Source organism: Arvicola amphibius, chromosome 4, assembly GCF_903992535.2.
Source record: "Arvicola amphibius chromosome 4, mArvAmp1.2, whole genome shotgun sequence".
NCBI classification, from domain to species: Eukaryota; Metazoa; Chordata; class Mammalia; order Rodentia; family Cricetidae; genus Arvicola; species Arvicola amphibius.
The window spans coordinates 97473268-97545356 of NC_052050.1; the positions used below are offsets into that span (position 1 = coordinate 97473268).

A 72089-nucleotide genomic window follows, 5' to 3' on the forward strand; every position below is an offset into this window, starting at 1 on the left:
AGCTTGTGAAATGAAAAGCAAGGCTTCCAGTTTCCGGCATGGCTGGAGCCCCAGGAGAAGGAGGAAGTAATGGCGTATTTAGACATCAGGACCAAGGGTTCACCTCAGTGTTGGGGAGAGAAGGCAGAGAGAGAAAGGTGAATATAAAAATGGAGAGAAAAGGCCACCAGGAGAGAAACCTTTTTCTTCTTTGGTACCTATCTACTTTGTACTCCCAATGGGTCGAGAATGATGAATGAGCAAGTACGATGATTCTCACTCTCAAGGTACTGGGAGTAAATCACAGTTGTTTGAGGTGTGGGTTGAGAGCAGAAAGGAAGGTGCTGTTTCCATCTTGAAGGTCAGAAGGAGGTGATGAGGTCTGGTTTGAATTTCATAGCTCAGCAACAAGGGAATAGTAAGGTAGGGCTCCTAGCAGGAGGGTCAGCAGGGGCTAAGCATGGAGATAAGCAGCAAGGGGCAGACCAGTTGATGTTGCCAAGATGACCACCCACTTCCAGCCCTCCTGTAGGAAGATGGATGGAACAACCACACAGTGCCTCAACCTTGTGTGTTGTCAAATGTCTCTCCTTTATCACAGCAGGTACCTTGTCACACCCACTAAACAGCCTTGCCCTTGTTTCTGTTGACACAAGGACACCAACTGATCATTCACAGTCTGTTATGAGGCAGAGTCAAAAGCATCCTTCCTGCTTGCAGCAACAGTAGATACTGGTGCCATTGGTTGGGTAGGTACCCTAAACGCCTGTGTTGGGAACTTAATTCCCAAATTCATGCATTGAGGGGAGACATTTGGGAAGGAAGTTGAGTTATGTGAAGTCATAAGGTTGAAGTCCCCATAATAGGATGGGGACTCAATAATAATAAGGCGATCTGAGCTGTCACTCCCTCTGCTTCTTTTTCCCTCTTGCACCTCCTCTCTCCTGTCTTCCACCATGGGGTCAGGTGACGCACGGTTCCCACCCTATGTTGATGTTGTACTCTGGATTTTCAGACATCAGAACCATGAACTAAGTAAATACATGTTTTTTGGTCATTTTCTCAGACATAGATATTTCTATTATAGCAAGATAAAATAGAACAAGGTTCCAAAAAATCATAAAAGTGGCAGAATCCCCCTTCTCTGTGTTACTTCCCTCTTCCCTCCCTCCCGCCTTCTGTCTTTCTCAGTCTCTTTCTTTCCAGGAAGAATGTTTATTCCTGTATACCGGGCACTCTGAGTGAGGAGGTTGATCTAGAAATGAAAGAAGTAGAGACACATGAATGGGGACAGGTGGAGTGACAGATGAGAGAGATGGTCCCTAGTTTATTATCAATTTGACTTAGTGTTCTGTCTTGTTATGCTTTTGTGAGAGGGTCTCATGTAGCCCAGGCTTGCCTCAATTCATTATGTGCTAGAAATGGGCCTTCAACTCCTGATCCCTCAGCTTCCACCTTCCAAAAGCTGAGATTGCAGGCACGTGTACCACACCCAGCTATGACATTTATTTTTAAGGCTTCAGGGCAGGATTTCTTCAAGAGGGACATGGAGACAGGTGTAGTGACCATCATGTTGAGACCTTGCAATTAGAGAGAGACAGACTGAACTCCCAAGACATTTTCCAGTTGGTTTGGTACAAGGTCAGATTTCCTCTTTCTTTCCAGGTAGGAGATGCCTCTCTTCTTGCCCCATGCAATTGCTATTGAGTCAGCAGAAGCCTTTCTCAGCAGAGGGCAGACTCTGGCTAATGCTCAGGTGAACACACACTCCCTGGTGCTCTTGACTGTGGCAGGGGGACTGACATTTTTTTCCCCTTAAAAGAGCTATACAATGTTCCTGCCTTTCTTTGGCTACCAAGAGAAATGTGAACTAGACTTTCTGGTCTACTCAAGGAAATGACACCAAATAAATGATCCTTCTCCCCATGATAAGAAGTTTAAAAAAATTACTGAGGATGCTTTCTGCTTCCCCCAACTCCAGCGGCATCACACTCTTGTCTGGCCAGCCAGATGGAGTGGGGTTGCACTTGGAAGCTTCCCCTGCTCACCAGAAGCTCGGGACTATATTTAAGTACAACAAAGAGGTTTGGCACACAGGCAAAGGGAAGAAGGAATGAGCTGTGTCTTATGTAGGAGGAAATTGTGTCTGCGTTCTGCGCTGAATTCTGCAAGTGGTCTCTGAGAACAAGGTATTGCACGGGTGAGGCTACGTCCACACCAGCACTGTGCTCCTTTTATTTCCCTCCCCTTGCACAGAACACCCAAAGAGGCATTGGTCCGTACAGGGAAGCACAAAGTCCTGAGATTTCAGGATACTATACCTGGCACTAACTCAAGATTTACAGCTTCATAACTTCTGGGTGAACATGGAACACTTAGTGTTTTCTCTCAAGACTATAGCTAAACTTCTACCATAAACTGTTCCAGCTGAGCCCACAGATGACCCTGGGGTCAGAACCTTGACTCCAGATTGGAGACTCATTGCCAAGGTTTCCCAAGACCAGAGGAGAAAAGCAGGGCAGCATTGTGTGACTGCAAGCCAAGGTTCTTCACCATCCCTGGGTTCTGACCGATAGGCAGAGTATGTGGACTCCTATCCAGGTCCTAGGGGCTGTGAGCATGTGGAGTTTCAAAGCTGACATCAGAGGCTAGGAACAATGGAGTCTGTGTCTTCCTTCTGCTCTGGTGATCCTGGAGCCTGGGATGCTAACTCAGCCCCTCCTGATAGACTATTTGTCTTCAAAATGTTGTCGGATATTAACTACTCTTTAAAGTTCAGCCTAAATAGAATGGAAGGTTTACCTTCTTTATTTCTTAACAATCTCTCTCTTTCTCCTTCTTCTTCTCTCTCTCTTACCTCCATCCTCTTCCTCCCTTCCCCTTCCCTCCTTTTCTCTCTCCCTCTCTCTCTTCCTCTGTCCTTCTCTTCCCCTTCCCTCCCTCTTCCCTCCGCCTTCCCTCCCCTCCCCCCCCCCCTCCCCCCCCCCCCTCCCCTCCCCTCCCCTCCCCTCCTCTCCTCTCCTCTCCTCTCCTCTCCTCTCCTCTCCTCTCCTCTCCTCTCCTCTCCTCTCTCTTCCTTCCTCCCCCTTTTCTATGCCCCCTTTCTCTCCTCTCCCTCTCTCTCACCTCTCCTCTTCTCTGTCTCTTCCTTCCTCCCCCTTCTCTCTGCCCCCTTTCCCTCCCCTCCCTCTCTCTCACCTCTCTCTCCCTCACCCCATGAACACAGTCACCTCTGGGGTTAGATAGGACTAAGCTGCTCTTTGGGGCTAGAAATGATGCACTTTAATTCTGCTATGCAGTATTATCAATGGAACAGACATACCTTTCTCACCTGTAGGACATAAAGAAGCCTCACATTCCAAGAGGCACAGCTACAGCTGGTGGGGCATCCTCAGTACCAGGTGGCTGTGAAACACAGTGTCCTGCCAGCCTACTGTGGCATGCAGGAGGGCTGAGAAGCTGAGTGTGGTGTGGTAACACTGAGATTGGAGCTGTTAGAGGAGAAAAACAGTCTATGTCAACTAACTGAGGCATGGAGATGTCCACTGCTCTTGGCCTGAAAGCCTCTGACCTTCTATGAAAGCATCTTTCTGCTACAGCTGGAGCAGCTCAAATGCCTTGGGAAACCAACACCACTTTTAACTAGCGAATTGTTAAAACTAAAAAAGAGAGCTCTGATAAAGGAGCAAGAAAGGAATGGGGAAGGGGGAGTAGGAGGACCAGGGATGTTCTGAGGGACAATGCTCTTCAAATAGATGTCTTTTAATAACATCATAGGCCTTGCTATTATTCCAAGCAGGCTATTGTTTTACCCTGTTGTGTGAGCAAGGAGGGGCATTTGTTAACTGATGAACAAATAAACTAACAAAGAGATGACGTCCCCTGAAGACAAGAGTGAGGGCAGGAGTCTCGGGCTGGCTCCACACTGGGCCATAAACTTCGAGTTCTAATGGAGTACACAGATGATGCTGGGTCAGATGCCAGATTGGAACCTCACTTCTAAGGTGTCCCAAGACTAGAGGAGAAAAGCAGGGCAGCACTGTGTGTCTGAAAGTTCAAGTTCAGACTCAAATGGCCTCAACCCAGCTGGTTGCCTTTCAAGTGGGGTGGCATGGGGGTTTGCTTTATCTCAAGCAGCTTCCTCAGGTACTAAAGAGTTAAGATAACACTGGGGACCTCACTGCATTGTAGAGGGTGTTAAAGAAAAGGACATTTAGGGCTACAGAATGCTGATGCAATAAATATAGGCCCTTTCTCCATCCATGGAATCCTAGCTGCACTGACTGCAGAGCCTAACCGTGTTCCCAGTTCTGACCGACGTGTTCGTGCTGACATGCTGGCAGAGGCAGCAATCTGAATCCAAGCCATGGGAAGACCGAGAGACGGCTTCAGTGCCTTGGATGAATGCTTCCTATGCTGTTTTTGTTACCCATTGCTACATAAAACAATTTCTACAAATACTAACCTTTTAAAAAGCACCATATAGTCAGGTGGTGGTGGTGCACTCCTGTAATTCCAGCACTTGGGAGGCAGAGGCAGGTAGATCTTAGGAAGTTGTAGGGAGGAGCCAGGTGGAGAGGGGTGGGGGGAAAAGCACGAGGATTTCTTGGGAGGAGCTGAACTAAGTGAGCTGCTTGCTATTCAGCCTCTCTGGGAAGTAGGATTCTACTTTGAATCTTGAATTCTTTAGGGGGACAGAGATTTAGATAAGTTCTCTTAGTAGTTTTGAAGAGTTGTTGCCTGAGGGAATTTCCTCAGGCTGCGGCTCTTGCGACCTAGCTGATGCTGGTAGCAGCAGAGTTGCAGTTGCTGACTAGGATAGCTGTAGTTTAAAAGACAGGCCATTAGAAAAGAGGACAGCAAGAACCCATGGGAAAAAGTAGGTGTGGTGGTGTCTGTGTAATCCCTGAACTGGGGAGGTGGGGACAGATGGGGCTGCTGCTCTCTGGCCAGCCAGCTTTGCTATTGGCAAGTTCAGGCCAGCAAGAGACCCTGTTTCAAAGGAAAGGCAGTCAGCATCTGAGGAACAGTGTACAGAATTTTCCTCTGACCTCCACACACATGTACACATGTATCTGTACACAGACACACACACACACATATGCACTCACACACAGACACCCACATACAGACACATATATACTCTATAAACTCACACACACATGAACACATATACACACACAGACATGCACACAGGCACACACACATATGCACACAGAATCACATACAAACACTCAAACATTTATTAACTCCAGTAACTGTGGGTCAGAAATCTGCATGCAGTGTAGTGTATGTCTCTTGTTCGGGGCTTTCTAGAAACTGGCAGCAGAAGCGCCTGCTGAAGAGGCAGAGTCTCTGCCTCCAGCTTCAGTTGCCTGGTCCTTGGACAGAGTGTCTCGCTGCTGGTTAGACACAGGAATACCTTATAACACTGAAGGCTCCAGTGGGTAGTTGACGTCATTGAATCGGCTGCCTTTTACCACAGAGAGGCTTCCATGAGGGAGAAGGGAGAGAAGGACGGGAAGTAGAATACTATGCAGGAGAGAATCTAAGACAGAGCAAGTATTTTAGTGCTCCGTTCTGTAAGTGACACTCCATTGGTATTGCCACAGTCTGTTCATAGAAATAAACTAGTAATTCATGTTTCAGGTCTCCACCCTGTTCCTCAAGCCTGTTCTTTTGTTTTCCATACCCTCCTGGAACTGACTGGGGTGAGTGCTGGGCTAGGCTGAAGGCTCTTCTCAGGGATGTAAACATAGAACCTCCTGTTCTCACTGAACCTAACAGAGACCCATGTGATCTTTGAGTACTTGGAGGCAGGAGAACTCACTCGGGACTGAGTCCTTCCAAGTCTACTGTTAATGGGGCCATTTTTATGCCCAGAGCCCTTTCAGGCTTTGACCACAGACGTGCACAACCTATGGTGGTGAAACTAGGAGACAATTCTATTCTCTCGATCCTGGATTTTTTTTTCCTGTAACATTCTTTCCCCAAAGCAGAGAAGACAGAAAGCGCTCACATCCCAAACTGGCAGGGAGATCAGCAGTGATGTGCTCCATATTGTTGTTGTTTGGATCATCTTTGTGAGAAGAAAGTTCTGGAGGTGAGCAGACAGCAAGAGCGTGGTTTTCAGCACAGTTGTGCAGCCTAGGGCAGCTATCAGAGCTGCGTCTGTGGATGGGGCTCAGTTGGCTGCTGGCGGTACAGTGGGCCTGGACACCTGGTGTAAGAAGAAGGAGGTGAGACCCAACAATGTCCCTGCAGTGTGACAGAGGGGGCAAGTGTCACGTATCGAGAAGGAGAGTTACAGCAGAGGCCTATAGCGGTTTTACTCTTGTCAGATAGCCAGCTGAAGAAGAGGAGATTCAAGGAGAGAGGAGATGTTCTTGGGACATCGTGATAACTATTACACTCACTGCCATTTTATATTCATGATCACCACTACCACATCATCATCATTATCATCCTCACCACCATCATCACCACCACCATCACGGTTACCACAGTACCATCATCACCTGCACCATCATTGTTCTCACATTATCACTACCATGAGATCACCAATGCCACACCATCGCCACCCACCACCATCACCATCACTCCCAGGATGGTGCTGAAGGTTAGTTAGTCTGAGGCCACCGGAGATCCCAGGCAGTTCGTTCCACTTTGCACAATCAGTGTGCTTTTCTCCAGGTGATGGAGGACCCTCTCACCTAGGACAGTACAGATGAGTACTGTCTTTTCTCTACCTCTATGGCCAGCACATCTCCACTGGGAGCTGATTTCTCTAATTGAAGATTCAGGACTGCTGCCCAGGGCTTGGAGGCTCCTACCCTTCTGAATTCTAAACACTGTGGAGTGCATTTGAAATTCCTTGGCAGCTGAGGAAGGAAAAAATGTGCTTGAGTTGCTCTTTTGTTTTCCTTCTCTTAAAGAGCCTCAGAGGTCATTTTGGTGGCAAGCCAAAGTTCCCCGGACAAGCACATTCCCATCCAGAGACAGGAGTTGACTTCTGATGTCTGCTGAGACTGGCCTTGTATTGTCCTTGAAGAGGAAAGGGAGTCCCATTTTATAAAGCTTTTCTGTGCCTGATCTTCTGCAGTACTGACCTCTGGCCTCTAACCCCATCCTAGCTAGACTTCCAGTCCAGTTATTGGTGTCTGACCATGGATGGGACAGAAAGGGAGCCACGAAACTCCCAATCTTCCAGGTAGATCGCAATCATGTTCTACTGAACCAGCATTGCACCTGCTTCAGACAGAGACCAGAATACCCTGCACATCACACTTTCCGGATGCAGTGTGTGTCTTCCACCCTGTCCTTACATTTCTGTTACACAGCTGAGGCTGCTGGGGGCCAAGGAGCTGCTTCACGTCCCTGAGATCAGAAAGTGGACTTGGTGTTTGTGCTGGAAACATTTAACTTCTCGAGTTGAGACTTGTCCCTCCTCGTCAGACTTCTTCTATTGGGATTCCTTCCTGTGACTTTGTCTCTGGGGAATTAATGAAGAGGATTTGATTAATGGATTCCTAAAAATTCTCAGGTTGGGGAAATGAAGTTTACAAACTAGGACAAGTGGCTGGATCCTCAGCATTTTAATTCAGGCAGGCCTTGTCAGGATGTGGGATGAAGCAGCACTGGAGAGCTTTGAGAGCATGCAAGAGTACACAGGGCACTTTTCCAGGCAGGCATCATGCAGAACAGACAGGGGAATGGAGTGCCAGGGGCAGCAGGGAGTTCTCTGGTCCTTGAGCAGTTTCTGCCCCCGTCTAGAGCTCAGTGTAGACCTCCGTAACTCGCTACGTGCTCTGTAGACCAGCGTCTGGATCACGTTCTGAGTTGCCACGGGAGATCTCCCTACAGCTCTGGCTGCTGCATCAGAATCTGCATTTGAACATGGCCCCTGGGTGACCTGAATGCACAATGCCATTTGCAGGGCCCTGAGCGGAGAGGCTGAGCCTGCAGCCTCTGATCACCCTGGATGCTGCTGCTGGACTCCAGCGAGCTCTCAGTTCCTCTCCAACCCCGGGACTGTGTCTCTCCGGGAACAGTGTGACACATGAAGAATAGCATGTTCCCCACCCTCTCCCACTATTGCTCTGTTGTTTTGACCTCGCGGACATTTTTAATGCAAACATCGATGTGAGAATTCTTGCAACATTAATTTTCTGCAACACAGCACTTTCTGGAGCAGATTCCATTAAGCCATCTTAATCCAGGGCTTAATTTTCTATGCAACTCCACTAAACCATTTCCATTTTTTTCATTAAAATGTTCATTTGTTTCAAATTGTTTTCATGGGATCTATTATTCTCCGCTTAAATTTTATGGAAAACATTTGACTCATCAGTTTTATTCCTTACACTAACTTTTACTGGTTCTAACCGCTGCATTTTAACTGCTCAACGTCCATGTTCATCTCTTCACACCAGCCGATACTCTCACACGGAAGGTTCATGAGCCTTCCTTCCCCAGCACCCAGTGTGTTTATAGGGTCCGACCCAGAGAGTTTAATAAGCTCATTCAATAATAGAAACTGGTTTTGCAGTATTCATTTCAGTTCAATATGTATTTAATGAAACACAAGCTGCAAAATGGACGCACTGATACACCTAAGAGGAAAGTTTTCACCAGATATCTGAGGAAATGCCCCTGCCCCAGAGAAAGTGAGTTCATCAGGCACTGTAGGAGACACCCATTCTCCAAAGACAAGCATCTGACCTAACAGCTTCTAGTCTGTCACCTGTGTACTCTACCCTGATTTAGCCACCAAAATGCCACCAGCCTGTGTGTGTGGAGTACATGTGCGTATAGAAGTATCCATGTACATATGTTTACATATTTGTGTTTTATATCTATGTATGCACTTACGTGTGTATACATATATATATTTGTGCATATGAGTGCAGATACAGCTGTATTGATGCACATTTGTGTCTCTATGTGCATATATGTGCATGCCTATGTGTGTGTGTGTGGATGTGAATTTGTTGGTGTTATACTTGTATGTTTATTGTAGGTGCATTTGTATTCATGTACAGATATGAATGAATGTGTTTGCATTTGTTTAAAGTGTGACTGTGTGTACATATGAATGTTCCTCTGGGTGCATACATATGTCAGTGTGCATACATTTGTGCCTCCGTATTGTTGTATACATGAATACAATGAACATATATGTATATATTATACTTATATATACATGTCTGTGTATGCATGCCTTTGTGTGTGGTTATGCATATGTGATTGTATTTGCATGTACCTGTGTTTGCTCATGAATATGACTGTGTAGACATGTGTGTATATATATATATACATATATATATATATATATGTCTTTCTGTTCACGTGCACATTAGTTGTAAGCTTGCATGTGAATATGAGTTGAGTGTGTATATATGTGTGTGGCTCTATGCATATGTGTACATAGGCATGTTTGTACACTCCATCTTCTTTTTTGTCTGCTTTTCCCCCTGTCTCTACCCAAATCTTTTTATTGAAAATTTTCAGTCTTATTAGAAGATGAACATAGTCATTGATTTTACAATTCAATCATTATTGAATATCTATCTTCGACCCACAAATACTTCTATCAGCCAGATGATCTTTTGTTCCCCGATAGATGGTAGCAAATTTTAAACACACACATTCTCAGAGAGAGAGGGGGGAAGAGAGAAAGGGGGGAGGGAGGGAGAGAGAGATTCTGATTCATAGTATTTGCATTTTTATTAAATTAATTATTTTTATTTTTTCTAGCCTGATCACAGTTTCCCTTTCCTGTCTCTTCTTCTCCTAGGTCCTCCACATAAAATCCTCTATTTTGCCCCACTCCTCCTTTCTCTTCAGAAAACATCAGGCGTCCCATGTATATCAGCCAGCCATGGCATATCAAGTTGCAGTAAGACCAGGCACCTCCTCTCCTATTAAGGCTGGATGAGGCAACCCTGTAGAAGGGAAGGTGTCCCAAAAACAGTCAACAGAGTCACAGACAGCCCATGCTCCAACTCTTAGCAGTCCCACAAGAAGACCAAGCTACACAACTGTAACATATATGCAGAGGGCCTAGGTCAGTCCCATGCAGGCTCCCTGGTTGGCAGTTCAGTCTCTGTGAGCCCCTGTGAGCCCAGGTTAGTTGATTCTGTGGTTTTCTTGTGGTGTCCTTGTCCCCTTTGGTTCCCATAATCCTTCCTCCCCTTCTTTCGCAGGATTCTCTAATGTCTGCCTAGTGTGTGCCCGTGGGTCTCTGCATCTGTTTTCACTAGTTGCTGAATGGAGTCAGCTACGCTACAGTCTGTGAGTATAGCAGAATATCATTAGGAATCATTTTGTTGACTTTTTTCCCAGTCATGTTTGGTTTTATCCTAAGTCTCTGGACTTTCAAGCCTCTGAGTCCTGGCCTTCTGGGCAGTGTCAAAACACTAACACCCTGATGGAGGAGAGTTATCTGTCTATGTTACTTTCATTGGTTAATTAATAAAGAAAACTGCCTTGGCCCTTTAAGAGACAGAAAATTAGGTAGGTGGAGTAGACAGAACAGAATTCTGGGAAAGAGAGGGGAGATGCTTCAGGCAGTCTCCATGCTTCTCCTCTCCGAGATGGACGCAGGTTAAGATCTCTCCTGGTAAGCCACACCTCGTGGTGCTACACAGATTACTAAATATGGGTTAAAGGAAGATGTGAGAATTAGCCAATAAGAGGCTGAAACTATGGGCCAGGCAGTGTTTTAAAAGAATACAGTTTCCGTGTAATTATTTTGGGTGTAAAGCTAGCTGGCGGCGGGGTGGCAGGACGCAGCCCTGCCGCTCCATTCTACAACACCCTGTCATGGTATGACTCTCAAGCTGGACAAGTCATTGGTTGGCCACTATTATAATTCCTGTGCCACCTTTACCCAACATATCCTGTGGTCAGGGCAAATTGTAGGTTCAAGGTTATGTGGCTGGTTGATGTCCCAATCTCTCCACTGGAGGTCTTGTTTGGTTACAGGAGATGGTCAGTTCAGTCTCCATATCCCCTATTGCTGGGAGTCTTCTCTAGGGTCACCCTCATAGATTCCTGGGAGTGTTCATTGCTCTAGGTTTCTAGCTCATGCCAGAGATGCCCCTGATTCCAGTCGTCTCTGTAGTGGTGGGCTGCAGGCAGCATTCCCATCCAGCTCCCAGCTACCTGGCTAGCTTATGCCCTGAAATAACAACACATGAACTGTATTCATTTAAACACTGCCTGACCCATTAGTTTCAGCCTCTTACTGGCTAACTCTCACATTTTTATTAACCCATATTTAGTAATGTGTGTAGCACTATGAGGGGAGGCTTACCAGGAAGATTCTAGCCTACGTCCATCTTGGGTCGGAGCTTCATTGCATCTGACTCACTTCCCTTCTTCCCAGCATTCTGTTTTGTCTACTCCACCCACCTATGTTCTAACCTATCAGGCCAAGTAGTTTCTTTATTAATTAACCAATAAAACAGCAGATAGATAGGAACACTCCTACATCACGTCTCTCCCGGGACTCTCTCCCTCCATCTCCCCCAACCTGATCCCTCCTGTTTCTATCCTTCTCTACTGTGATAGCTCTTCTATTTCTCTTCACAGTGAGATTCTTGCATCCTGCCTTGTATTTTTTCTTTGTTCTATGTGTTTAAGATTTTGATTATCATGTGGTATGTAAAGGGTCTAGAAATAAGAATGAGGATATAGAAATATAGGTACCAGAAATTAGAATGTAGAAGTTAGAATGTAGAAAGGGATACATAAAATTGTAAACTTAAGCAAACTATTAGCAGCCTTCTCAGCATGGGCTCTCGTGCTGCCGCAGTCACCTTTCTGTTGTTGATTGTATGATGTCACTGACTGTTGTGTGATGTTTGGGTTTGGAATGAGTATAGGTCTAGGTATTGATTCGTGAGTTTGTCTTTGTTGCATGGGTGTTTTGTTCCTTGGTTTCTGTTTCCTTTCTGGTGTTATGGCCTAAGAGGCTAAGGGCTCTGGTGATTGGCAAGTCTTCAGGTTCAGTGGGGTGCCTCCACTGGTTTCTTCCGACTCTGGCATCTTGAATGATAACTTTGCCTCTGTGTCTCCAAATAACTGTGTGGACTTTGGGATCCTGGGTACCTGCTTGATCTTTGGGATTTCTGATATGGTTTGGCCCCCAGTAAAGCAGTTTTCTGCCAATGTTGTGGGCTGGGATATGGAGCTCAGGGGAGGGGGTGCTTCAGGGGTGTTAGCTGGCAGTGGGTGGTGTCTTACCTTGGGTCACTAGAACCGACCTGACTGTGGGTGAAGCAGACCGTGGGCCAGAATATGGAGCCCAAGGGAGGGGGTATAGTCTGGGAGTTGAATGGGCTTTAAGGAGCATTAGTGGGTGAGTGTGCGGAGTCTTATAGTGGGGACTCCAGGACCAGCCTGGCCCCTGGTAAAGATGTTGGAGCTGTGACTAGAATCGTCATTCTAGTTATTATTTTACCCATATATGACAGGCAAGAATATTCGGCAACATGTAAAAGTAACACTGCTAAATGGGCTGGAAATTGACAGAGGAAAACAATCAGAATGACGAAAAATCGATCTGCAAAATTTGACCCAAAAGGTCGAAACTCGATGGAAACCGAGCAATTAAAGTTCAGCTTGGATGAAGGCCGTGCTGAAAGCCTGTGAAAGCTAGGGTAGAGGAGACCTGCAGGGACTCCAGAGCTTAGCGAGCACCTTGGACTGTAGAGCTGGCACCGTCTCTGGCTAAATGAGAAAACGGCCCCCAGACTTTGGGAACCAATCACCCTGAGGAAACTGAGGGTTATTGACACTTGTTCAGCAGAGGTCAAAAGTTCTGGGATTGTTTTTCTTTCTTTCTTGGGTTAAGTTCTCACTAAGTTGCTCTCTGACTCCATACCTAAGCAATCTTCCTGATTCAAGGGCGAGGAGTGTCTGTGGTGCACGTCACCATGCCCCGCTTTAGATTTGGAGTTTGTTTTTAGATCAGTCAGGGTGGACTGGGCAACATGTTACACATTTTAGTGATTTATTACTGTGAACATGGTTTTTTTTTTTCTCCTGGGTTTGTAAGCTAGCCCATCTCTAGACAGCTTTGATAGCCTGGGATCACTGACTACCTAAAATTTAATTGAATGGTTTAGGCAAAAGTGGAAGAGGACAGATCAACCACACAAGGTCCAAGCCCGATGCTCCATCCACGAAACTACAGGGTCGAACTGCCTCAACGGGTAGGAAAACATACTCCACCTTAGTGGGAGATGTTGCAGACTGGCATAGCCAAACCAGGCAGGCACAATCCCAGTATGGAAAGAAGGAGAGGATTGGTGGGGATACAGGGCAGCCTTCATAGCCTTGGGCAGGAACAGTGATGGCTCTGTGCCAGCCTTGTTCCCGGTACCCTGTTCTCATTACCTAGTCTGAGAGCTCAAGTCATTATCATTGAGCTTCTCTTTCCTCAGCTTGGAGATGGATGTAGTAATAGCATCCGTCACTTAGGATCTCAGTGAGGGTGGCTTGATTCATCTCCCTGGCCTTCTAACTGGTCCTCTTGTTTTTGCCTCGCATGGCCTGTGGTCTATTCTCTGCGCATGAGCCGTTTATCCCCTGAGTACAAGAAACTCACACAGACAGACAGTAGATTAGTGGCTGCTGGGCCTGAGGATGAACAGAGGGTGGGGAAATGAAAAGTGATAGCTTTAAATAGGCTTGCTTGCTTTTGAGATGATTCAAAGATTCTGAAGTTGCGATTATGTGTATTAGTGGTTTTTCTTGTTACTGAAGTAAAATAAAACAATGTATAGAAGGAGGGGCTTATTTTGGCTCACAGTTTGAGAGTACACAGTCCATCATGGTGGTGAAGGCTTGTGGCAGGAATGTAAGGCAACTGGTTATATTGTATCTGTAGTCGGAAGAGAGGGGGAGGGGAGGGAAGGGGAGGGAAGGGTGAAATGGAAGGGGGAGAAGAGGAGAGGGCTCTGAGAGGCTGGTATCCAACTCACTTTCTCCTTTCTTCCTTTTAAATCAGCCTGGGACCTGAACCTCTGGAATGGTGCCATGCACATTCAGGGTGAGTCTTTTCAGCCAGTCCTCTTTGGAAATGGCCTCAGACATACTCAGAATCTTGCTTGTCTCTTAAGTGATTCTAATTCCTGTCATGTTGATAAGCAAGACTAACACCACATTGTGTGAGGGTGACTATGTTGCCTTCTTCCTGGAAGCCTCTTCCCACAGATACTGCCCCTCCCTTAGGTCTTTGCATAAATGCGTTGAGGCTTTCCCCAGGCCCCACTCTGTGATCATATCTTCCACAGCCCCTTCCCCCTTTTTCTTGACATTTTCTTCAGCTATGTGCTTTATTTATTATCTACCGCCTTCGCCCTGAAATACACAACAGAACGCAGCCCTGAGGAAGGCGAGGCTCATCTCTCTGCTTCACTGCTCTGTCTGAGGATAGTGCTGGCATACAGCAAACCCTCCATAAATATTTGCTGAATGGGTGATATGAACAACCCACTGCTTGGTGAGTGCCCAGGGCCTGGTGTGCAGCAGGAACATAAGCTTCATTATTGTTATTTATTTCAAATCAGCTACTTAATTACCAAATTTTCTATCTAAAGTGGATCTGAGTTTGAGTCGAATGTCTTCCCCCTAGGGAGTTCTTCGTGCTCCTGCAATGTCTGCAGACTTAGTGCTTCAGGCCCAGGTTTCTTTCTGCTGGGCACAGGGAGCGGTGGCAATTATAAATCTCTAGGTTCTGAATCTCCTGCTGATTTATGGAGAAAGTATCAGTTTGTTGCTAAATGTAATGCCCAGCTCGGAACAAAGAAGAAGAACTGGCTAAACATGAGTGCCAGGGCTGACAGAAGAACGGATTGGACTGAGTCATGTAAGCTGACTTGTCTGCTGTCTCCCTTGGTGACAGCTGAAATGATCACCATAAGAACACATCTTTTTTTAAATTTTATTTTATTTATTTTTAATTGAGCTATACATTTTCTGCACTCCCCTTCCTCTGTCTCCTTCACCCTCTCCTCTGCCCTCACAATCCCAATTTACTCAGGAGAGCTTCTCTTTTTCTCCTTCCTAGGCAGATTCACATATGTCTCTCTTAGGGTCCTCCTTGTTACCTAGGTTCTCTGGGATGAACTGCAGGCTGGTTATTCTTTGCTTTATGTCTAAAAGCCACTTATGAGTGAGCAATATTATATTTGTCTTTCTGGGCCTGAATTACCTCACCTGTTTTTTTTTTTTTTTTTTTTTTTTTTTTTTTTTTTTTTTTTTTTTTTTTTTTTTTGTGCTGTCCATTTGCCTGCAAATTTCAAGATGTCATTTTTTACCACTGAGTAGAATTCCATTGTGTAAATGTACACATTTTCCTTATCCATTCTTCGGCTGAGGGGCATCTAGGTTGTTTACAAATTCTGGCTATTATGAATAATGCTGCTGTGAACATAGTTGAGCAAATGTCCTTGTGATATGATTGAGCATCCTTTGCATACATGCGCGAGAGTGGTATTGCTGGGTCTTGAGGTAGATTGATTCCTAATTTTCTGAGAAATCACCATACTGATTTCCAAAGCAGCTGAACAAGTTTGCACTCCCACCAGCAATAGGGGAGTTTTCCTCTTGCTCCATATCCTCTCTAGTATAAGTTGCCATCAGTGTTTTTGATCATGGCCATTCTGTAGGTGTAAGATCTCAGAGTTGTTTTGGTTTGCATTCCCCTTATGGCTAAAGATGTTGAGCTTTTTGTTAAGTATCTTTTGGCCATTTGAGATTCCTCTGTAGACAAAAGTTTCTGTCCCACCTGGTCCCTCAGTCATTCAATCCCCCCCAAAACACGCAGAAGCTTATATTAATTATAAATTGTTTGGTCTATTAGCTCAGGATTATTATTAACTATCTCTTACAACTTAAATTAACCCATAATTCTTGTCTATGTTTAGTCACATGGCTTGGTACCTTTTATCAGTGAGGGATTCTCATCTTGCTTCCTCTGCATCTGGCTGGTGACTAACTCTTCCTTTCCTCTTCCCAGAATTCTCTTGCTGGTTGCCCTGCCTATACTTCCTCCCTGGCTACTGGCCAATCAGTGTTTATTTTTTTAACTGATACAAGTGACAAATCTTTACAGTGTACAAGAATGTTATCCCACAGTATTTCTCCAATCTTTCTTTTCATAACAAGAACCTTGAATCTAATTTCCTTTGTTTAGCTTTTTTTTCCTGACCATTATCCATAACAACTTGTAATCAACATGCTAAACAAAGACAAACATCCATAATGCTTTTTTTGGGGGGGGATGTGGGCATAGTTCTCTAGGTTACTTCCTGCTATTTGGAGGTGTTGGTAATCTTATGGACATCATGTCCTTTTGCTTTACAGAAGCTTCTAAGTTTCAGGAGGTCCCATTTATTAATTGTTGTTCTCAGTATTTGCGCTACTGGAGTGATATTTTTCAAGTGGTCTCCTGTGTCCATGCATTCAAGGCTACTTCCCACTTTCTCATCTATAAGATTCAGTGTGGTTGGTTTTATGTTAAGGTCTTTGATACATTTGGACTTGAATTTTGTGTATAGCAATAGATATGGATCTATTTTCATTCAGTCAATATCCAGCTATGCCATCACCATTTATTGAAGACACTTTCTTTTTTCCATTTTATAATTTTAGCTTCTTTGAAAAACAACAGGTGTTTGTAGGTGTGTGGGTTGATATCCAGGTCTTTGATTGGTTCAATTGGTCCTCCTGTCTGTTTTTATGTCAATACCAGGCTGTTTTCAGTATTGTAGCTCTGTAGTAGAGTTTGAAGACAAAGACTGTGATGCCTCCAGAAGTTCCTTTATTGTACAGGATTGTTTTGGCTATCCTGGGTTTTTGTTTTTCCATATGAATAGAGTATTGTTCTTTTGATGTCTCTGAAGAATTTTGTTTGGATTTCAATGGGGATTTCATTAAATCTGTTGATTGCTTATGGTAAGATTGCCATTTTTTCTTTGTTATTTCTACCTATCCAAGAGCATGGGAGATCTTTCCATTTTCTGATGTCTTTTTGATTTCTCTCTTCAGGGATTTAAAGTTCTTGTCACACAGGTCTTTCACTTCTTTGATTAGTGTTACTCCAAGATATTTTATGTTATTTGTGGCTATTGTAAAGGATGATGTTTCTCTGATTTCTTTTTCAGCCCATTTATCATCTGTATATAGGAGGGCTACTAATATTTTTAGTTAATCTTGTATACTACTATATTACTGAAGGTGTTTATCAGTTGTAGAAGCTCCATGGTGAAATTTGGGGGATTACTTATGTATACTATCGTATCATCAGCAAATAATGAAAGTTTGACTTCTTTTCCAATTTGTATCCCCTTGATCTCCTTTTTTTCTTGATCTTATTGCTCTAGCAAGAACTCCAAGTACTGTATTGAATATATATGGAGAGAGTGGATAGCCTTGTCTTGTTCCTGATTTCAGTGGGATCACTTTGAGTTTCTCTCATTTTAGTTTGATGTTGGTTGTTAGCTTGCTGTGTGCTGTGTTTGTTATGTTTAGGTATGGTCCTTGTATCCCTGCTCTCTTCAAGGCCTTTATCATGAAGGGGTATTAAATTTTGTCAAAGGCTTTTTCCGCATTTAATGAGATGATCATCTGGTTTTCTTTCCCCAGCTTGTTTATATGGTAGATTACATTGATAGATTTTCATATGTTGAACCATCCCTGCATCTCTGGGATAAAGCCTACTTGATCATGGTGGATGATTTTTCTGATGTCTTGTTGGATTCGGTTTGCCAGTATTTTACTGAGTATTTTTACACTAATGTTCATGAAGGAGACGCGTCTGAAATTCTCTTTCTTAGTACATAAATGTCTTTCTATAGTTTTGGTATCAGGGTAACTGTAGACTCATAAAAAGAGTTTGGCAATGCTCCTTCTGTTTCTATTGTGTGGAAGAGTTTGAAGAGCATTGGTATTGGTTCTTCTTTGAAAATTTCTACACTGAAACAATCTGGTCTTGGCCTTTTTTTTTTTTTTTTAGTGGGGAGTCTTTTGACGACTGTTTCTATTTCTTTAGCAGTTATAGGTCTATTTAATTGGCTTTCTGGTCTTGATTTAATTTTGGTAAGTGGTCCTTATTCAGGAAATTGTCGATTTCCTTTAAGTTTTCCAATTTTGTGGAGTATAAGTTTTTGGAGTATGATCTGATGATTCTCTGGATTTCCTCCCTGTCTGTTCTTATGGCCCTTGTTTATTTCTGACTTTGTTAATTTGGATATTCTCTCTCTGCCTTTTGTTTAGTTTGGATAAAGGTTTGTCTGTTTTGTTGATTTTCTTGAAGAAGCAATTCTTGGTTTCACTGATTTTTTTTGTATTGTTTAATTTGTTTCTATTTTGTTGATTTCACTTCTCACTTTGATTATTTCCTGCCATCTAGGCCTTTGTGTAAGTTTGCTTCTTTTTGTTCTAGGGCTTTCAGGTGTTTTGTTAATTTGCTAGTGTGGGATTTTTCCAGCTTCTTTATGTAGGCATGTAGCACTATGAACTTCCCTTTTAACACTGTTTTCATAAGTTTGGGTATGTTATGACTTCATTTTCATTGACTTTTAGGAAGTCTTTAATTTCTTTCTTATTTCTTCCTCACCCAGTGGTGAACAGTTGAACATTGTTCATGAGTTTGTAGGTTTTCTGCAATTAGTGTTGCTGTTGAATTTTAACTTTAAGCCATGATGGTCTGATAAGACACAGGGGATTATTCCATTTTTTTGTATCTGTTGAGGTTTGCTTTGTTACTGAATATGTGGTCAATTTTGGAGAAGGATCCATGAGTTGCTGAGAAGAAGATATATTCTTTTGTGTTTGAGTGAAATATTCTATAGATGTCTGTTAAGCCCATTTGAGTCATAAAAAGTTCCTTTACTTCTCTGTTAAGTTTCTGTCTGGCAGACTTGGACAAGTCTGGTAATAGTGGGGTATTTAAGTTTCCCACTACTAGTGTATCAGGCTTGATTTAAGCTTTAGTAATGTTTCTTTTACAAATGTTTGTGCCCTTGTATTTGGGGCATAGTTTATCAAAACTTCATTTTGATAAATTTTTCCTACGATGAATAAAAAATGATCTTCTTCATTTCTTTTGACTAATTTTAGTTTGAAGTCTGTTTTGTTTAGATATTAGGATAGTTATACTGGTTTGTTTCTTAGGTCCATTTGATTGGAAAATCTTTTCCAACACTTTACTCTAAGGTAATGCCTGTCTTTGTAGTTGAGGTGTGATTCTTATATACAGTAGAAGGATGAGTTCTGTTTTTGTACCAAATCCATTAGCCTGTGTCTTTTATTGGTGAATTTAGTCCATTAATATTAAGTGATATTAATGACCAGTGATTGCAAGGTCCGGTTATTTTGTTTTTGTTGTTGTTGGTGGTGTTGTGTGTGTTTCTCTTTGGAATTTGCTGGTTTGGGATTATCTATTTCCTATATATTTTGTGGGTGTAGCTAATTTCCTTTGGTTGGAGTCTTCCTTCTAGTACCTTCTATAGGGTTGGATTTGTGAGTATGTATTGATTAAATCTGGTTTTGTCATGTAATATCTTGTTTTCTCTGTCTATATTGATTGAAAGCTTTGCTGGATATAGTAGTATGGACTGGCATCCATGGTCTCTTATTGTCTACATAATGCCTAACCTGGACCTTCTGGCTTTCATTGTTTCTATTGAGAAGTCAGGTGTAATTCTGATAGGTTTGTCTTTGAATGCTACTTGTCCTTTTTCCTTTGCAGCTCTTAATATTCTTTCTTCTGTATGTTTAGTGTTTTGATTATTATGTGGTGAAGGGACTTTCTTTTTTAGTCCCATCTATTTGGTGTTCTGTAAGATTCTTGTATTTTCATAAGCATATTTTTCTTTCTTGGGAAAGTTTTATTCTATGGTTTTTTGAATATATTTTCTGTGCCTTTGAGCTGAACTTCTCCTTCTTCAATTCCTATTTTTCTTTGGTTCAGTCTTTTCATGGTGTCCCAGATATTCTGGTTATTTTGTGCTAAGAATTTGTTGGATGTAATATTTTCTTTGACTGATGAATCTATTTCCTCTATAGTATTTTCAACACCTGAGATTCTCTCTCCCATCTCTTGTATTCTGTTGTTTATGCTTGTGTTAGTAGTTCCTGGTTGTTTTCCCAAATTTTCCATTTCGATTTCCCTTGGTTTGTGTTTTTTTCCTTATTGACTCTATTTCAGTTTTCAAGTCTTGAACCATTTCTTTCACCTTTTTGATTGCTTCTTCTTGGTTTTCTTTAAGGGATTTGTTGATTTCTTCCAATTTTTTTGGTTGTTTTTTCCTTCATTCCTTTAAGGGAATTTTTTTTTTTTTTTTTGTTTTTTTTTTTTTTTGTTTTTCGAGACAGGGTTTCTCTGTGGCTTTGGAGCCTGTCCTGGAACTAGCTCTTGTAGACCAGGCTGGTCTCGAACTCACAGAGATCCGCCTGCCTCTGCCTCCCGAGTGCTGGGATTAAAGGCGTGCGCCACCACCGCCCGGCCCTTTAAGGGAATTTTTAAATTCCTCATTAGGGGTCTCCATCGTTTTTATAAAGTTACTTTTAAGGTCATATTCTGCTTCATCTGTGTTGGGATGTTCAGATCTTCCTGTTGTAGAACCATTAGTTTCTGGTGGTGCTGTACTGCTTTTTATGTTGTTGAGTGTATTCTTACCCTGTTGTATACCCATCTGTTCCTCCAATCAGAACAGATAGAGCCTGTGTTTCAGGGGGTCCCTTTCCCTCCAATTGGTGTAGCTGGGGCTGTGGCTCCATTGAACACTCCTTTAGGTTTAGGCAGAGGTGAGACTTCAGTGATCATATGTTTCTCCAGGTGTCTTTGGGTCCAAGGCTCAGAAGGTTGTTCCTCATGGTGTTGGGGCTGAGGCTCCACTGATCAAATGACTTCTGGAGGCCACCACTGTTGTTGCAGTCCACTGTGTTGCTGCTCATGCTTCTCCCTGCATCCTGGCCTGCCCCAGCATGCTGCTTCTCCTCCCGACAGCCTGGCATAAGAACACATCTTTAGCACCCTGCTCCTTACACTTTAGTCTTCTGTTTCTAAACAGACCTGTTTGCTTCAAGATGTCTCCTTGGCACAGAGTTCAAGTTGTCAACCCTTGCATGACTCCTGCATATATCTTGCTATCAGTCTGCTTCCATCAGGATTTTTTTAAACTGGACCTGTTATATTCAGGGCTGGCCTGAAAATTGCTCTGTAGTTGATGATTACCTTGAACTTGTGGTTTCTCCTGCCTGTCCCTCCCAAGTGCTGGAATTATAGGATCATTTCCCAGTTTTATGAGGCAGGCAATCAAATGCAAGGCTTTATTTGTGCCACTCTGTCAGATGAATGTCATCCCCAACCCTATGCTTATTTCTTCAAGACAATGCTCCAACTCTAAACCCCCAAGAGCAATGCCTGCAGACTTTACCCTGAAACTTCCATCCACATGCCGATGAGCAACTTTTTAGTTCATTTTAGCTTCAATTTGCAGTGCACAGCATAGGGAGCTAAGTATGGTCTCTCCATCATCAGTCACCGCTTAATGGGCACTGTCTGCCTAAGAATGGTCTTGCTGAGGTCATTAGGATGATCTGGAATGTCTTGCTGGATAAGGAGGAGCCTAGGTTTTTTAAAGATAAACTCACACTGCATAAGGCTTACAAAAGCCCACCTCAGTAACAGGAGCCATCAATAATAAGGATGCAAACATCAAAAGGCCTCAAGATCCTGTATTTGCAAATCCACCATTCAAATACCAACGTTATCCATTAGGCAACTGACAGATCATCAGAGAGTCCAGTAAGCTGCAAAGACCGGAGCAAGCTGTGAAGGGACTCTGGCCAGCTCGAGCATGACAAACACTTCTCCCCCATTCCCTCTCGCTTGCTAAAAACCATTAGATTATATTCCTAAAGCTAGCCACCAAGGTCTAGTCCTTTATTCAGCCACTTCTTCCTCCTGAGGTTGACTACCAATATCCAACTATCAAAGTATCGGCATTCAGCAATCATTAGTCCCATTTGACTCACCTAATTAACAAGCATAATTAAAATTAAACAGCTTATCGTAACATGAGGGTTTCCCCTTCTATCTTTATAAACCATTTTCCTATGTACCAGGCCTGTCTTCTTTCTATTTGGAAGTTGTCCTTTGTCTCCTATGGGGAGGACACCAATATGGCTCTTCCCCCTCTTCCTTGTTCCCTTCCCCTTCTCCCTCATCCTCTGTCTCCTATCTTTGTCTTCTATCCATGTCCTCTGTCCCTCTGAAGCAAATAAATCTCCTTTGTGCTGAGAACTTGGAGTTGAGTGTCTTGAGTCGACTTCAGGGTTCCTACAAGCTGAGTCATTAAAATGTGTGTGTGCATGCATGCATGTGTGTGTTTGTTTTTGTGACTGTTTTTTTTAAAGTTAATAGACCATTCGAAATGAGTTCAGAGAATCCTGTTTTAGCATGTCTTGTGTGATTTAGATCTAAAGACATGGTCTTGGCTTGCTAGAAGGCTCTGCATTAGCAGTTCTTGACAGGAAGGAACTTCATTTATCTTCAGATCAGTTTAGCTCTTTCTAAGGGGGTGATGGGCTATAGGTTCAGAGTTGAAGAAGTTAGAGTCTTGTCTTACTGAATGTCACAGCTCAAGACAATTGCAGATCCTTTCCTCTATGACACAAATAGCAACCATGTAGAAACCAAGCAGAGGATTTGCATGGTATTTATTAGACTATGGGTACCAGTGTCTGAGTATGAACGTTTATAAAGGCAAAGGCCACACCATAAGAATCACAAATATGAAAAGATCTATAGTTATTGTAATGGCTAATAGTAGTTGTCAACTTGATAAGCTTTGAATCATCTAGGGACAAGTCTCTGAGCCTTATGTAATGTGGTATTGTCTAGAACAGGCTCATTGAAGACCCACCATAAGTATTAGTGGTACAATGGTCTTAGACTTCATAAAAATGAGAAAGTGAGCCGAGCACCAGCATGCATTACTCTCTGCTTCCTGACTGTGGATGCAGCGCAGCCAGCTGCCCCAGCTCCTGCTGCTAGCCTTCCTTGCCAGAAAGACTGCACTGAGCTGTGAGCTGAAATGAACCCTTCCTTCGTCCAGCCTCTTTTGTCAGGCATCTCACCGCAGCATCAGGAGCCTTGTGCCTCTTTCTATCACTTTTCATTTTAGCCCTTCTGCCCAAGGCAAACACTAATCTATTTTCTGTCTTGGCCAATTTTATTTTCCTAGGCTTTTGTATGATAAAATCATATAGAATGTTGGCTATTGTATCTGGTTTCTTTCACTTAGCATAATGTTTTTGTGGTTCATCCATTAGATGCCCTTGGAAGCAATATTCCAACATCAATATACAATTTTATCATTCCCCTTCATCTGTGGCATGCTTGCTCATTTCAATAATGGCTGAGATTTGATCCCTCATTGCTAATGCTAGCACAGTTATTTTTTGCCTTTGTTCACCTTTTATGAAATAATAAGAGTGAAAGGAAATGAATCAGCTAAATAAATCATATCAACAAAGACAGCAATGATACTGGAGCTACCATTTGGCAGACAGGGTGGTTGCACAGTCAGGGACTTGCTGGATAGATGTGAAAGTTAAATTCCAGTGCACACATTTGATTTACAGGTATTAATAAACCAGGGATGAAAGTGCCAAGATAGCACTTAAATTGATGGCTATAAGGGATTCCCAGTGAGTATTATTATCATTGTCCTCCACATCCCTCAAACAACAGCAGCTACCCTTTTCTGAGAGCATGCTATGTGTGAGATACTATACAGTCTGGTTCCTACACATGTTTGTCTTTATTTTCAGCTCCTATTTGACTGCATCTTATTATCATTAATTGTTTGACAGACAGGGTCTCATGTGACTCAGGCTGGGTTTGAACTCACTGTGTAGCTGTGGATGACTCTGAACACCTGACCCTTCTGTCTCCTCCTCCTCCCAGGTGCTGGGATCACAGGCTGCAGTACACAGGTTATGTGGCTCTGTAGCCCTATTCCAGGACTCTCATTCCAGCTGGGCAAGCAGCCTGCCAACAGAGATGCATCCCTACCTCCACTTTATGTTTTATTTTCTCATTATTTTTAGTTCACAGATGGAGAAAATTAGGCCCAGAGATTATGAAGAAGTATAACATAAAGGGGAGAGCCAGGGTTGGAAAACAAGGGCTCTTTAGCTCTCATGATCTAATGTGTACAACTAACTGTACAACTAAATGTTGTACAGATGGATGCAGAGACAAAAGGGGACCGTGGCACACCCACTCACTAAACACAAGGAGATTGTGACCAATAACTAGGTCATGTTGTGTAGACTGAGTCTCATACCTAACCAAATGACTTTGGATTCACTGCGAATTTGCATTGCTCCCTTACATATGAAACAAGGGGGTATTTTATATTGTGACCTTTTTGTTTATTTTATTTAAGGGGTTGGGGGAGATCATAAAGGACAGGATTTGGAATCTGGAATTTGAGGTAGAAAGAGGGATCCGAGTGGACATATAAGGGAGAAGAAAGCTTACCATGCTGAAGGGACAGCACAGCGGAAACGTGTTTGGAGTCACGGGTGAGTCAGGATATTTGGGGGATGAAGGGTGAGGGGATGTTGGGGGCACATCCCAAGTGTGAGCAGCCCTCCCGGGGGAGCTTGCCTTTATCACAGGGCAGGTGCAGCGACATCACAGAGTTACATGCACATGAGATGGCAACGGAACTCAGCTGCCCAAACATAAGCTTCAAATGGTAGTTGTGGTGAGGGTTCACTTCCAAGGAGATTGGGATCTCACAGCAGTTTTGAAGACTCCAGTAAAGGTTTTCTATCCCCTTCAGCAAGTCAGAGGACTCATATATGCCAGGGAGTCCTTGAGGTTTCTTAAATCCTTGGCCTATGTTAGAATGAGAACCAGCAGAACTGGCCAGGGTCCCAGCTTCACCTAATCCACTGTCTGATGGGGCAGACACTGATAATGAATTCTTATCTCCTTAGCCCCTTGATGCAAAAAGCATTTACAGTTTCTTTTATTAGAAGGGTATTCAGGACCTGGGCGGTGGTGGCGCACGCCTTTAATCCCAGCACTCGGGAGGCAGAGGCAGGCGGATCTTTGAGTTCAAGGCCAGCCTGGTCTACAAGAGCTAGTTCCAGGACAGGCTCTAGAAACTACAGGGAACCCCTGTCTCGAAAAACCAAAAAAAAAAAAAAAAAAAAAAAAAAGAAGGACATTCAAGACTCTTGAGTTCAGAGTCTGGTATACTGAGATGTGATATGGCTTTTACTTGTAAAATGTAGACTTCAACTTGCCTTTACTGATGAAGAATGGATGTGCCAGGCATTCCTACCTGCCATTCTGTCCTTCCTCAACTACGAAAAGAAGCAAATGAGGGTGATCAGGGGCCCCCTTTCCTTGCTGTTCTGCTGGACTAATGGCCAGGGTGCTGCCCATATACTGTGCAGCCTCAGGAGGTGACTTTTCCAGGTCTCAATTGCGTCATCTGTGAGATGAGAACGCAAACAGCAGTCAGCACCATCTCCTATAGCTGTAAGTGCTGAATGAGTTCACGTTTGGACAGCATTCAGAATGGTGCTGGGCTATAGGAAGCCTGGAAGCATTTATTTATTAAATGTGAGAAGATTCTGACCCAATGTCATGTTGTATGCAATGAACTAGTATGGAATATCTAGTGAAAAGAGCTTAGACTTAGTTTCTTCTCTTTGATAATCTTGGCTTATTTTCTATAAAATAAAAATGAAGGAGTGTTTTATCTTTTAGACAATTTATTTATTTAAAATTTTTAGAGTTTTAGAATTTCATACATGTAATGTGTTGTTATCAAACCCACCCATCCCTGCCCCTCCCACCCTCTTTTTACCTCTCACCGCTTTTCTCTTCCCAGATTGACATACTTTTGAAAACCCTCACTGAGTTGACTTAGTTCTACCAGTCTGTGTAGGGTGTAGGATCATTTCCTGAAGCTGATGACAAATGTCACATTGAGTAGGTTGTCTTTCACATCACCACCCTGTCAGTGAAGCAGAACTAACCTCAGGGGCTCCCACACCCTTGTCCTGTAGATGTTCAGGCTTCCCTGGACTTTTGCTCCTTTGCCTGCTGACCACCCAGGCCTATGGAGAGGCTGCTCCAACTTTGTATCAGTATAGTGCCTGGATCAGTGGAGAATAACCCGGTGTACTAGTTACCTTTCTTGTTGCCATGACAAAAATGACTGACAGAAAGCAATGTAAGGCAGAAAGGTTGATTTTGCCTTACTGTTCAGATCCATCATGGCAGGGACAGCACCAGGGACAGGAAGCCAGCTGGTCTCATGAATCTGCAGTCAGGGTGTTCAAACAGGTGAGCCTACAGGGGCATCTCAGCACAACAGCTGGGTTTTTTTTTTAGTGCAATCCCCTGTATTGCAAGCATTAAAACCACATGAACTTTGTCAGAAGTACAGACTTCCGGACTCTACCTAAAACTTCCTCGCTCAGAACCCATAATCTGTGTTCTAAGAAACACAGCCAGAGACAATAATGCCATTGTCTTTGACCCAACCAATGCTTCACAGACATAGTGTAAATTGCCATTGTCTGGAGAGTCTTCAATCCACACTCATGCCAAGATCAATGAGGACCCTGGAGAAGCAGCATGTCCTGGGTGTTAAAAATAGAAACATCCTCAGGTGATTTTGGTGGACAGTATGTTTGCTCAGTTTGGCCAAATTTCAAAATAACAAGAGTTAAATTTATGCCTTATATAACAATGAATATGCTTTAACTTAGATATACCCCATACAATATCGGAACATATTATCATTAAAATTTTATTATTTATTTAATTACTTAATTATTTATTTTGAGACAAGGTCTCACATAGTTCAGTCTGACCTCAAATTTGCTGTGTGGCCAAGGATGACTCTGAATTCCTGATCATCCTGCTCCAGAGTGCTGGGACTGCAGGCATGTGATGGACCAGTCTGACTCCATTTTAAGGATGGAAGTCATTTTTTAATAAGGTCAGAGCGAGTTCATTTCTGTTTGCTGCAAAGTTCAAGATGACTGTTCTTTAAGCTGTTTCTGAAATTTGACAGGCTTTCCACCTTGTGGCGTTTGACTCACACCTTGGATATATCTGGTAAGATAAGATATTTGTCAAATAACTTTAAAATGTTCAACCAGTTTCTATGAAATCAAATGCCTCTGGAAACACTCCAACCCATGAAAACCCCCTAGTCTTGAGGTTTTGGGGGGCTGCATAAGCCTCACTTTTTCCTATGTTCAATGGTATATTTTCAAGCTCTGTTTTAGGGAGATAGTTCTGTCTGGCAGAAAATAAAGCTTGCTAAATTTGACCAAAGAATTTGGTTAATGGTCTTTCCTCTCTTTCAATGGGATTAATACAGGAACTGCCAAGGCCCATTTTATGCAGTTTTCGGGATGAAGCCCTGGGCTTTATGCATTCTGGGTAAGCATTCTATCAATGGAGCTACATCCATGGCCAGTACTAAACTTTTATATCAAGCCTATGTCCATCCTTTGATGACAGTCATTAATCTTGGGGGAATGATCTGTGTTATGAAATAATTTTTTTGTACACTGTAAAGATGTGTCCTTGCCAAGGTGCCTTCTGATTGTTTTAATAAAAGAGAAGACGTGTCAATAACTAGGCAGGAAAAGTTAGACAGGAGAGCCAAACTGAAAGGGTGCTGGGAAGAAAAAGGGAAAGTCACAGAGTTGTGAGGTAATGCAGAGAGAAGCAAGATGAGCCTGCCATACTGAGGAAGGGCACAGAGCCACGTGGTCGAGCATAGATAAAAAATATGGGCTAATTTAGATGTAAGAGCTAGTTAGTGACAAGCCTAAGCTATCAGCTGAGCATTTGTAATTGATATTAAGACTCTGTGTGGTTATTTGGGAGTGGCTGGCAGAACAGAGCTGACTGGCAGTCCAGATAGAAAACTGCCTACAGCTGTGTGTATTACAACTATCCAAAATAAGTGCATGAATCTTACCAGTAAAGCTTAATGAAGTGAATTTTTTTTATGTCACTGTCTCCATCACTACCCAACTATTTTGCTGCTCAAAGTGTGGTCCATGGAGCAGCAACACTGATGTCCCTGGGAGACTTGCTAGAAATGCAGAACTTTTGGGTTCTTTAGACCTGCTAAGTTAGAGTCCACATTGTAACAAAGCCCCCATGGGAAGTATATGAAGTTCAAGGAACTCTGACCTAATCCCTTTTGAGAATTTATGGTCCCCTAGGGTCACTACCAGTCTCATATAGCTATTTAAGTCAATATTAATGAAAATGAAGTAAAACAGGAAAGTTGCCTTTTCAGTGGCGTGGGTCCTATTTTAAGCATGCAGTCACCCAATGTGGCGATTCTCTCCTGTAAGCAGCAGTTACAGAAACTCCTTTCTGTGCACTCTGCCCAACTGAAACATTCTCTCCATGATAGAGTGCAGGGAGGCTCAGAGCCCCAGGAAGTAAATGAAAGGTCAGTGAAAATAGAAACTGGGGAGATCGCAAGTGCACCCCAGCTCTGTAGTAATAAATAACTTCTGGAAGAGGAAAGCCCACCAGCCTAGTGTCAGATGGCTGTTGAGCTGCTGGCAGGTTTTCTAGAGGGCTCCAGAGTTGCAGCTTCTCTGAGTGACCCATGTTGAGGTGTGCTTTCCAGTGACACAGCAGCTCTTGACACACACCTGCTCACACCTGCTCACGCCTGCTCCTGTAAGCAGTCCCTCCCCACACTCATGGTAACCCCAATCAAAACTCAACAGATCACCAAGTTGGACGTTGATACAATTGTTATATTGGTCTGTTATGGATTTCTTTTCTGGTGTGTGTGTGTGTGTGTGTGTGTGTGTGTGTGATGTGTTTCCCTAGGAAAAGTGTCTCATACAATTCTGAATCACTGCCTAACTTTCTACTAGATGCTGCTGGTTAAGAAGGAGGTCCTAAAGATGCCTTTGTGGACCCACAGGATTTTTCTAAGGATGGAAATATGACAGTGGTGGGTCAGGGAGGAGAATGGAGCAGCTGGTCCTCAGAAATGCCTGAGTCATCTTGGAAAGGTGGGTGGGGAGGGAGACCTTTTAAAGTCGGCCCCAAACCTGCGCAAGCATGCAGCAGCTCTTCTGGCAGATGCAGTGTGCCAGTGTGGGGTGGAAGTGCCCATGACATCCATGTTATTACCAGGTAAATTCATTAGGATGATGCCATCACAGCAAATACCAAATGAGGCAACAGTGGCAGGACAATAAATTAAAGTGCCACATGGAGGGAGCACTCACTCCGGCAGGCTGCCTCCCTCTGGTTCCCAGTGCCTAGCTGTGGAAGGCATGGAGGAAGTAGGCTCATACATGGAGCCACTCTTCAAATGTCAGAGGAGCTGGTTATAAAGAGTTGCTACAGCCGAACCCTTGGTGGGGGCATGAAGACAGTTGGAAATGGGACAAAGGGACTTGGTGAATGTGGATTTGACTCTACAGCAAGGAGGTTGAGTTGTTAAAGGCAACATCACTCCTTGCATTTGTAGGGACTTGTCGTGCTGTGTGTGTGTGTGTGCGCGCGCGTGTGTGTGCACTCGTTCGTGCATGTGTATGCATGCATTGTGGTGCGTGGATGCACATGTGTGTGTGTGGATGAGCATGATGTGGAATCCAGATGTTGATGCTGGCTGTCTTTCTCAGTCACTCTGCAGCTTATTTTTGAGGTAAGGCGTCTCTCACTGAACCTACAACTCACTGATTAGGCTTGACTAGCTGGGCAGCAGGTTTCAGGAATCTTCCTATTTCTGTCTCCCTGGTGCCAGGATATAGATGTGTACAGTCAATCACTCCTGGCTTTTTGATGTGGGTGCTCAGGACCTGAACTCCTCAGGCACCTTTCTGACTGAGCCATCTCCCCTGCCCTTGTTCCTGCTTTTGCCAGGTCTCTGATGATGGTACTCCCCCTTACAACCACACTCCACTCAGACTGGGGACACCCTGCAGCCATAATGGTACTTGCCTCCCCTCCCCTGCCTTAGCCCCACCTCTGCCATACTCCATGTGGGCTGTGGACCCCCGGAGCATGTGCTTTCATTGGTTCCAGCTGTCCGGGCATGCTGTGGTGAGGCTGGCTTCTTCTAGATCTTCTTTTAGGAGGTGACAAACCATGTAGGCTCCCTAGAGAGTTGTGTGACTAAAAATAACCCAGCTGCCATTTCCCTCACCTTTTAATTTAAAGACAACACAAATGCATGCCAGGAAATGTTGTGAATGGAGCAGAAAGGTATTCCTGTCCTGGCAGCCAGGCTGAATCGTAAACACCTTCTGAGTAGCTAAGTCCCTCCCCTGATATGATCTAACGATATGGATTTTGGAGGAAGATGACTTTATTTTGGAACTCAACTAAATGTACCTATATTCACAAAACACCTCAAAGGAGAAATGGTGAGCTACTGGATAGGACCATCTGAACACACAGCAGATAGAAAAGCAAAAAGCTGGAAAATAGGCAGTCTGACTATGATTTACAACAGCATTGCACAAAAGAAGAAACCTAATAGCAGAGATGCACAGTCCCATTAAAAATACGAGCTGGCTGGGTGGTGGTGGCACACACCTTTAATCCCAGCACTTGGTTGGCATAGGCAGGTGTATATCTGAGTTGGAGGCCAGGTCTACAGAGTGAGTTCCAGAACAGCCAGGGCAACACAGAGAAACCTTGTGTTGGAAAAAAAATCAGAGATGCTCACAACCAAACCATAACTAATGATGCTCCATACCTACTCTAGAGGATCGTTCTGAAGCCCAAAACAGACAGGCTCCAGAGAACTGGAAACAGTAGCTCCCATACTGTTATGACTACAAACTGAAAGCCAGGTGAAGACACGAACACTTCGTAGATCACTTGGCCTTTTCTAATGTGACATCAGGAGGAAACAATAACGTAGCCTAAGCTTGAGCCAAGATGAATACCCTCAGTAGTTGAGCGAGTAAATAATTGTGGTACAGGAACACAGCAGGTTATTACAAGAGCAAGGGAACAAGTAAATTACAACTACATATAAAACCCACACACCTTAATTACAGCTCTATACAAAAATTCAAACTAAAAAAAAATTCATCAAAGCAACCATAGTGTGAATCCATTACATAAAACCCAAAACAGGGCTCAAAAATATTGTTTGGGTATTCTTGTTGAGAAGTATCAGGGAGAGAAAGAACACAGTTGAGAGTACACACACATGCATGCACACATTCACATTTATATGTGTGTGTCCACACACATATACACCTTTGTAACTCATATTTAAATCATACCTAAGACAGTTCAGGCTGTCCTTACATGATATATGATTCCCTTGGGGAGAGAGAACTAATGAAAAAAATATCTATATAAGCTATTGACACGTGATAGCTGCCAAGAGAGAGAGAGAGAGAGAGAGAGAGAGAGAGAGAGAGAGAGAGAGAGAGAGAGAGAGAGTCAGTTTCCTTTAATGGTCAGAATCCTTAATAGGTCAACCACACTCCAGGGCAGGCCTTGTTATCAAAAGTAGTTAAACAACACAGACTGAACCCAATGGGAGAAGGAGGAGGAGATGACAACCTAAAGTTGGGTGGGTGGGGAGCACAGATGGAGAAGGTAAATCTGTGAGGAGTTGCAGGAGGAGGAACGGAGAAGATGAAAAATACATTGTATGAAATCTCTAAGGAAATAATAAAAGTATTATTTAAAAGTTAATGATTGATAATAACTTTCTATACTAGGCAATGCCTTCACTCTCAGCATTTTATTTAACAAACCAAGGTAGCTATTATTTAGTATTGTGTCTATTGTTTTAGTACCTATGTGTATGTATGTGGTATATGTGTACATGTATGTGCAAGTGTGAAAGCATGGGGACGCACAGAGGCTAGAGAAGGACCTTGGGCAGTTTGTTCCCATCATTTCCCAATTTACTCCACCGAGACAGGGTGTCTCGTTAAATCTCTAGTGAGGCTGACAGTCAGCAAGCCCAACCCCCCCTCCTGTCTCTGCTCCAACCACCAATAGCACTGGGATTATAGGAGTGTGCAGGTCCTCATGCTTCTAAGGAAGCATTTGAACCCACTTAACCATTTCCCCAGCATCAGTATCCATGTGTTACAGCTAAAACAGTCTGGTGGGTTAGTTTGCTGGGCTGCTCTGTGGTTCAACTAAGGGACTCTATGACTTCTCTTGTGGAGGCGACAGTTCTAGTTCACAGTGCTTTCCTTCACACAGGAGCCCCAGCCTCCTTTGTGGTTAATTTGCAATCTGATTCTCAGCTTGGAGAGTTTTTACACAATGCTGATGGTCAGCCCTTGTGCTGAGGGTCACTGGTCATGGATCCCAGTGTGCAGTCATGGTCAAAACCCTTGTGATAAGTCTTTGCTGGTCTGAGAGGCCCCCAGCAAGATTCAGACCATTCATCAGCGGTGTTTTTCTCCGCCATGAGCAGATGGTAGCGTGCACACCTTACCTTGAGTAGCTGTGGGAAGTGTGGTGCGAAGTCTCCTCACTCTGTGCCTCTTCCCAGAGCCCTGCAAGAGTAACCGTCTGGTGGTCTGGGCTCATCCAGGAATGCAGCCTGATGATCTGCTTCCGGCCTGAGCTTGCACCTTACCCTTTTCTAGGCTAGGAACATGGGCATGTGGACGTGGATGCGGAGAAAAGAAATTCTCTGGAAATTAAGATCAAGGAAGTAATGGGATAGCAAGAAGAGGGATTTATTTCTTTTTATTTTCTGATGTTATGTGTGTGTGTTTGTGTGTGTTCATGCATGTGCATGCATGCATTGTGGTGCATGGATGCACATGTGTTGAACCACAGAGAAGCCCAGACCTTGACTAGGGGTGGCACCATAGCACAGTGGAAAGAGGGAATAAAGCTGAGCCAGGACAACCACAGAGACAATGAGAAAAAGAAATCTCTCCCGGGACAGGGTTTCATCTCCAGTTTCTAGGAAATAGAGACCTCAAGCATATTTGTGACGTGGGTACTGGACATACTGCCCTGTAATAGCACTGGTTTTAAGGCTCTGTCAACAATATTGTGATTAGACTCCATAGCTTTTCTTCTTGGTTCTTTTGAATATGGGACAAAGGTGATCCGGTACCAGGCTTTTGACCGATGGTTGGAAGGTGCTAGAAAGAACAGAAATATCAGTTTGATATTATTACTAGGAGCAAGGATTGGGAATATGACTGGTTATTCAAGATGAAGGGAGGCAGGAACACACACTCATTCACATACACACTTGCTCATACACACATACTCACACAGACAGACAGACATAGATACAGACACATATAGACACACAGACACAGAGACAGATAGGCAGACAGACACACACATACATTTGATTGGAATGGGTAATTTTTTTCTATGTTAGAAAAAATTGCTCCCAAAACTGAAAATTAGAGGACCATATTAGTAATCCGGCCTGCAGGTTTTTTATGTGGGCCACTACTTTATTAGCTGTTTTTAATCTGTTGCCATCTGTATTAGCTCCCATTACTGTGACAAATGCCTAAGATTATCAGGAAAAAACATTGGTAATAGTGAGGAGCTAAGTTTTACAGGGTGATTTGGGTTTGTGGTGGCTCATCATGGAGGAGACATGCAGCAGAACAAAGCTGGGCACCTCGTGGCTGGGAGGAGGGGAGAGTGAGTGAGAAAGAGGAGAGGAGAGAAAGGAGAAAGGAGAGGAAAGGAGAACAATGAGGAAGGGGGTAGGGGAATGATACTGGGGTCCCACAATCCCCTTCAAGGGCACTACTCCAAAGACTTACATCCCTCCCTAGGGCCCCCTTGGAGCAGCAGTTGAAGAGGAGAGCTTGAGGAGATATTTAGGTTTACAATGCATCATACACCTAAACATTGGGAGATTTCCTTTAGAAATCTAGAGTGCTGGCTTCTCTGGAGAACTAGAAGCTCTGCTCTACTGGGCAGGATTCCTCTAGAAATAACTGAGTGTGAGGCAGCTGTGTCCCCTGGACAGATGGACTGTGCCCTCTCCCATCTATCCCCTCCGCTTCGGCGGCTCTGAGGATTTTTATCATCAACCTGGCCTCTGTGGACATTTGTATCTGAGACTCCCTGTTTTCCCTACATTTCTGTCTGGACACCTTAGCTCGTGTGAGTGTGTGTGTATGCATATATGTATGTATGTGTGTAAGCATGCACGCATGTAAGCATACATGTAAGCATGCACGTCTGTGTAACTGTACATGTTTGTAAGTATACATATGTGTGTAAGCATGCATGTGTGTGTATGTGTGTGTGTAAGCATGCATGTGTGTGTGTGTGTGTGTGTAAGCATGCATGTGTGTGTGTGTGTGCGTAAGCATGCATGTCGAGGCTGGGCATTAAGATCATGTGTCTTCCTTAGCTGTTTTCCACTCTGGTTCTTTTTAGGCAGGGTCACACACTGGACCTGTGGTGAGGCCATTGGGCTAGGTTTGCCGGCTGGCTGCAGTGATGTGAGGCTATCTTTACCTGTCTCTCCATCCCTGAGTGCTGGGGTGACAGGTGTACATGGCCGCACTCACATTTTGCTTAAGGGTTTGTGATGGAACTCTGAGTTGCATGTTGACATAACCTGTTAGACTGAACATCAGCCCCTTCATATGTTATTTCTTTGCTTTCCACTGAACATGCCTTTGACAGGAACACATTCTGTGCCCCCTTCGTCACAGTGATTTGGTATCTCATCCAGCCCATTTCTTAGCATCTCTTCATGCCAAGCCCATGTTTGCTCCCACAAAGGCGCATTCTTCACCTTCCACCCAAGCACTTTGACAAACACTGGTGGCCACTTGCTGATCTTCACAGCTTGGAGAAACTGAGGTCTGTATTTGTTTTTAGGCAGTTCAAGTCCCAAACTTGCATTCCGTGGCCTGCCATCTGCGTGTAGGATAAAGTGTAGAGAGATTCGGGAGAATTCCTATTTAAGGTTTCGCTTTAAAAGCCACAGCAGATTACAGAACCCTCCAGCAGAGCTGGGGTCCCCCGAGCCTTGGTTCCCCAGATGCTGTCTTTGTGCCAATTTTGAGCAGAACTGCAGAATTTGTCAGCACAGGACCTGACAGTTAGAAGGGAATTTTGGCATCCATTCCTATCAGTTGCCAGCTCCTGAGTCCATGCTGTGGCACCCGGAACATGGACTTTGAAGTCTGGATGGCTTGATTTTCAATTCTGGCTCTGCCTCTCAGGAGCTATGGGATCAGGAACACACATTGCCATCCCTGAGCCCTAAACTTCCTCCTGTTACAAAATGGGGTGACCAAGAGGAGGTAAAACTGATGACTGGACAATATCCGGCACACAGTAGGCTCTCAGCAATATTAATTTTGGTACCCAGTGTTCTTCAGTCTCAATTATGAGGCAACTTACAAGTAAGGCTCTCCTAAGGAGTGGCCCAGGGAAGACAGATGTTAAAGGCAGGTGCAGAATTCTGTTCAATATTTTATAACCTTTATTTCTAGATTCTGTGCCAGAGAAGGAAACCTCACCTTTCCCACTGGAAAGGAGAGAGAATCTAACCTCCTTCTTCCTAATGCGCAGTAAAGTGGGATAGTGCATGACTTGATTAAAAGCTGTGGAATATTTTCCCGTCTGCAAACGAGTGACAATTAAACAGAAACCGTGTTCAGCAATTTCATTACCTGGTTAGGTAACATGCCCCAAACAGCGTGCCTTAGTAATTACTGTACACTTCCCTTAAATACCCCATTTACTGATTGTCTTATAACCGGATGATACACATCCATAATTTTATATTTATGGATAAGTGCTCTTTCCTGACAACTTGAACATCTAAATTATGCAACACAAAATCAGATAATTGCAGAGAAACATTTGTCGTCTGGCTTGTGAGATCTCCGGTAAACAGTGTGATTACACGGTGTCTGGAGTTGGGATCCTGATGTTTGTCAGCTGTCTCTCCATCAGCTTGCTCTTAAAAGTGAAACTCGGATGTAAAGAATGGGTTCCACCGTTGACAACTCTCATCAGATTGCCATGTTTTTGCTTTTGTTACCCAGTGTCCTTTGAGCCATGGGTGCAAACAAGCTTAACCAAGGCAGGGACTTTAACAGAGGTTATTCCTCAGTTTGTATCTGCCTTTCTTGCAAGTCACTTGGGTCTGGCCACTGACTGAACGCTACTCTCCAGGTAGTAGTGATTGGCTCGGGGCATGGTTATGTGATCTTAACGAAGCGAGTTCCTATTCACCTCTGGAGTTGAGCTAGATACTGTGGGAAAGACACTCTTGCTTGTAGGTGGAAAAGAAAGAAGACTGTGGAGTTGGAGGGGGCTGGCTGCTGCCATTTTTTTCCTGTTGTATATTAGTTGCTTGCTTACTTTGATGTGATCAAATACGTGCCAGGAAGCAATTTAAGGGAGGGAGGGTGTGTTCTGGATTATAATTTGAGGGGATACACTTCATCACTGCAGGGAAGATGTGGCAGCAGAGGGAGGAGCCTAGTGGGTCATATTTCATCTGCATTAGGAAGCAGAGACAGTGGGGCGGGAACAGAAGGCTTTAAAGCCTCCCTCCAGATAGGCTCCACTTTCCAAAGGTCCCACGGCCTTCCCAAGCAATGCCACCAGCTGGGACCAAGCGTTCAAACACATGAGCCTCAGGAAAGACTTCCTATTCAAATCATAGTGCCTGCCATGCAGAAAAGGAGAGGTACAGTTGGGTTCCCAGCATGTGCTGATAAAAGACTTTGCTTCCTTCACTGAGATGAAAAGTGTGAAGTTAAGGAAAGAAAGGGGAGGAGGTAAACTGATGGAGGAGGACTGAAGGGAGGGGGAAGAAGAAGTCGGTGTTGGTAGTGTTTTAAGTAAGACTCGGGGTTCAGACAGGACACCGTCACTTCTCCTCTTTCAGTTTAGGCAGAATGCCAATGACACAGGCAGGATGAGAGTGAGGTGGGCTGGAGGAAGGAGAAAGAGAGGGAAGAGAGTGGGGAAAGCTCTGGAGAAAGGCAAGGGGGACAGATTCTCCACAGGGCTTTAACACTTTAGCTTTAGCCCAGTGCATTATTCGTTCTTTAGGGGAATGGGATGAATGTGTGTGTGTGTGTGTGTGTGTGTGTGTGTGTGTGTGTGTGCGTGCATGCATGTGTGTGTATGCATGCACGTGTGCATATGTGTGTGTATGCATGTGTGTGTACGTATGAATTTGTTAATATGGCTTCTGTTAAAAATAGCAACAATAGCTGAACCACACCTAAGAGGCTGAGAACCCAGTAGTTTCTTGGTCCTCCAGACTGGGTGCCTCTGTATTTGAAGAAGCCCTGTAGTAACTGTCTGGCATTAGGGAAGCCAGCAATACTGTAGTTGCTCAGTCTATAAAGCTGATTGTCCCAGTAGTCTTCAGTTTAGCTCCAAAAACCAGAACGGTTCCTGGGGAGCCACCTAAGTCCATGGTCAGAGCCTGAAAAAGCCTGATTTGATGTCAGTGAAGGACTCAGCAACAGCAGCAGCAGCCATAGCAACAGGGTAAATCAACTTGGAAGCCAGAGGAAAAGCCAAGCCCACAAAAGACAAGCAGTCTTCCTTTTGTTGTGCTCTTTACTGGGAAGTGATGCCCAGAATAGAGGTGTGCCTTCCTGAATCAGTTAACTGAGGATTTTTTTCAGGAATGGCTCCGTAGTCCAGAGAATATACTTTGTGACAAATTGACATTAAAACAAACAACAACGGCCAGTGAGATCCATCTGGGACCTCCGGAACTGTGTGATAATAGATGTGTGTCTTTCATGCTAAAGGAACATGAAACCAACACACTGACTGTGCCTTTGAAAAAATGAAGGTACTATGATTTGCATCTAAATATCCCTCAAAGCTTATGTGTTGAAGGCTTGGTCCCCAGATCCTGACTCTTGGAACCTGTAGGGGATGGAGCTAGTGGGAAGAAGTTAGGTCACTGGAGGTATGTCTTTGAAGTGGACAAAGTCGGCGGCCACCATCACTTTCTCTCTTCACCATGTCTTCCCCTGTTCCCTTCCTCTTCCATCTTTCCCTTTTCTCCTTCTCTCTTCTTCCTTGGGTCTACTTTTTTTCTCCTCTCCTCCTCTCTCTGTTCCTCATCCCCTCCCTCTTCCCCCCCCCCCCCCCGCCTCTCTCTTTTTTTTTTTTTTACGAATGACACTTTATTCAGCCTTTTTCCTTACAACCAAAACTCTGGGAATTAAAAATTAACATCCTTGCCCGTGAACATCTTATACACACTGGAAAAAGTTTCCACCTTGTGCTCCACATTGTTCTGCTGTGCTTTGTCTAAATGAACCTTTATGAGCTGGCTGCCGTCCAGTTTCACATGGATCCTCTTGCCCACAATCTCACTCGGGAAGACCAAGTCCTCAAGGTTCTGGGGCGCTTTTGCTTATTTTTCATACGGCTTGGGCAGAATCCTCCTCTGAGCAATGAAGACTACGTGTTTCCGGCTGAACTTTTTCTCCAATTCACGAACCAGCCGGACTTGAATTTTTTGGAAGGATTTCAGCTGAGGAATTGGTACAAAAATTATGATGGCTTTTCGGCCATCACCAACTTCAATTTCCTTGGCCACAGTGATGTTCAGCTCCTGCAGCTGTGCCTTGAGATCCGAGTTCATCTCCAGCTCAAGCAGCACCTGAGAGATGTTGGACTCGAACTCATCTGGCTTCTTGCCATTGGGCTTGACAATCTCGGCGCTCGAGCTGAACATGGCTCGCCCTTATGGAGTGCCAGCTTGGAAAGAGCCCCTCTTCCCTCTCTTAATGGAGGAGAGTCATCTGTCTTTGTGTTACTTTCATTGGTTAATGAAGAAACTGCCTTGGCCCTTTAATAAGACAGAAAATTAGGTAGGCAAAGTAGACAGAACAAAATTCTGCGAGAAAGAGGGCAGATGCTTCAGGCAGTCGCCATGCCTCTCCTCTCCAAGATGGACACAGGTTAAGATCTCTCCTGGTAGGCGACCACCTCGTGGTGCTACACAGATTACTAAATATGGGTTAAAGTAAGATGTGAGAATTAGCCAATAAGAGGCTGAAACTAATGGGCCAGGCAGTGTTTAAATGAATACAGTTTCCGTGTAATTGTTTGGGGTAAAGCTAGCTGGGTGGCAGGACGCAGCCCTGCTGCTCCGTCTACACTCTCTGTCTTTCTCTCATTCCCTTCCCAGTTACCATGATATAAAGAATGTTGCTTCACCATACACTCCCCCCATCTTGATACCCCCCTCTCCACTGGCCCCTAAATAGTGGATCCAACCAGCCAACCAGCCAGAGACTCAGATTTCTGAAGCTATGAAAGAAAAGAACTCGTTATTTCTCCTAAGGTTGGTATCTCAGGTACGCCATCACAGTGACAGAAAGCGAACATGGAACCTATTGGACCATTTGTTCCTATAGCTGTGATTCCCTTTGAGGTGACGGGAGTGGGTTTTCTAAATAGTGATGCCTCCATCATTGGCTGGTGTGGGAGAGGTATCTGTGGTGTGGTTGGGAACAGCTTGTCTGAGCCAGAAGATGGCATCTTGCAAAGTTCTATAGGTGGTAGAGGAAAGATGTTCTCTAGAGGCTATGGAGGGTGACAGTAACATGTATTTAGAGAAGAGGGAGCATCTTTGTGGCTGGACTATGGTCAGTTGGGAAGGGAACTTTGGTGTGGGAAGTGCTTCTGTATATGTGTTCCTTTGATTGGTTAATGAATACAGAAGCTGCTTGGGCCTATGACAGGGCAGAATAGAGCAAAGCTGGAATTCCAAGAAAAGATAGAGGAGAAAAGAAGGCAGAGTCAGAGAGATGCCATGTAGCTGCCAAAGGTGACAGACAACCCAGAAGCTTACCAGTAATCCATGAGTGTTGTGGTAAAATACAAAATAATAGGAATGGGTTAATTTAAGATATAAAAATCAGTTAAGAAATTGGCTCACCAATGTGGGTTGATTATGTCTACATAAAACCTGAGAGAGCTTAAGAAGGAATTCTAGACACAAAAGAACAGAGTTTAGCACAGCTTCTTGGTGGTTGCATTTTTTTTTCAGATGGGCTCTGTTTGCTGGTGGTGAGCAGGGAAGCTACAGCTCCTTTAATAGAAGACTTCCTGACTCAGCACTGGCAGTGAAGGCTGCGTGACTTCTTTAGGGGAGGAATTCCTGGGTTGTACTAGTTGCACAAACAGTTCTGGTTCTTTTAAGAGGCCAAGCACTTAAATGGGGTTTGTGAGCAGCATGTTTCAAATTGCTTAATGGTGACATAGACCCACTGCATCTCTGGAGCTGGGGCAGTATGCATGGCTCACAGAGGCAGTGAACATGCCTCTGCCATGTTGGACTGGGTGGAGCCAACAGGTAGGACTGCAGAGTTGGTCCTAGCCATACCTGATTAGCATATAAAAAAGTACTCCTGGTCAGAATATAATGACAGATACGCATGCAATAATGACAAATTCACATGGAAAAGACTTCTAAATGGGTCACAGTGTTGGATAAATGTATGTAGGCTTGGGACACAGAAAAAAAAGAGTATAAACAGTTATAATATAAGAGTACAGACAGTCACAGATTAAAGGAGCAAAGATAATAAAGTAAATATTAAACTTATAGAAAAAGTAATAAGTAAGAAAAATAAGTCACATAAAGATGGAATGTATACAGAGAGTCGGAATTATGTATATTATTGTGTTTTCTTTGAATTTTTTGACTGTGAATGAGCTAAGTACAGAGAGACATTTCATTATACAGGCTGCTAAGCTAACCAACATATATAATTTAAAGGTATCTCAACTTTAAAATTTGAGTCTAAGGATATGTTGCTTTGGAAAAGAGGTTCTGCTTTTGTTTTCACAGAAAACAAGAACTTGTGGGTTCCTTCCAGGTTAGTATGATTTGGTCAAACAAGACCACCTGAAGCAATGACCCAGATGTTCCAACCATTCAAGACAGCTTCAGGACTGTTGGCTGAGATGGACCTACCACACATGATATCCCATGAAAGACTTGATTAACAATCAGGAGGAAGTAGTCTAGACAACAATGCCCAAATGCCCTAAATGATTGTTTATAAATGTTTGTTTACATTTGAAGGGGGATATGCTATAGAGATGAATACTTTGCATTGGTATGGATTTTGACTTATTGATTCAAATTTAAGGCCAATTTTGTTATATGTATTTCTGATCTTGTTTATTGTGTTTGTGCAGCTCATTTAAAATATAAGATATAGTTAAATACAGACTAATAGATAGTCATCTATAATAGTTAAGCTTGTAATCTAGTTAATTAGGTTTTCTAGATGTACAGAGACATGTTTCAGATGGATAGGTGTAGGACAATGTGGTACAGTAGTGGTGTTGGGATATCCTGACTTATCAGGAAGCCAGGATATACTTAGAGCTGCAATAGAACAGCTCTGGAGGAGTAGAGCCACAATAGGACAGCTCTGGGGTGGGGGCAGACCACAATAGAACAGTCCTGGGGGGTAGAGCTGCAATAGGGAAGCTCAGTCCTGGAGGAAAGGTGTCCTGACTATTGGGAAGCCAGGCTACCTGAAGCTGGGGTGTGGTGGGGGATGGTCTCCCCACAGGATACAGGGATCCTGCTCTTCTCCTGGAGAGCTGCTACAGCTGAGTTCTTCTCTGTTCCCTTATGGGAGTGTCCTCACAAAGCTATCTGCTTCTTCTCCAGCCCAAAATGTTTCTTCTGCTAACACTCTGCTCTAGGGAAGCCCCCTGCAGAAATGTAGCAATCTCCTCCAGTTCCTGTGAAAAGTTGTTACTGGCCCCCCTCACTGGCCTTGCTCAGTCCCCTCAAGGAACATCCTAGCAAGGTTCTTCTGTTCTGCTGTGCCTTGTTGAGGCTCTCTAGGGAGCATCTCTGCAAGGTTTTTCAGCTCAGTCCCCTAAGGGATGTCCCAGCCAGGTTCTTCTGCTCTGTACCCTCAGTGAGTGAAGGTCATCACCCAAGACTCTTTTGAGAAAGAGATTTATTTGGGAAGGAGGAATTTAGGAGAGTGGCTGCCTCTGCCAGGGAGGGAATTAAAGGCAGCTCTTAACCAAAGGGGTAGAGAAGCTTATATAGAACTTCTTAGGGGCAGAGTCTTCCCAGGGAAATGGGGGATTGGCTAGTTTTTCCCTGCTCAGTGATTGGTCAGTTTAGCTGGTCAGGGACAGAGATAGCTCTGACTTCATGGCCAGACTGTGTTTCTTTCACTGGTCCTTTTTAGCTTTTTGGCTCCAATCTTAGGAAATCTCCAGGGCATATTTCTTTCACTGGTTCTGATTCTAGGAACAAAGTGTGTTTCTTTGACACTAGTTTCAGAGCTAGGGCATGTGTCTTTAGTCCTGGGTTCAGGGATAAAGATGATTCTTTCCTGGCTCATGCCTCAAATACAAGGTGTGTTTCTTTTTTTGGCTCTTGGTTCAGAGTCAGGGTGCTCAGTGATTGGTTGTTTTCCTGCTCCAGTTGTCCCTTTTACCAAACAATAGGTATTCTTCAATTCAAAGACTAACAGAATATGGCATTTGAAATGCTTTAAAAACTTAGAACTTTTCACTACAATGAGAGAAATCTGCTCCTGGCAGCATCAGTCTGCTTCAAGAAAACAATGGGCATTGAAGAGGCTCCTTATGGTGTTTGTTATCCATTTGTGCAAGAAACTACTCTTGTCTGGACTGCTTGATGTTATGCTGTATGAACTGAACATGTGTGACCCACACAAAAATGACTGCTGAAGCTGCCTAAAAGTGAGATGGTCCTCCAGTGTTCCTGATTCATAAAAGAGCTGCCAGACATTTTGCAGGACACAGAAGAAAGCATCTGAAAAACTTTGTCATTACAAAGCAAAACAGATCTCCAAATTTCCTGCTTCATGGGAAAGCCTGACAGATACCATGGGCTTCTAGGCTGAAGGGATGACCCAATGTTACACAAGAACTTTGGGTAACTATCCAGGCAGTGAGATGTCTCTGTCAATCCTAGAGTTTTGGAAGTTGCTTGCAATATACTTTCTGTTAACTTAGGTAATACTATATCCTTCTGGGGTCTTTGATGGAGTTGAAGAATAGATAGTTATAATTGCAGTTTTCCTTAGTTATGATAAAAGATAGAGTAGATATTAATATTGTAACTGTAATTCTTGCTTGATACCTGTTTTGTTATATGTAATTTTACTATGTTAAAGTTAAAACCTTCCTTTTTATTTGAACAGAAAAGGGGAAATGGTGTGGAAAGTCCTTCTGTGTATGTGTTGCTTATTTTTGGTTAATAAATAAAGAAGCTACTTGGGCCTATGACAGGGCAGAATAGAGAAAAGCAGGAATTCCAATCAGAGATAGAGGAGAAAAGAAGGTGGGGCCAAAGAGATCCCATGTAGCTGTTGAAGGAGACAGACACCCCGGAACCTTACTGGTAAACCATGAGTCTCATGGTAAAATACAAAATAATAGGAATGGGTTAATTTAAAATGTAAGAGTTAATTAATAAGAAGCCTGAGCTAATAGGCTGAGCAGTGTTTTAATTAATACGGTTTTGTGTGATTATTTTGGGTCTGGGCAGCCAGGAAATGAACAAACAGCCCCCACCTACAAAACCTGACCATGATTTCTATAGCATCATGGCAAGAGATGAAGAGAACTAGGTTTAGAGCAGAATAGAAAGAGCAACTCCAAGTCTAAAGCACTTATCTGGGTCCATACCTCTTCTACATAGGCCCTCATCAATGCAGAAAAAATTCATATATAGGAGGGAGAAGGCAAAACACCATGGAGGTATCATTTCTCACCCCTTGGTGAATGGGAACTCAGGGTGTGATCAGTTTGGTGATGAGAACAATTGCTTGACTGTCTGTAAGGGTTATACAGCAGCTTTTGAGCCCTGTGTGGCATTGTGCCCCACCAGCTAGGATGCTCGCTGGATGATCATAAGGGCAGTCAGAGGGCTAAAGGGGCCAGTACTCTATGGCTCTCTCTTCACTTTTCAGAAGAGCTAGGAAGAATCGATAAGCTGAATTCATTGGAGGAACTAACAGGCATCCTGACCAGAATTTCCTGGGATGGAGGAGAGGAAGCTGTCCAGTGAGGGAGTGGAGTCCTCTGATGGAGCTTTAAACTTGGCACCCACTAAGCAAATGCTGTGCTCCTTCCCTGCAGGGCAGGGGTGGCCTTGAGAAAGTCACATCACATCTCAGAACTTCTGTTCTCCATGCAGAGTAAACACACTTTCACTGCAGTGGGCACTTCAGGGGCAGGTTCTGGGGAGGACATTTCAAAGGTAGTGTTTTAAGATTCAACACTTGCTGGGTGGTGAAGGACACAGGATTGGGTTGTGATGAGCTGAACTTTTGAGGAAGAGCAGCAAAGGCCTTAGCCAATCACAATATCATCAGCCACTTGGATGTGGGGTGATCTGGATCCTCCCCACTGGATGGGTAAGAGCTGTGCCAATTATTGGCTACAGATTGCCCTGGAGTGGAAAGTGACCTTCAGCAAGGCAGTTCCTTCCTGCCTAGGGATGGAATTCCTGGGGAGGAATTGTGACTGAGCTGGTAGGTAGCACTACTCCCAGCATCTGAGGGGAGCAAATGCTTCAGTCCCTACAAGGAGATCTGCAAGCACATTGTGGCATCCAGCACAAAGATGGACCTTAGGGGAGTCAGGAGCATTAAAGCTGGAAGAGTGTGTCAAGTGATTGACATGGACCTTGACACATGCCACCCTCCCAGCCAATGGTTGTTGATGATATTATTATTATCACAGCAATTCTGTTGTCAGTACCGGGGTAGAGAGCAATTTCCAAGCAGCCTTAAGATCTAGGAAATTCAGAGGGAAGCATAATCCTCAGAGAGTTCAGTGGCCTCAGAGAAGCCTGTAATCTCAGAGGCGCTGACAGTAGATTTGTGTCCTGAAAAAGCTGTCAAGACTGCAAACAAAGGAACTGGTGTTGTTTTTGAAGAGAAAAACCAGAAGGAAGCGGAAGTTTCTACAAGGCCATTTGTTCACTTGAACAGAGCCTGCTTTACGGTTCTCTGGGGCCAAGGACACGGCAATAAACGTCAGGATGTACTCTTGTGTTCCTTGAGGCACTTGCAGTCTGCAGTCTGCGTTCTCACCAGACGGGATACTGATGTGACCTGGCTAATTATTTACAGCATCATTTCTAGAGTGTGGATGTAAACAGGACACTCTAAAGAGCCTCCCCTGCTCTGCCTCTTCCTTTTCCTCTATGCTGGATCCCCTTTATCTCTTCATAGAAATAAAAAATGATAGGTCAGGAGAATATGTAGCTGGATACACCAAGTTCTGTGTGATCTGTTGGGAGTTTGTCCCCAAAGCGTCCTTCCTGGGGGTTCCAAGAAGCCTGGCTCAGAGAACACATTTGTCATAGGTGGGGCTCTAAAGGCCAGTGGTCAACCTCAAGATGATACCTTAGTATTCCAAGACTTTATCTGGGGACTGTTACATAACAGAATTGTACACTATATTACTTATGTATTAGATGAATGAATGAATTGATAAAAAAAATAGTTCTTATCCAGAAGATATGAAATACCTCAGATCCATCTTTTTGATCTTTGTGGCACAGAAGAGCAAGGGTATTGCTAGGCCCAGAGTTTTGACTCACATGCTTATCTTGAGACACTACACTTCCTCTGAGACCTGGGGCTCTTGGGAGGTTGTGTTGCGAGGTGATTGCTCACAGGGCATGTTCTACCATGATGGAGAGACAGTGTGCAGTTTTCTTACCTGTTTTGGGGCTTTTGCACATACTAACCCCCTGCCTGTCCTTGACATATCACAACAGAGTGGTGGCCTGTCAGCTCCTGTGTCTTTTGGTTTTCAGACAATGATGGGAGCAAGGGTTGGGAGGGGGGTCCTCTGGACACTAAGCATCCTTAGCCTGTGAAAATATGTCAAACAATGCCTTAGACACAGTCTTAACATTATGAAGGGCAGGAGTTGGTGAATGAAGCTTGGCTTCCTTTCCCATGGCGGGAATGCGGGGGGGGGGGGGGAGGCGGAGGGCAATTCTTAGGTGTGTCCCAGAATTTAGATGTTTCTTCTGAATGGAGCCTTGCTTGTTTCTGGCTTTCTTCTTTCCCCACATATCTGTTCACTTCTCTGGTACAAGCCGAGTTCTTCCATAGAAAGGCCTTGAGCACAGCAGGCTCTCTCTCAGGCTGTGCCATTCATTTGTAGTTGATAGGGTACCACTGTGACAAAACGCCTGACCCAGACAGCACTGGGGAGGGAGGGTTTGCTTTGCTCATGGTTTTAATCCATTGTCATGAGGAGGAATAGAGCAGTTCTCAGCATATATATATATATATATATATATATATATATATATATATATATAATTTCCACAGTACTCCTTTGCCTCAGACTCTGAAATGCTCTATTGACATTCTTATGGAGGCTCCACAATTTGTCATCTGGTAGTCTGAGAGCCATCTAAGCTCATCCACTCTTAGAACTTTGGAAGTCCTGAAGGTCTACTATTCAAAGCCACATGACTGGATTGTGTCTTACTCAGGAATGCCATCTTTTGGCCTGGAGCTCATCAAGTATGCCTGGCTGGATGGCCAGCAAGCCCAGGGCTCTGCTTGTCTGTCTCCCTAAATGCAGGATTACTCACCCAGCATACCTGGCTTTTCCCATGGTTTCTGAGAATTGCTGTCAGGTCTTAATGCTTACAAGGCAAGAGAGGCTACCACATCAGCCTGAATCTATTACTGTTACCCTTGTAGTAAGTCTATAAGACAAAATAAACAGACACCAGGGAGGCTCACGACTGTATTCAATGATAGAACTTGCCTGGCACTCCCAGCTTTCCAATACCTGTAACTCTCCTAGAATGCTTGCTATACGGCAGACCCAACTACCCAACATTGTTTGTGTAAGCTGAACTTATATCTCAGTGTTCTTGAGAAGGGGTTTTATCAGGTTCCAGCAATGCCAACGGGCACCCATGAGTCCGGGAGGCACTCTTGGGATCTGGGAAGGCCCATTGCTCACAAGCCTTGTGGATAGGCTAACTTGGATTTTATTATGTCCAGCCATCAGTGGCCCTTTAATTATGAATGTATCACTTGCTCGTCTTATTTTTCAAGGCCACAAAGCTGTTCACTTAAGGTAGCTCATGCTCAGCCCATCTTCACAGATAAACATAAATAAATCACACCGCTTTCCCATGAATTATGCATTGAATACACATCTGTAAAACTTCCCCATCAGTGGTAGGACTTTGAACATATGGGATTCTAATTGGACACTAAATCAATTTTCATATCTCTGTTGATGGAATTTTTAAATTGATTCCTAGCTTTATTTAAAATGTCGGTCCTTGTTACATGATAAAAAAAATAAACCCTCGACCCCTCTGATTCTGACACTCCCTGCTTGTTTTCTTGTTGAATAATTCAAACCTTAGCCCGGGATACCTTTGATAGCGAGATTAGTGTGGCTAGTAGTAATTGAGTCGCAGAACATGCAATTCGAGAGGCACCCAGAAGCAAAAGGCAGCAAATGATTGAATTACTGAGGAAATTCACATATGGTAACAGCGCGGGGCGGGGGTGCGGTGCTCTAGAGTCCAGAGTGGAACAGACTGGAAAAGCATTGAGGGAGAGAAGAACAATGTGACGTCATGCATTCTTTCCTCCTTAGATCATTAACCTGTATTCTTCTTCTGTATGGTTTTGTTTCCCTACCCCACCAACACCATGCAAGGATCAGCCCTGGGTGTTGGCTCTGGCTCCTGAGCAATTGATCTCTTCCATATGGTAAGGGCTTCCTGGACAAGTGTGTAATTCGGGAGCCACTCCTTCCTGACAGGCGATTGTGTTCAGCAGCTTTCTGTTGCTGAGACAGAACACCTGAGCTAGACAGCATAAGGAGAAAAGGATTACTTGGCTTACAGTTTCAGTGACTTCGGTTTGCAGTGACTCAATTCTACTGTGTCTGGCTTTGTTTTGAGGCGAGCATCATGGTAGAGAGGATAGGTGGAATAGAGTTGCTCACCTCCTGGTGGTTAGGAATAAAGAAATAAAGATACTGCGGAGGAGGAGGGAAGACAGACCCCTGGAGACAAAATATACCCTTCAAAGACACACTGACATAATTCCTCCACCTAGGCTACACTCCCTTGATTTCTGCCATTTCTTCATAGCCCATTAAGCTATGAATCCATGAATAGATGAATCCATGTGCTAAGTTGGGAGCGTAGACCCCAGCCCCTCGCATCTATCCCAGACCCCAGGCCTGAGAGTTGTATTGGTCTGAACTCCAAATCCCAGGATGCCAAGTCACACTCCCAGAGAGTATTTAAGTTAATTCCCAAAAGAGGAACATGTGGTGTCCCCCCCCCTCCGGTGGTTGCATTTATGGCCTCCCGGTTCTCCCTTGGGGCTACCTGAGAGCCCAGGGCTCCCAATTAAACCTGGATATTTTTTAATTTGGCTTGTTTTGATTTTGCTTGATTGGGAATTTACATTGGCAAAGAGTTTGTGTTAGGAACTTTTTCTGATGAGGAAGAGGGTAGCCACTAAGATCCAATTACATCCTAGGTCTACTGCATTGAGATCTGGGGTTATTTTTCTGGGGTGTGGGTGGCAGCATTTATGATCCAAACCATAACAATGGCAATATGACTACTGCTTAATGGGATGTTGAGATGTTGGAAGTTTCCTAGCTAACTTCTGTAGTTCCTCAGTGGTCTGTGGTAAAAACAAGATTATATATCCTGTTAGGAAATGAGCTCTACCACAGTGAGTGTAATCAAGAAAGAGCCCGCGATAACTCTCCTGGGATGCCACCAAGTGAGCTTGAATGTTCCTGTAAGTGTGTAAATGGAGGTGCTTTAAAGATCAAAGAATGTGCTAAGCCATAGCACGAAGGTGTTTATCTGCTAGCGGAGGAGTGAGTCCCTAACTGCAGGCTCTCACTTTCAGAGCAGAAATAAAGTTCCATTGTTAGCCATTCAGTGCCTGGACTCCCTGGGAAAATACACCACTACACAGGTTCTTACAGGAATTCAGTGTGCTCAAGGACATAGGTCGCCATGCACAGCTCCATGCCTTCTCTGGACACTAAGTATATGTGTGTTCCCCTCAGCTGGGAGCACCTTCATGATTCCTTTCTTATCCCCCAGTGTTCCGGGCACAGTCAGCGCGCTAGTAATGTTTATTAAGCTTTGTTGCAAACATAGCAAGGAGTCATGGTCAACACTAGCACACAAGGGCTCTGGCCTCCATCTCTGTGTTGTCCCCTCTGAGCTCCTCCACAGTGTCACTCAGATGTCTTTTAGGAAGAGGAAATTGCCGAGGGAAGCCTCTTAGTCAACAGTAAGCTCGGCCTCTGTGGCCAAGAGTCTCAAAATGAAAGACCCTCGATTTCAAGGGCAGGGATAGAGATCCCCCAGACTCAATAATCCAGGCCAATAGATGCAATCAGCAAGAGCTGTCTATTGATCACACAGGTGCCTGCGGGTGCATCAGCAGCTTTCACCAACTGAGCAACCTGGGGAAGATTTAAACAGCCATATTTAGGGAAAAATGATTACATAAGGGGGTAGTATAGCACAAGCATTTCATTGGCTCTTAAATTGGAGGACTTAGCTCATCCTGGGGACGACCCCATGTCTGTTCTTGAATTTTCCCAAAAAAACACAAAGCTAGATAAAGCACCCTGCAGCAAGTTGACGATTTCGATAGAATATTTTGGGGGGTGGAGTATTCCCTCTCCTCAGCCTAGTCAGCGAGTCTGTAACTCATATATATCCTGTTTTAGCATTGGCTGAGCCAGGGAGGACTTTCCTTCTATGGCTCAGCTAAATTTCAGCAGAGTTTAACATAATATGTGGGCACGGGTGTCTTTTAGGCACAGAGGGGTCTTTCAGGCATGGAGTGATCTTTCAAAAGAAACCTCCTTTAGATGAGGAAAATGAGACTCTCAAAGTCTGATCTAGGTTTTATCCTCAGTTAGGAAGCACTGATGCTTGGGTTCACACCTGCACTGAGCTGATCTTAAAATCGTCATGCTAAGTCGCTTGTCAAGGGTATAGATGCTCTTAACTTCTGTACTGTGGGGCCACATGGCAATAAACCCATGGTAACTGAAGGAATCATGAGTCGGGAATACACTGTATACCCCCCAACCTCCTGGACACCATAACTGAGCTGCACAGGACACTGTGGTGTCAATTGCTCCTCTCTCATCACCGAGCTGTCTCGGTACTGTGATTAGCTGAGGTTGTGCGGCATCATGAGGCAGACACTGTCCTGAAACATTTTTTGTAAATATCAAAATGCAAAGTATTGTTTCTGCAGAATTCTTATTGATTTCATGCCATCATAAAACAGAACCATGGTAAATTGGGAACTGCAGGCACTTGACTAAATTCAATGATTGACAGCAGCAATAATAGGCCACAGGCAAGGGCTGGGTAGCATGCTATATTGTCTATAGCCATTTTTCCTCAATGATCTCATAGTTAGGTACTATCATTCCTTTGTCCCTACGAGGCACAGGGGAACCGATATTGCAACTAATAAGAAACAGAATCGGGCTATGGACCTGAGATGCCTGCCTTTAACAACTGAGCATTTTTGGTAATTGTTGGACACACTCCAGTGGGCACACTCTGTGCTGGAGCACAGCAAACCCAGCATGGTAACGTTTTCTCTAGCATGTTAGGGTGGGGGAAAGCATTGCTAGAGGCACACAGTGGATGAGAGGCTAAGCTGGACCTCTTGGCCTACTTGGGATTCTGGGTCTCTTTGTTTCTATCACTCCATCTTAGCCTTCCCTGACCTCATGGATGCTCCCAGGTGGCCTGAAGGACTCCTAACACTAATAGGTAGAATTTTCCCCAGGAGAATGAACAATAGTCAAGCATTCTCTGGCGAACTAACCTCGGTGTGGACCCAGTTCTTACTTTCTCATTATTTTGATTCTGCGTTTCTACAAATTGAAGACTCAGGAGCGCGTGGATTAGGCAATTTTCCTGCCTCCTGTAATGCACTTTCTCTGAATTGGTTCTATCAAGACAATTATTTGAAGCCTTTGGATCGCTCCCGCAGGCAAGCCCGAGAAGTCAGATGGCACATCTTCATATGCAGACAGGTTTTGGATTCTTTCATCTTCCTTGGCTTTGCAGGCACCGAAAGGGAAGGCAGGGCAAATGGGAAATTGCTACAGAGCTGAAGTCTGGCCCTCCCTGCTGTGCAATCTCCTGTGTGGAAACATTGCACCCAGGGGTCTGGCTGGGGCTCAGTTAGTAGAGTAATTGTCTAATGAGAACAAAGCCCTGGGTTTTTGCCCTAGCACTGGATATAGGGCTTGCTGATGCAGCCTTGCAGTCCTGGCAAGAAGGAGCTGGAGGCAGGAGAGTTAGAAGTTCAAGGTCATCCTTGGCTACAAGGTGAATTCATGTCTACCCAGGTCATTGTGAGCTACATGAGATCCTGCTTCAAAAACAAAGCAAAACAAAAGAAAATAAAATTAGACACACAAAATGTGTGTTCCTCTGAATTGTGAGCCAAATTAAATTCTTCCTTCTTTGAAAAAAATCAACCAAACAGAAAGGAGATAAAGAGTGCCCTAATCCTTCCCCATGATTTCCTGGACCTTTCTGTAGGCTCACAGTGCATCTGCAATGGGCATTATCATTTGCATTCATTTAAAAAGACTTCCTTTATCTTATTTTGTTTGTATTGTGTGTGTCTGTGTGTGTGTGTGTGTGTGTGCCTCAGGTGTGGTGTGTGGTGCCTTCAGAGACCAGTTGAGGTCTTTGGATCCTTTGGAGCTGGAGTTGTAAGTCATTTGTCATGGATGTCAGGAACTGAACTCAGGTCGTTTGTAAAAGCCACAAGCGCTCTGAACCACTGAGCAAGGCCTTCAGTCTGCTATCATGTGCATTCACAGTTGAGGAAACAGGCTCACAGAGGTGAAATTTGACGTCTCAGTTTTGAACTGGGGAACCATGCACCAGAAGGGTCACATATTGTTTCCAAGGAGCTAGTTCTAAAGTGGCTAGGCAGAATATCAGGGCAAGTGTGTGTTTCTGTTGTGTGAGCCATCCTGCCTCTCTCTGCTTTCTGGCTGCTAGGAGGTGAAGAGCTTTGCTCTGGTACATGCCCATGATGCCCCACCTCACCACAGGCTCACAGTCACAGAGCAAGGCCACCATGCATTGAAGCCCCTGAAATGGTAAACTAAAAGAAATCTTTCTCCGTGACAGTGGGAACACGTCTGGCTGGCAGAGGAGACATTGATTGATTATAATTCAGGCCATCTACAACAGATTAGATGATCTGCTGTATGGTTTCTCATCCCTTCTTTCACTGAAACATTTCAATAATCTTGTGGTTAGGCGCCATTGCTCCCTCTTCCCAGTGAGGATACCAGAGCTCCAGGTCCTTTAGGAGGCCAATGCTCATCTCATTTTGTTGCTGGGGCAAGCGACTTAGAGAAGAAGGGGTTTATTTAAATTACAGGTTCTAATTCGTCACTGAAAGCAGTCAGGGAAGGCACTCAAACAGGAACTTTCAAGTTCCCTCAGGCAGGCATGCTTGCGATTTTGTCCAGCATTACCTCTGACCAAGGGACTGACGTCCTAGCCAAGGAACCACGGAGAATGCCACTCGCTAGCCCACTGACAGGCTTATGCCTAGCTACCTTTCTCATACAGTGCAAGCCCACTTCCCAGGAGTGTACAAACCACAGCGAACTGGGCCCTCCTTAGCAAATACAGTTAAGACAACCCCTCCCAGCCAGGCCAATCTGATCCAGGCAATTCCTCAATTAGATTCTCTTCTTAACTAACTCTAGGCTGTGTCCAGTTGGCAGTTAAAGTGACCCAGGAAATGCCTCTGGGGAGGTCCCCACAGTGCTGAAGGTCACAGTTTAAGAGCCCAGAAGGGCTGGACTGAAATGTATCCTCTTCATTCAACCATGGATCCTTACATCACATACTCAACTGCTCTGGGCCACAGTGACCTCATAGCTCAAATAGCCTTGATGATGCTTACTTCCCAGGGTGAGAGCAGGAAGAGCACACTAAACCTTTCACTTAGCACCTGCATATGGTAAAGAGATCATAAAACATCAGCAATTGCTATTTTTTTACTTTGAAGGGCTTATGTTTTATAATAACATGTGCATTTGAAAAATCACTGCTATTTGTCCGTCAATGGAAAGGCAAGGAAAATCTACTGCTCTGGAACCTTAGCCTCCCTACTTGTAAAATAATAACAAGAGCAAAAATGGTGTAACTTGTGAGGTTTATATGCATTTAAATAAAAGTAAAGCATTTTAATGGTCAGCACACTGATGAATTTTGGTAGGTGTTCAATGTTTAACTGCCATTATTTTTTATATTTTCACCTTTTGTCATTTATATGTATGTATGTATGTCTATGTGGGTGAATGTCCCATGTGAGTGTAGTGCCCGTAGAGGCCACAAGAGGCATCAGACCATTTGAATCTAGGTACAGGCAGTTGTAAGCCACCCCACATAGATACTGGAATGCAAAATCAGGTCCTCTGCAGGAGGACCACTGAATCACCCCTTCAGCCCCTTCCCCTGTCCTTTTTGTGGGAGAATCAGCTACTCTCACGTTTTAGAAAGCACTGAGAAGTCAGTCATCAGTAGTGAGTATTTCTGTTCCATGCTCTAGGTGATGTCTGAAGAACTAAGACACAGGCCACACTGACACCCTAGTAACAATGGCAATGCCCGTTCAGTGACCTTCCTGTAACTGCCACCTTGGCCAGGGATCACAGAATCGGGATCAGGGTCACAGGTCTGAGGCCACAGAAACAAAGACAGGACTGACAAAGCTTTAACTACCTTCCTGCAGTTTCCCAAACCCTCTTTAGAGAATGAACAATCTCTCTGGGGAGCTCTGATAACAAGAGCCAAACCTTAGCATAAACACAGACTGTGCTTGTACTGAGTTGCCTGACAGCTGTTTATGGATGACAGTACGTGATTGGGTGAGAATTTGTGTTTCAAGGGCAGCAACCCAACAGGTTTGTGCCAATGCAATTATTTCTGAAGGACTCTTGAGAATTTGGTCTTTAGAATTGTTCTAAAGGTATTGATAAGGCAGTTTCTCTCTCTCCCTCTCTCTTTTTCTCACTCTCTGGTGCCCATTTCAGTTATTTCAATTCCTGCTCCCTTGAGCATCTCTTTGGCTGGCAGAAGTCCCCAGAGGCTGCTTGGCAGATGGATGCTCGTTCTTATCTGCAAAATGCTGTCAGTCATGTGGTACCTTGGGGCCAGCCATGTTCACAAGGGTCTTTCTGCCATCTTTGGGTGCTCAGGTCTGTGAAGCTCTAGAGGAAAAATTAAAAAATAAGAAACAGACTGCAACGCTCTTGGTTCTTTGTCTGACATGTGTTCAGAAGCTGTGTGAGTGGTCTCTTCCTCAAAAGGTAGTACAGAAACCAATAATTCATATAGGATTGTGATTCCTTCCTCTGTAGAGAGTGACACCAACATATTATGGACCTGCATTTATTACAGCCCAGTGCATTTATTAAATAAATTTAAATTACAGGTTCTAATTCTTCACCAAAAGGAGTCAGGGCAGGCACTCAAACAGGAACTTTCAAGTTCTCTCAGACAGGCATGCTTGCGATTTTGTGTTCTATGCTCTAGGTGTGTGCTCGGGATAGTGGGAGGGAAGTTAAATTTGAAGTAGCTAGGTTCAGGAGAACAGAACAGTGATTTTAAGGAGAAACCAATCACATAGACTGGAGAGTTAATAACAGGGGTCTGAAGTGGCCTGAGGGCAAGCAGCTTTGTAGAAATACTGGCGTTCACTGGTGTGCTCTCCATCGGCAACGTTCACTGGTGTGTTCTTCGCTGGTGACATTCACTGGTGTGTTCTCCACCGGCAATGTTCACTGGTGTGCTCTTTCAACAGAGACTCATTGAATACTTGCCTTGCACCAGATCCTCTTCTGGGCAGTGGGGAAACAGGACTTCCCTGGCCTTTAGGGTCCAGCCAGGATACAGTCTTCTAATAAAGGATTTTACTAATAAAAGTTCAAGGTGCTTGGAGTTTGACTACAAAGGAAACACATCCAGATGGGAGGTTTAAGGGAGTAACATTGCAGATAGATGAGGCCAGGCCTATGGTTGAGGAACTGGGACTAAGGGAGAATTGCTCAGACTGGAGGAATAGCAGAGACTCTGTGATGGGAAGACTGCCTCGTTGGGCAGGGGGAGACCACATACATGGTTGCAATCAGAGGGCGAAGTGAGCTTGCTAAAGGGGCAGGAGATGGGGAAAGGGTCTGTAGTGTTTGGGATGTGGGCAGGCCTGCTTTTTGACCCACCCGGTTCCCAGCTGCCTGGCTAGCTTATGCCCTGAAATAACAACATAAACTGTATTCATTTAAACACTGCCTGGCCCATTAGTTTCAGCTTCTTACTCACATTTTGACTAACCCATATCTAATAATCTGTGTAGCACCACGAAGTGGTGCCTTACTGGGAAGATTCTAGCATATGTCCATCTTGGGCCAGAGCTTCACTGTGTCTGGCTCAGAGAGGAGAGGCATGGCATCTGACTAATAACCCATATCTAATAATCTGTGTAGCACCACGAAGTGGTGCCTTACCGGGAAGATTCTAGCATACATCCTTCTTGGGCTGGAACTTCATTGCATCTGACCCAGAGAGCAGAGGCATGGCGATTTATTAACTTCCCTTCCCAGCATTCTGTTCTGTCTACTCTGCCCACCTAAGGGCTGGCCAATCAAATGGGCCAAGGCAGTTTCTTTATTAACTAATGAAATCAACAGATAGATAGAAGACACACGTACATCATTTCCCCTTTTTCTGTTTAAACAAAAAAGAAAGGCTTTTACTTTAACATAGTAAAATTACATATAACAAAACAGTCATCAAGCAAGAATACAGTTACAATATTTATATCTATTTTATCTTTTATCATATCTAAGGAAAACCATAACTATCTATTTTTCAACTCCATCAAAGATTCCAGAAGGATATGATATTACCTAAGTAGCCGGGCGGTGGTGGCGCACGCCTTTAATCCCAGCACTCGGGAGGCAGAGGCAGGCGGATCTCTGTGAGTTCGAGACCAGCCTGGTCTACAAGAGCTAGTTCCAGGACAGGCTCCAAAGCCACAGAGAAACCCTGTCTCGAAAAAACAAAAATAAAAAAATTAAAAAAAAAATATTACCTAAGTAAATGAGAAGTAAGCAACTTACAAAACTCTAGAAATCACAGAGACATCTTGTCTGGACAGTCTACCCAAAGTTCTTTTGTACTGTTTGGGCATCCATCTTTGGCCTACAGGCCCACAGTATCCAGCAGACATTTCCATGAAGCAGGAAATTTCAAAGACAGTTCAGTCACTTTCTGCTGTGTTCTTCAGAATGTCTCACAGGCTCTTTCATGAATCAGGAACCCCGAAAGATCATCTCACCTTTAGGCAAGTTCAGCAGTCCTCTTTCTGCGGGTTCTTTGTGTCCAGTTTATGCCAAGAGTCCAGGCAAGAACAGTTTCTTGCCCAAATGGCTATCAAACTCCATAAGGAGCCTCTTCGATGCCTAGCTTCCTTTTGAAGTAGGTGGTGCTGCCAGGAGCAGACATGTCTCATTGTCATGACAAACCCTAAGTTATTAAAACATTTAAATGCCATAATCTGTAGTCTTTGGAATATATGAAGTATGCCTATCTGATATGTATCTATGCACATCTAGGAAATCTAATATGACTACAAGCTTGACTATTATCAATGATTATTTAATAACAACCTATATTTCCTGATTATACATTACATTTTTAAAATGAACTATACAATCACAATACCTTAATCAAGATCAGAAATACATATACATATAACAAAATTGACCTTAAATTTAAATCACTAAAGCAAAATTCATATCAATGCAAATTATTCATATCCATATTATATCTGCCTTTAAATGTAAAAGAACATTTATAAACAATATTTGGGAACATGGGCACAGTTATTTCTCTCCAAACTGCTTCCTGCTAAATGGGGGCGCTGTTAATCAGATCTTTCATGGTGTAACCTGTGTGCCAGGTTCATCTCAGTCATCAGTTGGGTGAAGTAGTTTTTTGAGGGTGTTCACAGCAACCTTCAGGAGGGCGTGGTCTATCATACAATATTGGGATAGAAGCAATACACAGGGTCTCATTTTCTGTAAAAACAAAAGAAGAAACTCCTTTACAAAGTATCATATCCTTAGATCCAAATTCTGAAGTCAAGGTATTTTCAAAATATCCATCTTGGATTAGTTCAGTAACATTTGTAAACAAATATCTTTTGGTAGCTGTTGCTCCTTCCTCAGCATTCAAACAATTCAAAGAGAGCATAATAGCATACAGTATAAAGAGTCTCTGTGTATTTTCCATCTTTGTGTGGCTTTATTTTAACCTCTCATTTATTTTTACTTTTAATTTTTGAGACAGGTTCTCTATATATCTTTGTCCTGGGATAACTCTTTAGACCAGGCTGTCCTTGAACTCACAGAGATCTGTCTGCCTCTGCCTCCCCAGTGTTGGGATTAAAGGTGTGTACTACCAGACCCAACTACTCTTTCTATCTTTTTTACTTTTAAGAACTTTAACCTTTAGTCTACATATATTTTAAACACATTGTAAACCATTTGGATGTTTTCTTCAACTTAGAATCTTTTTTTATTGTATATCTCTATTTTTGTGACCATATGAGTCTTTAATTTACCAAACAATATCGGTAGGACTAAAGCCGTGGCTTTGACAGCTAGATCCAGCCCATTCCTTAGCTTTCTGTGATTCCAGCCTTGTGGCTGAGATATCGGCCAGAGCCATGTTCATTGCCACAACTCTACAGTGTTTCAAGGTCCCTGCCAGCAAGCAAGCTGCAACAGTGTTAAACAACAATCAAAAGCTCCATATTCAGGACCGCCTGCTTGAAAGAGTCAGAGTTTGCCCTGGCAGGATGGTCCAGAAAGCTGGCATTTTAAAATGGCACAGTTTTTTTCCTGCTACAGCTGAAAACCAAAAAGCATGCGGTAGGCTTTTCATCAACACTATGTAAGTGTTTCATGGCAGGACCTCTTAAAAGAGCTGCAAGCTTTGCAGCTAAAGCTGAGTCAGGAAGCCTCTCTTAGATGAGAGCGCTTGCTTGCCTCTTGCAAGTAGATCCAGACCTGAGAAATTGCTGCTACCAAGAAAACATGCTTTACTCTATTCTTTCCCAAGCTTTCTCAAGCTTTTTGTGGATTCAGTTATCTATGTTTGGCACCATTCTGTAGTGTTTGGGCTGTGGGCAGGCCTGCTTTTCATCCTGCCCGGCTCCTGGCCGCCTGGCTAGCTTATGCCCTAAAATAACAACACAAACTGTATTCATTTAAACACTGCTTGGCCCATTAGTTTCAGCCTCTTACTCACATCTTGACTAACCCATATCTAATAATCTGTGTAGCACCACGAAGTGGTGCCTTACCGGGAAGATTCTAGCGTACATCCTTCTTGGGCTGGAACTTCATTGCATCTGACCCAGAGAGCAGAGGCATGGCGATTTATTAACTTCCCTTCCCAGCATTCTGTTCTGTCTACTCCGCCCACCTAAGGGTTGGCCAATCAAATGGGCCAAGGCAGTTTCTTTATTAACCAATGAAATCAACAGATAGATAGAAGACACACCTACATCAAGGGTCCCCTAGAACACATAAACTTTGAACTTTCTTTTAAGAGCAAGGAAAAGAAAATAGCGGGGAGATAACTCAGTCCTGTCCATCTCGGCTTGGTCTCCAGATGTACTTAATAAGCCGAGTACTATGGCAATGCTTACGATCCCTGTGTGGGCAGGTGGGGCAAGTGGATCCCTGGGGCTTGCTGACCAGCCATCCTTGCTTGCCTGGCCAGTACCAGGTCAGAGACCTTATCTCAAAAGCAAAACAAAATAAATAAAATAAAATGATGAGTGGTGTCTGAAAACAAACACCTGGAGTCATCCTCCTCTCTCTACACGCACCATGGTCCTAGTGAGACAACAAACAGTCTTATGGAATAAGGTGGGTGATAGGGACAGGCTGGTAAATTCAAAGCAGACTCCAGAGGAACTGGTGAGAAGGAGAGTGTTGGCGAGGAGAGAACACGAGCTTCAAAAGGATTGCTAGTAGTTGTCATGACATGACAGCCACTGGGCCATTTCCTGAAGAAGACACAACATCTGGGGATGACTGTAAGGACAGGCCAGGAGCCCAGATCCAGTCAGAGTGAGTTTGAGATGCCCGAGGGATGTCCAAATGCAGACTGTGTGAAAGAAAAATAGCTCTGTGTAAAATACAGAAGCGCTGCTTCTAAAATGCCTATGCTGGAAATACCAATGAAGATTCGCTGAAGTCTTTGGGAAGGAGCCCATTTCATGACAGCTGTAAGACTAAGGCTCCCAGGGAGGGGTGGAAAGAAGGCATGAGACAGAAATTGAGACAGTGTGCCCAGAGGAGAAAGAGCAGAACCAAGAAACGACTATCACAGAGCCTGAGGAACTTGCATGGAAGTCACTTCAGCTGCAGTGACACTGTAGTAACAGTGGTTGTGGTAGAAGACTGAGGAAGAGGAGGGGAGGGGAAAGAGGAGAGAGGGAAGAAGAAGATGGGGGAGGATAATGACGGAGAACAAAAAGAACAAAAAGATGAAGAGGAAGAAAACGGAAGAACACAAAGGAGATGGCAGAGGAGAAAAGGAACAGAATGAAGAAGAAAATGAAAACAAAAGGAGAGAGGAAGTAGGTGGAGGAAAGAGGAAGGAGAATCAGTAATGGCTGCTGTCCCAGCAGTTGTCCTGGTAGCTGCGGGCCTAGCAGCAACATCCTGGAAAGCAACAGCGGCAGTGGCTACAGCAGTGGCAGCAGCAGCTGAATTATGGACTGGAGCTCTGCAGTGCAGCAGTTCAGTCTGTTTCCCAAGCAGATTGCATTGTCTGACAGCTAAGTGCAATTCAGGGTTTGCAGCTGAGCAGATGAAGGGGAAGAGCTGTTAGGTTATGCTGTCCTGGAGAGAACTGGGAAGAACAGGATGGAAGCAGAAATCTGACTGCTCTGCCGGGTGCTCACCAAGCTTCACTCCTACCATATGCACGACAATAGTGATGGCCCCCTTGAGTTCACAGTCTCCCGTGCTTCCCACGGAATTGGAACTCTTTGTCTATTTCATCCACCAGTGGGTGTTCAGAGCTCTGAGTGGTCTTGGAACTTAACAAGAAACGTGATTTCATCTTGAAGAACGAACAGATTCAATTTGTCTTGCTGGTTTGCTCTAAGATCATCAACGCTTTGAATTCGTTAGAGCTGAATTTTGATCCTATGTTTCTATCTAGCCTTCTCCTTTCACTACAAACTAAATGTCACAAACCTATTCAGAGACATTTTTAAAAGTCAACCCATTAAAATGAAAAGAATTTGTAATTCTGCATGTACCCATGTAATCAGATGCCCACCCCTGAGTTCATGCTCTCAGACTGGAGACCTGTATCGGGCCTCTCCCTGCACCCACCCGCTGAGCACTTGCATTCAGTGTTATTAAAGGTTTACGTGGAAGAAGTGGCCTTTTGCAGTGCACACGCCTGCAAAGAGAACTTTGAAATCATGCTGTGCTAAGCCTGGGTCCGTCACAGCTATAGAAATGATTCATCATGCTTCCTGGGAGTAGAATATTATGGTTTCCATTCCATACCTAAGCATGTTTATGATTAGAAAAAAGGGGCAGGATTATGCAGTAAAAAGAAAACGGGCTTGGGAAGCAGCTGGACCCTGGTTTAAATTGTATAGACGGCTGGCAAGTCATGGCTTTGTCTCAGTGTCAGCTCTAATTTTAAAGGGCAGACACATGCAGCGGGATTTACACAGGACACCATACAGCTCAACGCTTTCTCCCACAAGCCTACTACTTAACTTGGTCAATGCACATTTCCTACTCCGTGCCTTGAATAAGCATTGCTGTAAGAGAGGTGAGAGACTCGCAGGCTGTGAGGTAGTGTAACTTTTGAGGATTGGCTTCTGTATTTGTCTCTTGCTGTTTTCTTACAGAACTGCAGGTCCTAGCTCTGTGACTTGCTGAAGCTCTCAAGTGTATCTCCTCACACCATCTGACTGTCACTATTTCTCCGTCATCTAAGACTGAGCTCAACTGTGTCCTTCAATTAGTCTCTATGCTACACCCTCATCTATCAAGGTGATTTTATTTCCTTCTTTTGTGTGTACATATATTTCTGTGTTCGGGTGTGTGTATGTGTGTGTTGGCCAGAGGCCAGCTTTAGATGTTTTTCTCTAGCTGCCACTCACCTTGCTTGGCTTCAAGACAGGTTCTCTTCATTGACCAACTGGATTGCCATGCAGACCCAGAGATGTCCCACCCCAGGCCACCCCAACACTGGGAATGCAAGAACATGCCACCATGCCTGGCTTTTAAAATGGAGATGCTGGGGATTGAACTCAGGTCCCCATGCTTGGGAGGCAAGAACTTTGTGGACTGAACCACGTCTTCAGCCCCACTTTCTCCTTTTTTGGTCTCCACTAAATCTATACACCATAGTCCTTGTTTTTTGTCACTTTGTACCTCATTTGTTTGTTTATACTTTTTCTACCCAACAAGAGAAAGTATTCATTCAGGACAGAGATTCTGGCCGGTTAACCTGGATTCATGGAATGTTGCAAGGAATTGGTGTTATAAGATATAGCTTGAATCAATAAATGTGATTGCCAATTATTAACATGATCAGAACAAGGATTTTTCTTTTAAGTAGAATACACACACACACACACACACACACGGCATCGGGTGGGAGTAGAAAATGAGTCTGAGTGTTATTGTGAGGTGTGTTGGACCGTGAGCCAGTCCTTGACCATATCTTAAGAAGAATGACATTAGGCACAGCTGTGTCTCACTATGACTTCATTTTCCATCACTTGTTTCTCCATGAACTAATGTGCCAAGCACATTCTCACATTCTCACAATAGATATCCAACATCCAGGAACTGAAAGGCTCATACAAACTTCTGGTAAACAAGATTGTTATGAATAGAGAAGAGAAAACAACAGTAAAACAAACAAACAAACAAAACAGAAGGTTGGTCTAAAACCCTTAGCCCTAGTGCTGATGGGCTAACCCACTGCTCACTAGCTTCCCCTGGCTCTCATTGCAGAATTGCCCCTGCTAAGCCACCAATGCCCTCCTTGTTGAAAGTACATGGGTGTCTTTTGTTATCCTAAAGTTGACCAGTCTCTACTCCTTGCAAAACTCTCCAAATCTTGACATACCCTGAGACAGTAAAATCTCAATGGTTGAGGGCTTTGGATATGGATTCCCACCTTACTGGAGCAAGGAGAACCTTGTTCCTTTCCCACGGAGTGTAGTCTTGGGCAGGCAGCTCCAGTGGTTTGAGCCTTGGAGCTTCCACTTGTGAAGGGATGTAGGAGAATATGAAGAGAGAGAAATCCCTACCACACGGTGCTTAGAACCTACTGGCTGGTATGGAGAGCCTTTAACCAGCATCTCTGACTTCTATCTCTTGCCTGCTTACATGACTTCCATTCTGCTTCTCTTTGCCTTTTAAAAATCCCCAGAGTTTCTCCCCTTTGAGTTCTGCCTTCTTCCTAAGAGAGCTGACACTGCATACCCTACAATATTCTTTTCATGCATCTCTTCATTTTGTCTCTAGCCTGCATTTTTCTTTCTATGGTGTGTCCTGGGCATCTCCCAGGGACCACAGCCTCACTCCCTTAGATGGAGCGCACAGCCTTCTCCTGAAACTCCAAACTTTCTGGAGCATGCGCTGTGTTACAAGGCGGCCAGGACTCAGGCCAGAGCCATCCATTCTGTCCTGCTGCGTCACACCTCTCCCTGCGTCCATTCCCAACACACAGCCTTCCTTCTGCTAGAGACATCTCCAGCAGCCTCCTAATTGGTCCCCCTGCTGTCGTTCCTGCCCATCTTCACTCCATCACCCAGCTGGAGCGCTCTTTCCACAGTGAACATCAGATCACGCCAGTCCCCTGCCTGAAACACTTCAATAAATTCTCTTTATTTTGAAGACAGAATCTTGTCTCCTTCATAGGGTGTAGAGGAAGCTGCAATGTGCCCGCTGCCCCTGCCCCTAGACCCGGGCATTCATTCTCTCAGCTGCCAGACATGGATTGCTGCTAGCTCAGAGCTTGTATCTCTTAGAGCAGAAAGTCAGAATGGCTGAGGGCATCAGACACTAACTTCTGCAAGCTCGGAGCAAGCCGCTTGACTTCTCTAGGAAGGTCACTGCCACATTCAAGAGTGCTCCATCAGACAAAGAGCTCAAGTGACAATGGTTTGGTATGGCGGCACAGAGATCTGCCTTCCTCTCCCGCCACCCCAGGCATCTTTGAACAGCCACCTCAGTTCTAGCTCCCACTTTCAGAACAACAGACACCCTTGCTGTCTCCAAGCTGTAATTCATCGCCTCGCTTTCCCTAGGGAAAGCAACATACACCTTCCACGGTCCTTCATGATCTGGTTTAGCACAATGCTGGTTGCCTCTGTGGACCAGTTGGTTACCTGGTGCCTTGTTTAGTGGGGACAATGAGCACAAAACATGAAAAGTGAAGAACAAACGCTCTCTTTCCTGTGGTCAGCAGAGGGGTGGGCATTTAGAGCACCCCCAGAGCAACAAATGAGTGCTGTGGACCCCAGCAGCTGTTAGAGGGGTTGGTGGTGATGGGAGCCTGCCATGCAGGTGGGGAGGGTAGAGGGGTTGGTAGTGATGGGAGCCCACCATGCAGAGAGGAGAGTGTTGGGGGCTTACTCTTATTGGTAATACTTCATCGTGACAGCATTTACTTTGGAATTCATTCTCTCATATTCGATAGTCTGCCAAGCCAAGAACCAAAAGAAAAGGCAAGTCGGAATGTACTTTGCTCCTCTAACCCATGCGGCTCCTGCTGAATGTCACCTTTTAAAATGACTTGAGAGCAGCAAGGGCAGACTGCTGGCAGAACTCCTTATGCAATTTGGTGGTAACCTGATCCCATCAAGCAAAGGGTAATGACAGCAGGGCTGTTATTCTGAGCCTTGCCCACTCTAGCTTGGTGCCTGCCATGCTTTATGGCTGCCTCTGAGCTTTCAATGGTGTTATTGTACCTGCAGGCATTGTATTGACCTCTGTGCAAGATTCGTGAGATTATCTCAGACATGACCTTCTTGAAACACGTCATCTCCGATCTCTCAGAAGGATCGTGTATTGTCCCTTCCCTAATGACCATACCAGCAACCTTGTAGGTTCTTGTCTTCCCTTTTCACCGACTATTAGAAAAGTCAGTGCTCAGTGTGCAAGGCACCGATGCCTACAAATACTTGCACTGTGGACGCTGATCTTCTGACTTTCTTGTAATGTTTGCTTATATTTATTTTCCTTTTCCTTAATTTCCTCATCACAATTAGTGTGTAACTGTTCTGATTCCAATCTTTTTTAAGTTGCAAAAGAGAAACATTAGACAATTAAGCATTTTAATGATCACAATGTATTATAATTGACCATCTGTGATGACTGGTCTTCATTATCAATTGGATTGGATCAAGGGCTGCCTAGGCGATTAGTAAAAACACATCTCAGTGTGTGCCTGTGTGTATGGGGTTGGGTATTCTCCAGAAATAACTGCATCTTGAGGGCTCTGACCTAATAAATAGTTCTATGCATTAATGAACTCAAAATCTGAATAAACTTTTAGAGGGTGGTGAGATTGTGGAGAGAGGCCCGACTGAAGAAGAGATCATGGGGCATGTGTCTTGTGAGCTGTACTTTGTCTAATAGGAGTTAAGTCACTGGGAGTATATCCTAAGAGCTGTGTCTACCCTGACTCCTTCTGTATGGCCTCTTCTCTCGGTTTCTTGTCCTCCGTGAAGAAGATTCTCTACCATACATTCCAGCTGCCTTGATGTTCTGCTCAGTGTATGGGACCAAGTACTCACGGACTGAACAGGAACTGTGAGTCTAAAGAAGTCCCACCTTCCTCATGCTGTTTCTCTCAAATACTTGCTCATGGAGATTAAGACTTAGCTAATATAATTGGTGTGTGTGTGTGTGTGTGTGTGTGTGTGTGTGTGTGTGTGTAGTTGACATGTAATGGATGGAGGTCAAGGTTGAGCCTGAATGTCTTACAGTACGCAGTTTGGCTCTCTACAGCCAAAAATTTCCTGGTCTGAAGGCAATAGTACCAAGATCATGGAAGACCAACTTGGAGCTATCTTCCATCTTCCTGGATGCTCCCCCTACCCTCCCAGGGGCCTCTCTCTGCAGTGTTCCCACTGTTTGCAGAGGAGATGGTTCACACCCCAGGGGACGGGGAGGGGAAGCAATGCCTCTATCTACTTCATGGACTGTGCTTCCAGAGGGAAACTGATGTCCATGCAGACAAAGATGGAGGAGCACATTTGTAGAGAAAGCTCCCAGAGGTAATCCAGTACTCCCCAGGAGCCAGTTCCTCACCCCTGTCTTCAAACCAAGGAGCAGATAATAGACTGCATTTGTTGGTATGGACCTGGGCTGGATCTGAGGACAAAAGAGAGCATTTGTCTGGGCTAGCTCTTGGGGACACTTTTGGCTCAGACTTTCTGCCAAGTTGGAAACATGAGTAAGACTTTTGAGAAATTAACCTGGGTGGTGCAGAGCAAGTCATGGTGCAAGGTCTATGGAGTTCAGCTTTGTCTGACAGTCTTGAGTTCTGGCCCACATTTTGCTGCCTCAAAAACTTACTAAACAGGCATTGATTCAAGTCTATACAACGGCAACTGGCTATGGGTTTGTGAGTTTAATCTCAATCTATGTGAGCCCAACTGGTAAAGTAGCTACTACCAGTGCTTTTCTTTTGTGGATAAGGAGACCAAATTCTGTCCAAGGTTGCCAAACAATAGAGCACTGAAATACCATCCTGGTTTCAATTCCTACGATTCAGCTTTTAACTGGTCACTTTGGCTGATTCTGGCCTTAAGTATACGTGACTTCTTTTAAGCTGTTTTCCAGTATTTTAAAAATGAAAGATGTTACAAAGTTGTCTTCTCCTTCATCTTAAAGAATATCTAGCGACCTAGCACATCCCATGTATGTGGGAACAACGAGCTGACTTTGAATGGTGGCTCCTGGTTTTTCCAGTGTCTTCATTTATTAGTAACCTAATTGTCTCTAGTAAATATCTGAGATCCCAGTCAACAGCACCTAGCACATGGGTGTCAGGAGGAAAGAGCGGTGCTTAGGTGTCTCATGAGATGTGTCATGGCCATATGACCTCTTGGGCAGCCTGACTCAATCCATGTCTTATATTTGAGCAGTCCTCCTGAGCAGAGGACTCTTTCTAAATCCTTCCACTGTCTGTAATAGAGGAAGGATTTAGAATTCCTGTGGGTATTGTTAAGCTGGGTGCCAGGTCCTAGTCAATGCCCCTGAAGATTCTGCTGCAATTCTGCTGTTCAGGGGGAGTCAAATCACGTAAAGAGCTCCACTACTGAAGAATTGGACTTAACAAGGCTTATTTATGTCTCAATGTGCCACAGGTTAAAATAACATCATCTTTTCCATCTATCAATAATGTATAAATGTGTGTTAAATTGCCGTGCATGCTTTTAGTCTCTGGGAATGCAGAACAAATGGCTTTCTTCAGAGCCTTAGAAGATGCACACCGTTACCCTTCCTGCATTAAACACAGAGTTTGGGGTACCTTGGAAGGAGGTCCCAAGGGGATGTTTTCACATAATAGCCTGGATTCAAGCCACTAACAAGATAAAGGTCAGATGTACATTGCTGGATGCCAACGAGGTAACCCTGTTACTTTCATTACCTGTTGATAAGGGACCATCTATCCTGTACTGGGTTGGCTGCTTCCTGTGAGTAATGTTCCACCTTTATAGCAACTTACTATTATTATCTATCATCTGCAGATGTAGAAACTGAGGCTCCATGAGCTTACAGGCTGAAGGTCACAAGCTAGGGCAAACCATAATTGGTATTCAAATAGCTTTCTTGGCTTCCAAAAGTTTCTACCCTCCACTTATGCAAATTTGCCAGCAATTTAAATTAAACTATTTGGCCTTCCCCAGAGTACAATTTGGAAGAGATTCATCCATCCCATTTCCTAATTATCCAGTGAAAATCTATGAGTCTCACAGACTGGAAGCATTCGTCATTGTAGAAGGTTTGGACTTGGAGAAGCATGGGTGTGAGAACTCATTTAGGATCATTTAGAACTTGGTGTAAAGAGGAGTTAGAAAGAGGCAGGAAACTTCCCATAGCCAGGATCTCTCCTGACTACCTGGGAGCCCAGCTCCCCAGTTTTCCCTTAAATAGAAAAAAAAAAACCCACAGAGAACACCTGCTCAAGTTACTAAATGCTTCAGTTTGCTTCTTGCTAAGAAACACTAACCTTTTATTCAGAGAATCTCAATTAGCAGGAGTCAACCTGTGGTTAAAGAGAAGAAAATGCAGGGATCCCTGAATGAAAGGCCATCATTTCCATTTCATAAGAATCGTGTGTTAAGTAGAAAAGACTTTTCTTTCTTTTTAATTGAGGAGAGCAGGGCAGTCCCGCACATATCCCTGAGCTTTAATGGAAGATGGTGGGGGCAGGGCTGTGGGGGGACCATTCTGAAGTCTTTGCTTTGAGGCTTGGATGAAAACAGGTATTACGTGGAGTCTCCTTCCTTGCTTCCTTCCTCTCTCTGTTTCTCAGTCTTCACACAGCGCTAGCTTCCCTTAGAGCCTTGGGTTTGATCGCAAAAGCCAGAAATGTTAAACACCCCAGGAGCAAGACAAACTAGGGGACTAAGGAGCTCAAGGGCCTGTGTGTGGAACGTACCTGACCTCAGACCTGGGAAAAAGGCCTCTTATTGCCCTAGCACTTTGGCTATGCCAAGTGCTCTGCTGGGTGTTTTAGACTTGTATTTGGCCCTCCCATCAGGCAGATAAGGAGGCTAAGGCTAGGAAGTGGAGCTGGATGCCAATCCTGGGTTTTCCTGTGACTTGGTTCTTAGGCTGTCTCCACACAGTGCCTTCCTCTGGGGTATATCCCATTCTGACAGAGTGAGTATTTTAGTTTCTTTGTTCATTTGTTTTAAAAGGAGGAAGGATTTGTTTTGGCTCCAGGTTCAAGGGCTCTGGTGCATCTGGGAAAAGATTAGCTGGTGGCGTCAGAGGCATGTGATGAGTGTTCAGATCTTAGCCAGTGAGGAAGTTTATTAATTTACTTTTTTTCCTTAAGTTCTCCCTATGTAGCCCAGGATGGTCTCAAACTTGCAGTCTTCCTTCCTTCATTTAGAAAATGCTGAAATTACAGGTGTAAATACCACCCTCAGCTCCTGATCCCATTTCCTGCAGAGGCCTTAGGGAAGAGAAAAGGGATTCAAAAAGAATTCAGTGGAAGTCTGGGGGAATAAAGGAACAAGATTGAGAAAACAGTGTAAAATAGATAGAGCTGACTGATTTGTATCATGAACTATCAACTTCTGAACTTCTCAATGGGCTAGTTAAACTAATTCATTATTTAAATTTCTTTTCTTGGGCTGGGGAGATGGCTCAGTGGTTAAGAGCATTGCCTGCTCTTCCAAAGGTCCTGAGTTCGATTTCTGGCAACCACATGATGGCTCACAACCATCTGTAATGAGGTCTGGCACCCTCTTCTGGCCTGCAGGCATACACACAAAACAGAATATTGTATACATAATAAATAAATAAATATTTTTTAAAAAATAAAAAAAATCTTTTCTTTATCACATTTGAGTGTGTGTGTGTGTGTGTGTGTGTGTGTGTGTGTGTATGTGTATACACATCTGTCACAGCATGTATGCCAGAGTCAGTTCTCTCCTCCTGCCATGTAGGACGTGGGAACCAAACTCAGGCTGTCAGGCTTGGTGGCAGGTGCCTTCACTGCTGAGCTACCTTGCTAGCTTAGCTACTAAGCATTCTTAACTATGTTTCCTTGTTCTGTCCTTGACTGACCTTGCGATGCTGAAGCTCAGAGTTCAAACAGCTTGCAAAAGTCACGGATTTCAGGGAGCGCAGCTAGGAACTGCACAAGGCAATGCCTTCACAGTCCACATTCATGGCACCACAGACTGTCCACTGAGGAAGAAACCTGGTCTTTGTAAATGCAGGCTCCCAGCTGTGTTCTCAGTACTATCACTTCACAACACAGAAGCCATCCACCTCCATCAGGAGCTACCTTACCACGATGGTTCTGAATGCTGGTGAGTGTGTGTAGCAAACAGACTGTCCTGTCCCTTGAGGGAGGGAATGGTATGGGTAGCCACTTGGCAGAGTCTGTGCCCCGTGAACTCATCATGCACCTGTGATGCAGCCATTCCATCACTGTCTACTCCAGAAAGATAAACGTATGTGTAAGGGAAGACTTGTACAGAAATAGTCACAGTGGAGAAGCTTAGTCTGACCCATGGTATTAAACCAGGGAAACGGCTAAGTTGGTAAAGTACTTTTATTGTGAACATGAGGATCTGAGTTCGAGTCCCAGGACCCATGTACATAAAAGCAGAACATGGCAGTGAGTATTTATAATCCAAGTGCTGGAGGGGAGTTAGGGGTGAAGAAAGGTAGAACCCCGAGTTTCGTGGCTAGACTGCCTAGCCTACTTGGTGCGTTCAAAGCCTGTGAGAAACTGTGGAAACAAGCAAGCAAACAGGGCTGTCAAGGTGGCTGGACAGGAAGAGGCTCTCATCATCTGAATTCAGTCTCTGGGGCCTTTATAGTGGAAGAGAACTTTTCTAACGGTGTTGGAGGAAAGACGCTTGTTGGTTCCCGGCCTCCTGGACACTTAGGCCCAAAATAATCACACAGAAACTATATTAATTAAAACACTGCTTGGCCCATTAGCTCTTTCTTCTTATTGGCTAACTCTTACATATTAATTTAACCCATTGCTATTAATCTGTGTATCACTACTTGGCTGTGGCTTACCGGGTAAAGTTCCCAGTGTCTATCTCTGGTGGCTCCATGGCTTCTCTCTGACCCTGCCTCCTTTCTCCCAGCATTCACTTTAGTTTTCCCTACCTAGCTCTGTTCTTTTGCCCTATCACAGGCCAAGACAGTTTCTTTATTCATTAACCAATAAAAGAAACACATAGACAGAAGGACCTCCCACACCATAAAAGTTGTCCTCTGTCCTGACTGTAGATGCTATATCATGCATGCACATGTACACATAAACACATGAAAACCAAACAAAAAAACCTCAGATCCCCAAACAGTGAATGGGCACTTGAAGGATGTCATGCCCAGCTGTCTCTTAGATGTGTCTGTCAACAGGAGAATGTGTAGATAAACTGTTGAATAACCTCACTGAAATGTTCTTAACAACAAAGCCATAAATTGCCAACACCTGGAAAATGTAAATGAACTATAAACTCATGCACATGGGAAAGGATCCTTAGCTGAAAGAATATATGTGCATAGTTTATCTCTGTGAGTTTCGAGAATGGGTTAATTTGTGTACACAATCCAGAGTGGCACCTGACATAGGACTGGCATGTGGGACTGTCATGGAGGCAATGCTGCTTTATGTCCTGACAGGTGACAGGTGTTGAGTTGCAGAGCTAAATACCTTGCTCCTGCTGCCACAACAAAAGTGCACAGACCACGTGGCTTAGACAACCAAGACCTCCCTGGTGATTCTGAAGGCTGGAAGTCAGCGATCAAGGTGTGGCCAGGCTTGGCTCCTTCGGGCTATGAGAGGAGGCTGTGTCCCATGCTTCTTCCCCTAGCTTGAGAATGGTTATCTTCTCCCTGTGTCTTTGCTCGGTGTCTTCTGTTTGTGTGACCTTGACCTTTCACATGGTCCCCTCTGTCTGTGTGTCCATGACCTGACCTCTTCTCTGGTAAGTACAGCACATGTGTTGGATTAAGATCAAAGTGTTCTTTACCTCTTTAATTATCTGACTTCCTATCACACACTGCCATGTGCTAGGATGTAATGATTTCAATATGTGTGTGTGTGTGTGTGTGTGTGTGTATGCAATGCATGTGTGGATGGAGACCAGGGAAGGATATTAGCCTTCTTCCTTTGAGACAGCGTCTCTCACCTAATCTGGAGCTTGATGTTTTAGCTAGGTTGGCTGTTCAATAAGCTCCAGGATGCTCCTGTCTCCACTCCCTCCCCCTCCCCCGCCACAGCGCTGGGGTTACTGGAGTACACGTGATCATGCCCAAGATTCTCCACAGCTGTTGGAGATGTGCACTTAGGTCTTCACGCTTGTGCAGCAAGTGCTCTTACCCACTGAACCATCCCCCCAATTACAACATATGAATTTTGGGAGGATCGCAATTCAATCCAGCAAATATATCCTTATGATTTGTACAAATGGTATGTAAAACTTTTCATCACAAGGAAAACAAAACTACAAAGAAATATTGATCTGAAGTTTTAATGATATGCATGCAGAAGTGCTTAGAAATGCATTATGCTTTGCAATTGACTTTAAAATTATACAGAAAATTTAATAGATCTAAAGATACAGCGATACATAGTAGAGCAAATATACTATCTATAAAATAGACTTTATGTGGTAAGGGCTGGGGACATAGTTCAGGTGGCAGAGTACATGTCTAGCATGCATGAAGCCCCTGAATTTAATCCCCGTCACAGCACAAACTGGGTATAATGACTCATGTCTATAACCCCAGTGCTGGGGAGGCAGACAAGAATATCGGAAGTCTAAGGTCTTGGGAGTTGAAATGATGGCTCGGAGGATAAGACCACTGAGTGCTAGCTTCCCAAATGGAGGAGAGTGACTACTGTCTGAAATTCCAGTTCCAGGGGATCTGATTCCCTCTCCAGATCTCCAAGGGTGCCAGGCATATATGTGGGGCACATACACACATGCAGGCAGAACACTTATCAGGAAAAGTAAATAAACAAACATCCTTTGGATGGAAGCAGGCCGAGGTCATTCTCCTCTATCTGGTGAGTTTGTGTTCAGCCGGGAGACGTGAGAGTTGGTTCAAAAACAAAAGTAGCTCCCCGTCCACACACACACACAAACTC

The 72089-nt window shown here is 44.1% G+C and overlaps 1 pseudogene; it reads right to left on the reverse strand.

Moving 5' to 3' along the window:
- Positions 1–38216: 38216 nt before the first annotated feature.
- LOC119811222 lies at positions 38217–38756 on the reverse strand (annotated as a pseudogene).
- Between the last annotated feature and the right edge of the window lie 33333 nt (positions 38757–72089).